The sequence below is a fragment of the Delphinapterus leucas genome, chromosome 18, assembly GCF_059928025.1.
Source record: "Delphinapterus leucas isolate spDelLeu-1000000601 "Yukka" chromosome 18, BTC_Dleu_Yukka2, whole genome shotgun sequence".
Classification (NCBI taxonomy): Eukaryota; Metazoa; Chordata; class Mammalia; order Artiodactyla; family Monodontidae; genus Delphinapterus; species Delphinapterus leucas.
In genome coordinates this window covers 77573257-77644522 of record NC_143146.1, presented here as the reverse complement: position 1 = coordinate 77644522, position 71266 = coordinate 77573257, and the positions used below count along the sequence as shown (strand labels likewise).

The 71266-nt window shown below is 47.0% G+C and overlaps 1 protein-coding gene across 1 annotated transcript; it reads left to right on the top strand.

Moving 5' to 3' along the window:
- Positions 1–43868: 43868 nt before the first annotated feature.
- On the top strand, positions 43869–70785 carry FGF9 (fibroblast growth factor 9). The gene is made up of 3 exons (XM_022574491.2): positions 43869–44748; positions 52707–52810; positions 69407–70785. Exons 1-3 carry the CDS (start codon positions 44472–44474, stop codon positions 69650–69652), a joined length of 627 nt encoding a protein of 208 aa, XP_022430199.1. The 5' UTR covers positions 43869–44471; the 3' UTR covers positions 69653–70785.
- Positions 70786–71266: the final 481 nt, after the last annotated feature.

The following is a 71266-nucleotide window of genomic DNA, read 5'->3' as shown; positions in this document are numbered from 1 at the left end:
ATATGGGATCTTCCCGGACCAGGGCTCAAACCTGTGTCCCCTGCATTGGCAGGTGGATTCTTAACCACTGCGCCACCAGGGAAGTCCCTGTTTTGTATTTCTTAATAATGTTTGTAATCCAATGAACACACAAAACTTCACCGAGAAAAAGATGCTGGGAAGTTAGGGGACACCAAGGAGTGGAGAGAAGAAGAGTGAGTGAAAAGTCTTGTTGTACAAGCGTGTGTCACACTTCCACATCCCTGGGAGAGCTGTCTGTGTGATGAAGTGCACTAACGAAAGCGTGATAGCACAACGTTTGAAGTTGCAAGCAGGATTTTCTCCAGAGAGCACATTTATGAAACAGACTGTGCATGTCCGGGATATTTGATTGTTTTCAAATCACTTATAATGTCTCCAAAGTTCTGTATATTCCACCAAGAAAGAAAATCAACACTTTTTTTTTCCTCTGCCCTTTTTCAACTGTAAACCATACATCTCAAGCAAATCAAAGACGGTGACTGAAGAAGAGTTAAGGAAGGTGGCGTGTCTGTCCAGATGAGCAAGGGAAGACGGGGACAGGAATGAAAAACCTAATGAGATGTTCTTTGATCGCAAGATTTCAGCAGAAATTTCCAAGTTCATGATATGTGTTTATGTGATCAAGACACCCAGAATACCGTAGATGTCTTCAACTGTGTAAAAAACTAAGGCGTTAAGTTAGTGCAAAAGCTTTGCTACTTTCATTGTTTCACAATAAAAAAATTTCAATTTCATTATGCTTTCCCTTCCCCCAAGGGTAGATCTGTTCTTTTTCTGCCTTCAGGCTACCACGCTATGTGACCATGTGGCCTAAGGTGACTTGTCCAGTGGAGGCCGGCAGGGTGCAGGACGGTCATCTGACAGCAGAATCTCAGGTCCCTCCAGAAGCTTCTCTCTCTGTCTTGGTTTCCCGAGTTTCTTTTGGGCTCCAGGGACTCAGAAAAACACACGGAGATGGTCACCATTCAGTGGTTCCCCCGAGATAATGCTGATCCCAAGGTGCTGAGACTTGTTGCGGATCTGGTAGGGAGGGTGGGGTCTGGGGGACAGGTGACCCTCCAGTAAATCACCGTGAGACAGCAGACTGATGGCTGGGCATGTCGGGGACCTGCTTGGTAGGCAGGGAGGTGACGCCGGTGGCCTTGAGGGATTCGGTCTGGCTATGTCCTCCTGGCCGTGACCACAGTGACCTCTGCCAGTTGTGAGGCCTTCAGCTGCGACCTTTGGGTGCTGGGGGGAGGGGAGGGCCAGGACGCTGAGGCTAAGAGGAGCTGGGTGGAAGCTGGGTGGCTCTCGAGAGCCAGCAGCCCTGGCCACGCCAGGGGGACAGCTTCAGAATTTGAGCCAATAACCTGAGTCTGTGAAGAGACGTGCAGAGCAGCATCCCGTTTGGGGCTGGGCTTCAGGACGGGGACGTTGGTTTGTAGAAGAGCTGGCACAGGGGAAGGATGGGGCTGCTTCTGGGCTCCTTGGGGGAAGGGGTGACCGTGGAGGCCTGTCTTCAGGGAGACAGCCCCGGGGTGGGGGGCAGGCCTGCTGGTTCCCCCAGGCCCTCTGACCTTGCACACCAGCTCAAGTGGCTGAGTTGCCGTTACTCTTTGGGGGTCCCCGGGGCCTCCTGGGGCGCCTGAGATGTTTTGCAGGGTTGGGCTGGCAGGGCCACGTGCCTTCAGTAGGAGGGCTGGGGAGGGAGACCCGTCCAGAGCCAGGGGGGCAAGTGAGCAGAGGCAGCAGGAAACGGAGGGTGTGGGAAGGCTCGGAGGCTGCGGGGAAGGCTCGGAGGCTGCCGTGTTTGTTCCGATTGCTGGGGTGACGTTGAGGATGGCGGACTCTTGGCAGGGCTGCAGGCTGGTGGCGTCTCTGTGGGCCAGTGGCTGCCCTCGGCTGCTTACATGCGGTCCCGCGTGGATGAGCTGTGAGCCCACCGCTGGGGCCTGGGGTGGTGTGAAGGCAGTGGGGACATCGCACGATCGGCGCTTCCGACCGCGTGGCCCGGATTCCCACCGTGACATTTACGTAGAGTCCCACCTGTCACCGAGCCAGCCCGGGTCTGCTCCCCCGTGCCCAGAAAGCCAGCCCACCGCCGCCGGGGGATGGGAAGGGCAGCTTTTATCGCAGAACCAAGCAGGAGCCCGGGGGACACGGAGCCACGTACACAGGGACTGTGAGACTTTCCACCTTTTTGTTGGACTGAAATAAAACGACGCGTGGGAACTTTAACATCTCGCTCCTGCGTCATCCGTGGTGTATACCCTCTCCTTTGAGAACAGCAGGTCTGGTGCATCCTGGAGCAAGTCCAGCCTCCCAGCTTAGCATTCCCAGTGGTGGGAAAGACAACCTCATAGATCCGCCAAACCCCAGTGTTTCCCTCTGCGGGGGGCACGCAGGCAGCTGCGGTGAGATGGCGTTGGGCCACCAGGTCCGGCCGCGCTACATCAGGGGAGCTGGTTTGCATCCACTCCGAGCTGACGAGTTGAGAGCCAGCGAGCCATACTTTCTTGCTAAAAAAATAAAAATAAATCACTCTTTTAATGTTTCTTTAAATACCTCAAATACTTCTTGGTAAAGGAGTTGATATGAAGACATTAAGAAATATGGAGACTTTTACTGTTATCTGTCCTATTTTTCAGTTAGAATATAGACTAGTTTGTAACAGGTATTCTAGGTTTTTGGTAGCTTTCCCAATAACATATAATAAATATTTCTTGGTTGATTGATTAATAAATATGTTAGTATATGTGTTGATTTAAAAAAATATGATTGATTAATAAAGATGTTAGTATATGTGTTGATTTAAAAAAACACAAAAAATGTGTTGATTTAAAATTCCATTTTAAATTTAAAATGGAATCAGATGGGATAAATGGAACAGAAGTTAGGAGAAGGGATATTATAATATTAAATGATTAAAGATCAGACAAACTGTAGGTGTATTTATATGGTGCACATGTATTTTGTGACATATATGCTTTTCTATATTTCAGTTCAAATGATCTCAGTGTGTATTGCAATCTTTTTGTAAGAAACATTTTGTTTCTCACTCAAATGTAGATATTGAGAAGCATAATAACTTATTCAGGCAGAAAAGTAGTGTTTACAAATTTCATTAAGTATCTTTTTATGAAGTAAAAGGAGAAAAGTAGTGACAGAGTACGTGGGACATTTTTTATTAACGTAAGAATTGTTTAAATATATTTTCCCCTAGTGCAAATATCAAGAGCACAACGGCTGCAGAGAAACAGATACTGAAACGCTGCATTGTGATTTTTTTTTTCAAAAAAGATGACAGCAATGATGAGTTTCATAGTGAGTGAAGGAGAGGTCTGACAATAGCCGTATCTACCTGCCAATGTCAGGCGGAACAGCAGCTATGCTCAGCTAGAGTAACGGCCACCAGGACACAAAGGAGGTGCTGCAGACACTTCCTTCATTCCTTGGATGGCCGTGATGTCCCCTGGGGTAGGCACTGAAAACTCGCCAAGGCTCTTGGTCCCTGTTAACAGTAACTCCTTAAAGAGCTGCCTGCAGCGTCAGAAAGATACACGATGTTTGAAAGCATGGTTTTCATAGGTGAATTACCAGAAGAAAAATATATATGACTATGTAGTGTGTGTGTGTGTGCGTGTGTGTGTGTTACATTTGCTTATTTGTGAACAAATGTTTGTTTGAATTTGTTTGTGTGAAGTATCTTTTTGTGAATGATAATATAATGCGTCCAGAGGGTGTCAAATTCAGGAATGAAGGATTACTTATCCATATATAATACAGTATATAAAGTAGTAAACTGTATAGTATAGATCTGAAGCATTCTTGGTAAAATAAAAAAGGTGCCCTTTGTTAAAATTTCACAGTGCTTCTTTCTTTGTGAAGCCTTATCAAAGTTCTAAGTCCTTTTTCTAGCATGTGTGAGATTCTTCAAAAATACTTTCCTCAGAGATCAAAATTCTAAATTTCAGATTGGGTTAAATACATTTTATAATTCATCCTGCAGCTGTCGGAGCTATAATGGGGTAAAATGAGAATTGCTTTTTAGGGCGTATTTCTCAACAGAGTAGTTTTGAAAATGAAACCAAATTTTCACGCTCCACTTGACATTGGAATTTAAAGTTATTTTTACAGGCTCCACTGCAGTCACTATGGGAAACATTAAAAAAGTTATTAGAATATAGTAAGTTAATAGTTAAAACAATTTTCTTCCAGCATCTTATTCGGTAAATAAAAAACAGCAATACAAATTATATCTTGCTATCACCTTTAATGGGTTTTTGTATTTATGCTTTAACCAAATAACACATTTTCTTGTGTTAAATGTTTCCTCCCTTTTAATTATAGCCAGATTCGCTGCCTCGGCAGGTAGAGCTTTTATTAACTTGAAAGTATGTTTGTTTTAAGTAAGGGCTGTGTGACAGACCCTTCAAGGGAAACCACATTTTCTCTGAAATGCAGTGTGGTGTCTAAATATAGCCCCAAGTCCCTAGAACATTGAGGGACTGGAACATTTTCAGGTATCCCTACTGGAGACAGATCTGCTTTCGATTTTACAAAGTAGTGACTGTATGAAATCACTGAAGCTGGACCAAAAAAAAAAGGCTTCCAATTCATGGTAAATCCCAGAGAAGACAGACAAGCCACAGAGCAGGAGCGAGAAGACCTGGGTCCAGCCTCCTTTTTGTCTTTGATTTGGAAGGCCTCTGACCTTGGGCACCCCCGTGAAGTGGGGCACCACGTTTTTGTCTTATTCTCTGTCCTCCTTCCGTGACCTCCCGCCCCACCGCAAGGGCCCGTCCCCGAGGGCTTGGCCCCCTGATGGCCAGCTAATCCGGGTAAGGGATCTGTGAAGGGCCCCGTTCAGAGAAGGGGGCTTGCTGCCCCTAATCCCCATGACTCTGAGAAATCAGGCTCAGTCTACAGCTTAAGGATGGAAGGATTTAGGTTCTTTTACAGTGGAGACTGTTAAGTATCACTCCCGTAGTAATTCCGGAAGGCTTATAAAATGAGAGAATTTCTCCTATGTCTGAGACAGCTTAACTCTTGACATTAACCTGGGAGGCCATGAAGATGTTGCGGCGAAGAGTAAATTCTGGGTGACCTACTGGGCTTAGATGTGTGACTTCAGCGTCAAGCTCTTTAGATACAAGAGACCATTTGAGGTCCGATCACTACTCCTGTGAACTTCCAAAGAGACTGTGGGTCCCAGTTTGAGAGCAACAAGTAGAAAACCCTAGTTTCATATATTTAGATGAAGAGTAATGAAACAACAAAAACAAAATAACTGAAACCTAACAAAATGAATGGCTTGCCCAAAGTTCTAGCATAAAATAAGGATGGCATCAAGAATAAAAAATTCAGGTTTTCTAGGCTCAGTGGAACTCTCTTTTCACAACAATATACTACTTCTCAAATTTAAATTACGACAAATGAACTTATTTACAAAACAGAAACAGACTCACAGACATAAGAAAACAAACTTATGGTTACCAAAGGGGGAAGGGGCTGGGAGAGCGGATAAATTAGGGGTTTGAGATTAACATACACACTACTATATATAAAATAGATAATCAACAAGGACCTACTGTATAGCTCAGGGAACTCTATTCTAAATATCTTGTGATAACCTATACAGGAAAAGAATCTGAAAAAGAATACATATATATGTATAGCTGAATCACTTTGCTGTACACCTGAAACTAACACAACATTGTAAATCAACTATACGTCAATAAGAAAATAAAATAAAATTACCATTAATTAGTCAATTGATGAGCTTTTCACGAATGATTTAAATATCCCCCCAAATATAATACTGGCTGAAGACCAGCCGATTACCATTTTTCTAATAAGAACAAATATTTAGTGGCATCAGTGTGGACAATTCTGAATAGTTTAGATCAGTGCTTTTCGACCGTAATGTGCAAACAAATGACTGGGATGTCTTGTTAAAATGCAGGTCAATTTCTGCAGGAATGAGGTGGACCTTGCATATCTAACAAGCTCCCTAGAGATTCTGATGCAGCCTGACCAGCAGGGTTAAGACTGAGCACGGAAGACCCTACCACCCTCGGAAAGTTTCCTGCCTTTAGAGAACTCCCACTTATGGCAGTAGATGAGACAAATGAACAGAAGTAAGACAACAATAAATATAACTTGAATTCATCTGATTTTTTAAAAATGTATATTATTTCTTTCTGAATGATAGATTTTTCCCAATTCACTGAACGTCCCTCCTGGCCAGCTCCTTTTTTTTTACTTTTTATAGAGTGTCTAGAAAATCACTCTGTACATAGTAGCTGTTAAGAAATGCCAACTACCTGTCATCACAGGTCATTGCAAATACCAGATGGAAATTCCAAGAGGAACCGGATCATTCAGTCTCGTGATAAAATTCCTTTCAGTAATGGATTATCCGAATGGCTGGATGGTGGGTTTCTTTGCAACTTCATCAACTCCCCCCAAACTCGCCCCTTCACAGGCAGAGCAGGGGCAGGCCGCCTCTTTACTGCCTGGGGACATTCTGCAGATCGCGAGGCCGGTAGGCAGAGTGTGTGCAGATGGATGGCTATGCACTGTCTCCTGGTTAGACCGGGGCTTCAGGGTGAGGAATCAGGAGATGAAAGCCATGAAAAAGCCTGGGATTCTCTCAAAAATAGTCCAGAGCTGTGCTGTCCCGGACAGGAGACACTGGCCACTCGCGGCTGTTTAATTAGCATTAAATGAAAAATGTAAATTCAGTTCTGCAGTTGCTCTGGGTACATTTCAGGCACACACATGGTTAGTGCCTACTGTGTGGGAGGATAGCGGTGCAGATACAGGACATTTTCATCATCCCAGAAAGTTCTGTTGGACACAAGGGGCAAAAAAGGAATGAAAAGCCTGATTCGTGTGGTGGCTGGAAGTTATTAAAGAAACGTTCAACTAGACAGAGATTGCTCAATGACAGCATTTCAGCCGGAGAGCAGGGTAGTGGAATGGGGCATGTTTAGTTTGGGGGGAAGGGAGAAGAAGGATAAAATTAGTTGCTCACATCATAACCAATTATTTTGACTTTTTACATTTTTTTTCCTGAGCAGTAGGTACACACTATAGAACCCATCCACTTAGAAAACATTTTCTTTCCCTGACCATATAGTGCTTTCTGCAGTGCCGTCGTGTATTGCTTTACACGTAGTTTATGCTGTGTAAACTGCTGTTGACTTTGGGGGTCCCCCACGCCCAATCGTAAGCCCATGTTCTTGTGTAACTCCGATTAACTTGTGAGAGCTCTTTATGCTGGTGGATCAGAAGTTCTGCCTTTATGTCTTATGACATTTTCTGATAATTCTCTTTCCATTCACTTCACTCATTCATTTGACGAGTGTTTATTAAATACCTCCTAGGTGCCAGGCATCTGTTAAATCTTCTTCTTTCTTCTCTTCTCCCAAGACAGCTTCTTTCTTCTAGTTGAGATTTTAAACAGTAATAAAATGAAATTTCCCAGCCAGAACTTAATATTACAAAATCTGTTCTAAGTGGAGCAAACCACACTCTTTAGCAATCTGGGCAAATGGATTAACTTTGATCTTAGGAGGAGAGAACTTTTATAGCGTTCTTCTCTGGCCTGAGATCACCTCTGATGACTTAGCATCCTTAGGGCTTGTATCAGTTTCCTAGGGCTGCCATAATAAATTACCACAAACTGGGTGGCGGGGGGGCTTCAAACATAAGAAACGCATTCTCTCATGCTTCTGGAGGCCGGACGTCTGAAATCAAGGTGTCAGCAGGGCCGTGCTCCCTCTGAAGGCTCCAGGGAAGAATCCTTCTTGCCTCTTCCCACGTAGTGGCTGCTGGGAATCCTCGGCATTCCTGGGCTTACAGCTGCATCCTCCAACCTGTGCCTCCATCATCACCTGCTGTCTTCCGTCTGTGTGTGTCTGTGTGTCCGTGTCCAAACCTCCTTCTCTTTTCTATTACAAAGGCCCCAGTCCCTGGGTTAGGGTCCATTTGAGTCCACTATGACCTCATCTTAACTTGATTACATCTGCAAGGACTATTTCCAAATAAGGTCACGCTCGCCAGGACTGGAGCATCTTTTTGGAGGACACAATTCACCCATAACAGACACACCCACACAGATGTATACATGCAGGTCGTTGACTTTAGCCCCAGTAAAAGCAGCAAGGAAGCAGGACTCCAGGGCGAGCCTGAAGTTCGACAAGAGAAGAAGCAACATTGCTCTGACCCTTGGTCCTTCCAGCTTCTCTAGGGAGCAGACGGGATGAGCCGTGAAGAAGATCAAAGGCTGCTGGGGACCAGAAGGCAGAGTGCTGAGCACGCGGACACCAGGTGGATTGTAAATCACTTCTGCCCCTTTCGTCCTCGCCTACTACTCTTCGTTCTGCCTCCTCTGTCCTCCCCTCCTTCCCTTCTCTGTTCAGTCTCTCTGTCATCCCTTTTCTTTGAGCCCAAAAGCAAAGAAGAAATATATTATGTGACCAAAGAACTTCTGAGGGACACTAGCATATTCCCCATTAGGTTTAATGTTTAATTTAATTTAATTTAATTTAATTTTAGTGTTTAATCCAGAATTCTGAGGACACATCATAGGGCAGGGTTTGTAAATTTCATTACGTTGGCCGTCAACCAAATTTTGGTGGAACTGATTTTCTCAACCAATTTTCTCTTTTCTCCTGTCTTACTAATTTCCATAGCACACAGTAGCAACGTACAGTATCTTGTTAATCAATACATAGACATAAACCGTTTATAAAACAGGGCATCTTCTCTTAACATTTCCTAAAGAGCTGACTCGTTATAGGTTAATCTACTCCGATTTTCGTGAAACTTTTGTCCATTCCTGTTACAAATATTTATAAAGCACCCACTACGAATAAAGGATTTTGCTAGAATTTGTGGGTGATGCAGAAATAACTAGGACATAGTCCTGCTTTCAGGAAGTTTCCGGTTTGGTGGGAAAGAGACTCAGATATAAATAACTATGATATAAGGTGAAATGTGATAAATGCTACAATCCAGGTTCAGATGTTTGGGGACAGAGGGGTTGATAATGACTGGGAGGGCCTTGGAAGAGGTCAGGAGTTTGTACTGGGAATTCAGGAATGGAGAGTGTGTCAGCTAGCAGTTGTTCCTTGAAGGACGTTGCCCTTGGAATACGTGGGCAAAGGTGTTGATTTGCAGAGTGGGCAGGTCCTGGGGGAAGGAGCAACAGGAGGGTGTGGTTAGAAGGACGTGAAGTGGAAATAAGGCTGGAAAGAGGTCGAACGATCCAGAAGACAAGGGTTTTTCTTTGAATTCCAGATTGAAGTATTTGGACTTCATTCCATATTTAACGGAGAATCATCAAAGTGTCTCACTGGAGGCCCAGAAGGTCAGTTGGGAAGCTGTTGAAATGGTCCGCGAGTCAGGATGTAAAGATCTGACCTAGGAAAGGGGTGGAGGATGTGGAGAACAGGGGAAATCGAGGCACAGGTGGAAGTAGAATCACGAGAACCTGGCAGCGGACAGGATGTTGAAGAGGAGGGAAAACGGAGTGCCCAGGAGGAGCCTCGTGCAAGGACGTGGTGAGGGGGCCATGGAGAGTCTATTGTGGTCTTCTGGTATTTTTGAACCATTGATGTAGGGAAGTCCAGCAGGGGGTGAAAAATGCATGTTTGGAGTTGTGAAGAGCAGTCAGAGTTAGGGATGAATATTATTAACTAAAGAAAGGATTTTAGAGAGAAAGGTGATGCCCAGCCTTTCTATACTATAGAAATATTGTATGCTTAAAGTAAATTTATCCTGTTGGAAAAACACTTAGAAACAAGAGCGTTATTATTTACTAAACATAACTGTGTCTAGAGAGGGAAAAATATATAAAATGGAAAAACACCAAAGGGATAAGAAAAGACTTAGGATCCTAGGGAAATAAGGGTTAGTCCTCCCCGGGGGCTAGTTTAAAAAATTATTTGTTGATTGAAGGGAGCCTTGTTATTGATTTTATATTTCTGATTATATAATTGGTTATTGAGTTTATGTTTTATGATGGGTCCCTGAAAGGTTGTAGAATATGTTTAAGTAAAAGTATCACAACCTTAGTGTTTGGATGGGGCCGTCAGATAGAAGGCCGTGCGGGCAGCCCATGACCTGGAAAGTATTCTGTCTGCAATTCTTTTTTTTTTTTTTAAAGAAGATGTTGGGGGTAGGAGTTTATTAATTAATTAATTAATTTTTGCTGTGTTGGGTCTTCGTTTCTGTGTGTGAGGGCTTTCTCTAGTTGTGGCGAGCGGGGGCCACTCTTCATCGCGGTGCGCGGGCCTCTCCTTGTCGCGGCCTCTCTTGTTGCGGAGCACAGGCTCCAGACGCGCAGGCTCAGTAGTTGCGGCTCACGGGCCTAGTTGCTCCGCGGCATGGGGAATCCTCCCAGACCAGGGCTCGAACCCGTGTCCCCTGCATTAGCGGGCAGATTCTCAACCACTGCGCCACCAGGGAAGCCCCCTGCCTGCAATTCTTAAGTCCTTTTAGTCAATTAGAAAGCATTTCTAGTTTTACGTAATTTGAAGATGAATTTCCCGACAGTTATGAATGCCCAACAATGGAAGTGGCTTCTTCAGGAGGCCTTAAACTTCCCACTCGGGAAGTGTTTCGGGAAAACAGGATTGGCTCTCTGTTGAGGTTATTTCTAAAAGCGTTTTATTTGGATGGGAAGTTGGCCCTAATGACGGTCACCCTGAGACTGAGCTCTTGGCACTCCCCACCGGATCAGGAGTTGAAGGTCGAGTTGGGTGGTGCACTGTTAGGGGTTGGGTCCTGCCCTCGGCCCAAGGACATTTCTGTTCAAAGGCTCACAGGAGACTAGAAATAACCTTAGTGCCTTTCATCTTCCCTCACAACTCTTTATTTTCTAACCTTTTAACATTTTCAGTTCCTGGGTGTGGAGAATAAGACTGGAAACATGTTTTAACGGATGCTTTGTTTTGCTTGAATTTTGAAGGCAGCCACAAAGAGAAGCTTTATTTTTAAATTATATCTTTAAAATTTTATCCCAAGCCAACTCTTGGAGTTTAAATGGAAAAATTAACAAAGTATGTCTATGTTATGATATTTGAAGACATGGTATCAGTACAAAATACCTTAAATTTCTGAATTGACTGTAACACTGACCATTTTGTCTATACACAAGTGGTACAGTTCATCACTTAACTTATTTGCTTTTTGACTTGACTTGTAATCTCTTTTCTATACTTAGAATATAAGCTTTGCTTACCATCATTACAAAATTAGTCAACTGAATATGGCAAATCTCAAATAAAAAATGGTAAAACTCCAATAAAAACAGACATAAAATACAACTACTTAGTATTTTCTCCCACTGCAGTAGTCTTCTTTTTTTAAAATTAATTAATTAATTAATTAATTTTTGGCTGTGTTGGGTCTTCGTTGCTGCACGTAGGCTTTCTCTAGTTGCGGCGAGCTGGGGCTACTCTTTGTTGCAGTGCACGGGCTTCTCATTATAGTGGCTTCCCTCGTTGCGGAGCACGGACTCTAGGTGCGTGGGCTTCAGTGGTTGCAGCACACGGGCTCAGAAGTTGTGGCTTGCAGGCTCTAGAGCGCAGGGCTCAGTAGTTGTGGCACATGAGCTTAGTTGCTCCACGGCATGTGGGAATCTTCCAGGACCAGGGCTCGAACCCGTGTACCCTGCATTGGCAGGCGGATTCTTAACCAGTGCGCCACCAGGGGAGCCCTTAAATATTAATTTTTAAAAAAGATTTGTCATTTAATTCACTTTTTCTCTGCCTGCTGGCTGGAAATTACACACTCTCTTTTCACATTTGAAATCTTACTATGCATACTTACTTTATCAACATTTAAAGTTAATATTTTAACCCCTTGTAAACGATTCAGGTCCTCAGAACACTTTAGCTTTGATCATTTTCTCCTAGTTTACATGTTATGTTCGTCATCCTATCCTTTTCTTTACACACCAGACATTATTATTAATTCAAAAAGCAAATATTTACTTAGATTTTCCTACATTCTAAAGAAGTAATTTGCACACCTTTCCTTCCTGCACCTTGGTCCCTCCTGAGACCATTTTCCTTTTTCCTGAATACATCTTTCAGAAGTTCCTCTAGTGTAGTTTATTACTGGTTAGCACTCATTTTTTAATTTATCAGAACATGTCTTAAGTTTGAACTTTTTCTTGAAATTTAATTTTTCTGGGCATACAATTCAATGCACCTGAAGGTACTTTGCTGCTTTCCTGCCTTGGTTATTGCTTCGGAGGTGTCCACTCACAACCCAGTTGTGGGTTCTTGGTGATGTGTCATTTTCTTCTGAAGATTCTCACTATGTGTTGTGAACAGTAGTTTACTAAAATGTGTGTAGCTGTGGATTAAAATTTGTTTTCTTGTTCAGTACATGTTGTACTTCTAACACCTGTGGATTCATGTCTTTCTTTAGTTCTGGAAAGTTCTCAGTCATTATCTTTCCAACTACTGTCTCTTCTCCATTCTGACTAGTTTCTCCTTCTGTGAGACTTTTACTTTCCATTCTCCAATATCTATCAGTGCTTCTTCCAGATTTTCTACTTTCCTGTCGCTCTATGCTGCCTCCAAGTAGTTTTTTCAGATCAATCTTCCAGTGCATGATTTTCTCTTCAGTTATATTTTCTGCTATTTAATCCAACAAGGTTTAAACATTTTGACAATTATTATTTATTCATTAAATTAAAAAAATTGTGGTAAAACACATTACAATAAAATTTACCACCTTCACCATTTTCAAGTGTAGAGTTCAGTGGTATTAAACACAGTCACAGTGCTGTACAGCCAACATCACCACCTGATACCAAAGCCAGACAAAGACACCATCAAAAAAGGAAAAGTACAGACCAATATACCTTATGAACTTTAATGCAAAAATCCTCAACAAAATACTAGCAAACAGAATTCAGCAGCATATTAAAAGAATTACACATCAAGGTCAAGTTAGGATTTATTCATGAAATGCAAGGATGGTTCAACATACGAAAGCTAATCAATGTAGTCTGCCGCATCAACAGAATGAAGGGGAAAAAAACCATTATGATCTCAATGGATGCGAAAAAAATCATTTGACAAAATTCAACACCTTTTCATGGTAAAAACACTGAATAAACTAGGAATAGAAGGAAACTATCTCAACATAATTAAAGCCATATATGAAAATCACATAGCAAACCTCAAACTCCACAGTAAAAGATGGAAAGTGTTTCCTGTAAGATTAGGAACAAGGCAAGGATGTCATCTCACCCTTTCTACTCAACAAAGTACTGGAAGTTCTAGCCAGAACAATTAGATAAGAAAAAGAAAGAAAAGGCGTCCAAATGAGAAAAAAGGAAGACGTAAAATTCAGTCCATTTGCAGATGACATAATATCTTATACGTAGAAAACCCTAAAGATTTCACAGAAACCTGTTAGAACTAACAAATGAATTCAGTAGCAGGATATAAAGTCAACACACAAAAATCAGTTGCATTTCTGTGCATGAACGATGAACAGTAGCACCAGAAGAATAAAATACTTAGGAATTAACCTAAGCAAAGAAGTGAAAGGCTATCTCCATGGGAGGCCTCTGCCTTTACGACGTAAATGGAAGAGCGAGCATAGAGAATTATACACAAAACTCTGCTCCGTAAACTCTCCGGTGACACTTGTCATCCGACTCACATTTATTGGGGGAGAGACCTGGGAATACAGTCTTCCATATGCCCGGGGAGGGGTAAGGAGGACCAGAGACTAGTTAGCCTTAGTGATGACTAACCATACCTTAGTCCCATAAACCCAGCACTGAAGCAAAAGTGGTGTTTCATGCAAAATTCATTTGTTCCACAGTGAGTTGTCCTTTCAGACTCTCTAGCCTGTGATTCCACCGGATTGGGAGGCCCCAGCACATTCTCAAGCGCGCTAAGACTTGAGAGCCATGTGATGTCACAAATCCTACTTTGAGTTTCCAAAAACTCAATTGACTAATTTTGATAAGGTGTATGGCATATGAGATAGTTCCTAATGCTATTTACTCAAGAGCAAATGCTTGAATTATTTAAATGTAATGAAATACGTTATAGTGGATATCAATTTGGGTAGAGAAAGCACAGAGTAGTATACATAAATATAAAGGAAGACATTGGGGAAAATACAGGTCAAACAGGACTGAGAAAGGTAAATGATTTTTGGAAAAAATTATAAGGCACACATGCTATCGCTCACACTGCTCCTTTGAAGCCATTGAACATTCCAGATTCCTCTCTGATAAGTATTGATAATGGTACTTGGGTGAAATGATTATTTCTAGAAAGTTTAGGATGTGTAACAGTAGTGGAATTAGTTCTTGTTAATTCTTATCAGAGTTATTAATTTTGTTACTTCTTTTATTGACCATTTTCTTTGTAACATGTGTTATAATATGAAATTTTATATATATGTAAATTATATATATATATATGTCTCTAGGCTCTAAAATAAGCTGAATTAAGAAGCATGATAGGGCTTCCCTGGTGGCACAGTGGTTGAGAGTCTGCCTGCCGATGCAGGGGACACGGGTTCGTGCCCCGGTCCGGGAAGATCCCACATGCAGCGGAGTGGCTGGGCCCGTGAGCCATGGCCGCTGAGCCTGTGCGTCCAGAGCCCATGCTCCGCAACGGGAGAGGCCACAAAGTGAGAGACCCGCATACCGCAAAAAACAAACAAACAAACAAACAAACAAACAAAAAGAAGCACGATAAATCATGTCAAGATTAACAATGTTAATTGATATATTTTGCTCCAAACTCCAGTAAGATTTATTAGGGTCTCTGTATCTAAGTCTAATGTGAATTACAGAGTTTTGGATAATTGCTATTAAGTAGAAGAAACAAGTTAAGTAGGAAATAGATCTATTAGGTCACAACACTATTAAGGACACAAGTATAGAATTACTAGTGTTTAAATCTATTTTCAGTATTTCAAAATTATATGTTGCATGAAAATGCTAAACTCGGAGAAGATTATTGAGTCTCTAGTTTCTCCGTGTGAGCAGCTGCCAAAGGCTAATGATTATAATTAATATGATTATTGTTAATAATAATAATTAATAGTAAAGTCTATCTTAAAATGTAATGCTTTAAAAAATAATATTGGAGATAACAAGTGTATGTAATTTTTTCCTCAATAAAGTTTAAGATTGTAAAACTACATCACAATTATTGTTTCCTATAAAACACATCGTATTTTAACTGGGATTATTTCCTGTAGTCAAGATATTTAAAGAAAATACTTCTGAAAAACACATGAAGCTCCTTGGGAAAAGAGGTGCCATCTGAATAGAGGAAAAGGTACTATTATTCTAATATTTGTACTAATGACAAGGGAAAAAGACCCATTTGACCTTTGTATGTAATGATAGGAATGTTTGAATTCTCTGGAAGTTAATTTTATTGTTGAATGACTATTTAATTGAGCAGAAAATGAAGAACACTCTTTTTTCATGATAAATTTTGTTATGGGATTCTGCAAATTTCTTATATTACTAACAACAAAAAAAGTTTTTTCTTAGAACTTAAGTGTGGTTAGTAATGGCCACACGGCTGGCAGGATGCTCTGGGTGTGAGGCCGTTCACTCCCCCCAGCAGCCGGAAGGGTAGGTCACCAAACTGGGTGCAAAGGGACTGAGGATCCGAACTTGGGGAAGTCTGATTCCCAGTCATCTTCCCTGACTCTGGGGCTGTGCTCCCCCGCAGCGAGGAAGTCTTGGAGCCACCCTACGGATTTACTGCTCTTTTTAGAGTTGACCCTCCTGCAACTGACTAATTTTCAGTGGGGTCATAGCTGACTCGTGTACGTACAATAAAAACAAGGCAAGATATTGGATACACAAATCTAGAGTTAAGAAAAGAAAAAGGTGAAATTTGAAATTTCTTGTTCAATTGTTAAAGGCATTATATAATTTTAGATTTGGGAGAAACATTTGAAATGTTTTATTAACTCTAATTTTACAAAGGAGGTAAATGAACCCAGAGACTGGACGGTTTTTGTGCTGATCTTGCAATAACCCAGGCCTACCGACTCCTAGTTAGTGCCTTTCCTCTAGATAAAGATTTTCCTGTTTTTTGAACACCATCCTGTTACTAGGTTTTAATGATGTTGCTTTCTACAAACAGGCTAGCAAACCTGAAGCCTGTGGCGTTGGGTTGTGAATGACCAAACTCTTGTTTACTTCTTTCCTACCTTCAACTTTCTCTTTTTTCTTATGTGTCTTTATGGATGTATGCGTGTGTAATGTGCATCCAGCTTCTCTAAATGGATGGTGACCGGAAGATGTGTTTCCTTCTTTTGACTGACAATAAAAAATCGTGATATGAAATTAATGCTCTACTTGTCCATGACAGTGTCTTTGGAAGATGTTTTGTCCCACAGGTGCCCCATTGGAAGGCAGAGGGAGGTCAACTCTGTAGCTCGTGGTCACCAGCCTGATGGCTCGGGTGACACTATTTTGGGGCGGGTCTACACCTCACATCTGGTCAGCCGTGGTGTCACTCTTCTGGGCTGTGTGGTAGGCAGGTTCTCACACTGCCCGTGCTCTGTCCTCAGCTCGGACTCACAGACAGGAGGGAGAGGCCAAGCGTGTCTCACCCCTCCTCTGCCCGCTGGGCCACTGTGTGCCCATCGGCCACCGAGGGACCCTGGTTCCCTTTAGCTTCAGGTGTCACTGCTAATCTCCGTCACTTCCTAACACCTCCATCTCAAGTGCATTTGACTCTGGAGCTGACTTTTTAAAAGACCAGTCCTCCGAGTCAAGTCCAAGAGCTGCCACTTATAACCTGACTGCTCTTCTCTCGAGTTGAGTTAAAACTTTTCCTTCCTTTCTCCCGGGATTGTCTGTGGCTCCAGTGAGATAATGTCAGGGGAAACTTTGTGGTAAAGAGACGCATTGTTATTGTGTGTTTCTGTCATCAAAACTGATAGCTTATCTGGGCTTGAGCCCCTGGCATAGAGATTCTGATTTCAGTTGTCCTGGGGGTGGTCTGGGCACCACATTTTCAGAAGTTTCCAGGAGGTTCTAACAGTGAGACTCACACTGCACTTCCCATCAGTGGTTCTCCAAATGCGGTCCTCAGACCAATAGCATCACCTGGAAACTTGTTAGAGGGGCACATTCTCTGGCCCCAGCCAGACCTGCTCCCTGGGGCTCTGGGGAGTCTGCCACCCTCTCAAAGGGGCGGGCAGGGGGTGGATGCTGCCCGGCCTCCACTCCTTCCCCCCTGCTCCCCTGTGGCTGGAGGAAGGGAACTTTTCCCTCGCAGGCCTGACCAGTCCTTCGTGCAGGTCCCACCTTCTAGCAGGCCAAATTCGGACATCGGAATGGGGTTCATTTGTGTGACACCCAGTTTCCAAGCACCCAGCACATGACAGCAAGGCCTCCGAGCGCTACAGTCAAAAGCGGAGAAGGCCGCTGCCCCCGCGGCACTGACGGGCTGAGGACAGAGCACCCCGCGGCTAATGCTCCCAAACAGCTCTGGCCCTGCTGTGCCCTCCAAACATAAGGACAGCTCTGTTATGTCTCTGAGGACAGGATCACGAGATTTACTCAGGTCAGGTTTTCTTTTCCACATAATGAAGGTTCCGTGAATGCACAGTGTTCGACAGGGGGGCCCTGTTTCTTCGATGTGCAGCAATAAGGCCAGGGCGGCTTCGGGGTGTCCCGAAACGGTGGGCGCCTCTCCCAGCACAGGGGCCGCCAGCCCCTGGGGCTCTGGAGATGCACAGTGGGTCTGCTAAGGAGACTTTGGGAGGCAGGGCCCCTGATTACACAGCACGTGAAGCTCCGACGTCCTTGCTTAGCGGGACGCGTGTTCATCTGAGCAGTAATTAGGAAGGTGAACGTCTTGGAAAACTTACCTGTGATTTGGGCCGTAGTCTGATGCGGACGAGCCATCCTGACGTTCAGTGTCGGCTCCGTCCACATGGGGGCGCCTATATTCTTTGGTTTTATTTTCCACCTGGAAACCACCATTTATGTTTTCACCCCGGCACAGGATAAACAGAAGAGTGACTTAGCTTTTGCTGTTTGCACAGCTGATTGCGTGTCACTTTTGACAGTTCTGTTACATTCCAAACAAACAGTTGTGATTTTTTTTTTTTCCATCGGGACTTTGGGATGTTAGTTTAGGACATCAGGAAATATGCATCCCTATGAACAAACAGTGTCCCTATAAAATATGAGTTCTGTGCTATTTGGATTATCTGTGAAAGTATCTCCTTCATCGGTGCCCATGAGCAAGAGCTGTCAGTGAAATGATAGTCTCCAAACTGCGCTGCCGCATATGGGAAAGAAATGGACAGAACAGAGAAAGCAAGTGGATTCATTTAAGATAGCGAAACAATGGAATGATCCATTTCCTCTTGACGAGACAGTTACAGCTCTGGAGACATTCCGTTAATAGGGTCAGATGTGAGTCACATGACGCTTTTCAGATGGCACCCAGTTATGAGGAAGGGGCTGCAGGTGAGGGCACAGGTGGACACACACAGACTCCTTGAGGTGGCCAGAAAGCCGGAAATTCAAACTTGTGGCTTTTTTTCGAACTCAGTGTGAAATTGCAGCACAGATAGAGGACTAAGCATCTCAGAGGTGGAGGAAGCAAGTTAAACTTGATGACACTGGAGAAAAGCACGTGCACAGCAGTGCCTGAGGCCCAGGGGCCTCTGTCCAGTGGTCCAACATGGTACCTGGGGAAGATGCTGTTTTTAGAGCAGATTCACGCCATTTTCTGCTTTCCTGGGAAGTGTTTCCCTCTCTCCCTCTTGGCTTCCCTGCCTCACCTTTTACTCCTAAATTAATATGACACAGGGAGGGGTTCGGGTTGGCTTTTTGTTTTGTACAGTTTTCTGCAAAGAGAAGAGACATTAAAAGCTCTGCGACTCATGGTTTGCCCCCCCTGCTCTGAAGACGGGGAGCTGGAGGAAACTTTCTACACTCCTCTGCGTGCCCCGCACTCTCCCTGCAAGTGCTGGATGAGGTCCAGTGCTCTGGGCCCCCGTTCCCAGCTGGTTAGGAGGAGGCCGGGGTCTGGGGCTGAGCTCTGAGGATGCGCTGACGAGATCATGGGTGAGGGGAGAGCTGCGTGGTTCTGAGGGTCTGCGGCGGGACCCAGTCCATCATTATCTGGGGGTAATTGGAGTTGAGAGGGTAGGACCTCTAATGAGCTGCTTCGCTCCCTAATGGCCGGGGGCCTGGGAATTAGCGCGGCCGCTCTTCCGCATGGGTGAGCCCCTGCCCCCGGCCACCAGCGAGCCCCTCTGGGAAGTTCTCAGCAACTGCCTGATGGCAGCCCCGCTGATGGCGACAATGACCGCCGGGCCTTTGCAATGAGGCCGTGGGCACCAGTTAGAGACGAGCCTCATGGAGTGACAGTGAGCGACGAGTGCCCCAGCGCCAGTGGCTGGGGGTCCAGGGGTGCCTTTCCAGCCCCCGAGAGAGCCCAGACAGGCGGACTCTAGCCTGCCTGCCCCCTCGTGCACTGACAGACCCCCGAGCTCTGCCTGCGGAGCCCTGCCCCTCCCCCAAAGGCATCGCTGCATCCCCACAAGCACAGAGCCTGTGCCCCCGGGCCTACTCCTCCATTTCCCTGCACCATTTCATCAGGCGCAGTGGAGACAGGAGACGGGGATCCCACTTAAAGGACTTGCCCAGCTCAGCATCACGGGTTTAACGCCACAAGGGGACCGGACGGGGGCTTCCAGGCCTGGCAGTGAGGGTCACTGTCCTTTAAGGGACTGTTAGTGGGAGCAGCCCCGCCCGGTCCCATCGTCCTTGCCGACCCCAGCATGACCTAGACTCGGGGAAGGGAGGAAGCAGGCGTCCCGCTCGGGGCCCCTCCAGGGCAGGGTCAGCTCCTCGCCAAAGCCTCCTAAACCTCGCCTCCTGGGCGACTCACTTGCCCACCCCAGTCCCTCCCGGGAAGAGACCTTCAGTTCCAGTCACTCTTTCTCGAAGTGAATTCACTCATTTATCTTTACTGCACTTAACACCTTGATAAATTTGCTGTAACATGGACACATATACTACTTCCTCTGTATAGAAAGACAGGAGTTGCATGAATTACAAACTATTTTTAAATACAGCAACTAAGAAAAAAAATTAGGACAGTATTTTTACTGGGTGAATTTGGAGATAAGCTGGGTTTTTTTTGTTATAGGAATTTTTCTTGAGCGTAACTATTGACTCAAATACAGGCTTTTTTTGGGGGGGGGAACGAAACATGTGAAGCTTTGAATTTATTTTAGTTTTTTGGAATTTGCATGTGTGACAGGTGTTGATTTATCATCTCAGAGAAGCCAGGAGGAGAGAGAATGACAAATACTTTTAGCGTCCTACTTTTAAAGACAGTGGTTGCTGTCCTCTTCAGGGTGGTTGGTTTCAGCCGTAACATGCATACACAGAAATTGCTCGTAAAAGGTAATTCCGCTCGAAGATGATTCCTGTGCAGTCGAAATGAGGAGCCAGTGCTGAATTCAGCTCACAAGTGACCAGTTTAACTTCTGTTACTTGTGCCTGAAAATAGTTGCAGATGCAAAAAGGGAGGGGACCTTTTAAGGGCTGGACTTTGGTGTGCTGGCTGCAGACACCCAGTCCAGCTGGGTCCTGCAATGGTCCTTCTCTGCTTTGGCTGAGTCATTTTGGTGACTTGCAGCTTTAAGGGAGGGGAGGTACAAAGAAAAACAGACTTCACCTGATTTACAACAAGAGTTTTCTATTGACTGGTTTTATTCATTTCACTGCAGAATTTAGAGAAAGCAAGCAGTTCACAAAGCACCTATTTCTGGTTTGAAACGCAACTTGTGGTTTCCCACTTGTTAAACGTTTGCTGTATTTTAAGACGCTCTGCCTAAGAGTTGATAAAGTACTTGTAAGGCAATGGTTGTTGGGGGAAATTCCCCGAGGAACTGATTTCTTATTGTTATTCTCCAAACAGAATGGGAGTTCGCCTGAGAGGACAGTGATTTCCTGCCGTGACTTCTAAATCAGAAGTGGATTCAGGATATGAAGTTGCTTGTGTGTATGTGTGTGTGTGTGTGTGATCTCTGGGTGAAGAAGCAAATTCCTCACTTTGAAAGCTCAAACAAATGCTTTCCTCCAGAGAAATAGAAAAAAAAAAAAATCCAATGGGCTGGGTAAATATCCTTGACTCCATAGAATGGAGCTCGACCCCACAATTAAGTGGTCCTGACGTGAGGTGACGGTCAGGTGCAGCCCTTGGTCCACAGAAAAAACCCAGCACATGAGCAGAATGGTGGCCATGGGCAGTCATCAGGCCAGGAAAACAAGATGCAAGTACTCGGGAAAATAAAGAGCCCGCCGTTTCTACACACCCACCAGGAGGTACGAATAACAGAGCGCATACATTTTTAAATGTGGCGCATTTTTGCTGCTCAATAAATGTATCATAGTAACCATCAGCACATTTTATTAGACACCGTGCCCTCAGAAGCAAGCTTGGTGGTCCCCTTGGTTGTCCGCCAAGGTCTAATGGAGCCTTCAGCGTTGTTCAGATCCCTCATTTAGGTTTTCTCTCCTTTCTGCAGGGTCTAAGGAACAACGGCAAACGTCCCTACGGTGAAGGGAAGGGAAGAGGGGAGCTGGTATTTTACCTGAGGGTCAACCTGCCCCAAAAGGTGAAGAGGAGATAATCACTCACAAAGGACGGGGAAGACGTTAGCATTAACCTCCTGCTGAATAATTGGTTTCTGAGCCGGTGATAACATTCGCTGACCTATCGTGCCAGAGGGTATGCTTACTTAGCAAGGATGGCAAGGCTGGGGCTTGGCATGAAGACATCGCCTTCAAAGTCAGTGCTGTAACATCAAGGCCGACGAGTATAAAGTACCTTGAGTGGACGAGGAACGTTTTGGAAAGCAGCCGCAGGTACTATCTTATAGAATGCAAAAGCTTCTCCTCTTGTGAAGGGTAGTCAGGCACCCTGCTGACCAGCACAGTGGTGTTGGGAGACGGGAACTGAAGGCCTGGAAGGTAACAGGTCCTCTTGAGGAGGAGGAGCCCCTTCTGGGGACTTGGACGTGTGGGTGACAAAGCCTGACTTGCAGGGCTCACCCCTGGGTGGTGTTGGGAGCATGCCCTACTGCATGGGACGTGCAGAGAAAATCCAAGACATAGTGTAAGGTCGGAAATTGAGGACCATGAAAGTGGGACGAGGAAATCGGTGGAAATGAGACTTATTGATGGCATTCAGATCACGAAGAATTGTTATCCGAAGAGGACAGTGAATGTCTCTGCTGAGGACAGGACGGAAGGAACAAGTCAACTAGGAAAGAAATCTAAACGTGAGGGTGTGGAGGGATGGAGCGCGATGCCAGCCGGGGAGAAACAAGGAGATCAATCACACGTCGTACCTGGAACAGCCCTGATGTATTGAACATAAATGAACAACGAATCGCCTTAGAGAGATAAACACAGACCGTGAACCACACACAGCTCTGCATGTTAGAGAGCGAATGCGTTTTGTGTCTGACCTGCAGATGGAAATTCCCGGAAGGAACGCGCGGCATGACATCCACGTGAGGGGCTGGGTCTCACTTCCAGGTGTGTTGTCGGTACCCACCCCCCAACGCAGGTGTGTGTAATGTATATTTATATGCTTGTTTATTTACTTACTTATTGCAAGATGTACAGCCAGCATCTCCCAGAGGAGAACTGTGTGGGATGCTCTTGGGTGATTTCATCTCCGGAAAGGCGGCCAGGTACTGGGAGTGGCCGGGTTCATGGGGCGGGCATAGTTAGTGGAGGTTTGTAGGGCCGTCGCCCCTACCTCTGTTCTCCCTCTACTCTTGTTTCCATCACCATTTGGCACCTGACAGCGTGATGGCGAGTCCCCTGAGGGCGGGGACATGCAGCCTTGAATTCCCAGCACGTCGCATGGGGCTGTGCACTTAGCAGGACCTCAATCCATGTTGATCGGCTAGAGTTGAATATTACGAACAGGTTAGGAAAGCCTCCTGGGGAGAAGGGTGACACCACGAACGGCGCTAAAGGGGCAGGTGCTTTGCGCTGCACGACCCCGGGCGCACCTCTCGCCTCTGAGCATCATGTCCTGCGGTCCTGCGAGGAGGGGTTCTGACTTCACGTCAACAGATATTGCCTAGCATCGTCCATAGAGGGAAGATGTTGGCGGTCCAAACACTAATCAATAGGAGAAATCGTTGAATTACAGCGCATCGATTCTACAGAAAATGAAGTGGCTGTGAAAAAAGAACGAGGTAGGGCTTCCCTGGTGGCGCAGTGGTTGGGAGTCCGCCTGCCAAGGCAGGAGACACGGGTTCGAGCCATGGTCCGGGAGGATCTCACACGCCGCGGAGCGGCTGGACTCGTGAGCCACGGCTGCTGGGCCTGCGCTCTAGAGCCCGCGAGACACAGCTACTGAAGCCCGAGTGCCTGGATCCCCTGCTCCGCAGCAGGAGAGGCCACCGCGGTGAGAGGCCCGCGCACCGCGGCGAGGAGTGGCCCCCTCTCGCCGCAACTGGAGAAAAGCCCACGCACAGCAAAAAAGACCCAATGCAGCCAATAAATAAATAAATAATTAAAAAAAAAAAAAAAGAACGAGGTAAGTCTGCGGGTTCTGCAGGGGAGGATGTCCATGCGCAGCATTGATTTTTAAGAAGCAAGCTGCATATCATCTGTGTAATTTGTTCCCATTTAAAGAGACGACCTTGAACATATAGGTCAGTACTTAGAAAAGGTCTGGAAGGATACACATCAGGGACTAGGGTGCCCACGAGAGGAGGGGAGGGAGTTTTAAAATGTTTAGTTCGTACGCTTCTGGATCGTCTGGATGTTGTACAGCAAGCCTGTATTACTTTTGCAGTAATATTTATATTAGGTGTATACTCCTAGAAAAGGAGGGTCCCTCTCCTGCATGAGAACTCTTGTGTTTTAGTAGCCAAGAATAAATATATAACTAAGTATACATATGAAATCTTTACCATTTATTAATTTATTAACTATTGATTGATTGATTTATCCTTGGCTATCCACCCAGAGTCCCTTGACTATGCTTTAAAAATGTAGATGTCTTGGAGGCTTCCCTGGTGGTGCAGTGATTAAGAATCCGCCTGCCAATGCGGGGGACACGGGTTCGAGCCCTGGTCCGGGAAGATCCCACATGCCGGGGAGCAACTAAGCCCATGTACTACAACTGAGCCTGTGCTCTAGAGCCCGAGAGCCACAACTGCTAAAGCCCTCGAGCCTTAGAGCCTGTGCTCTGCAACAAGAGAAGCCACTGCAATGAGAAGCCCGCACAACCCAACGAAGACCCAATGCAGCCAAAAGTAAATAAATAAATTAATTTTAAAAAGTGTGGATGTTTTGGTCCCACTCCAGACATATTGAATTGGAATCTCTATGGGTTGATCTCAGGAATGTACATTTTAAACAAAGATCCCAGGTAACTTCCAGGTAAAGTTCTGGAAACCCTGGTGCACAGACCTGGTTCAGTAGCATCATCTTTATTTGGTGGCCACTTAGAGGAAGTTGTCTGCTGTGGGAAGGAAGGTCTTTTAATAAATTATTGAATTTGGTTTAAGAAAAATTAATTCATTAACCTCTCAATAGAGGTAATATATTTCAGTAACTGGTTTTGCAAGACTAAAGAAAAATTTTCTGATTATGTTGACTACTGTAGCTATAATAATGCTGTAGCTTCAGAGTTGGGGGCTAGTAGTACCTTTTTGTCTAAGGATCTTAACGTATTTTATAGACATTCTTCTTTCTTAGCAGATAGATGTATTATAAATTTATAACTGAATTCTGAAAGGCTTGTCCCTGACACTCATCAAGTTAAAATCGATAATCTTTTTACTTTTTTGTGATTAACTTCAGAAATGACTTCAGTAAGACTCTCTCTGATAAAAAAAAAACCCTCTGTTTTAGACGTGGGAAAATGTATTGTGAAAACACTGTTTCTGAAATTGTAGGCCTGTTTTTTTGTATCGTAATTTGCATGCCCAGCACCCTTTTTTTTTTTGCTTTTTGCTTTGGGCATGTCAGAAAAAAGCAAATCAAAAGTTTAAGTAAAAATCTAGACCAGCATTCTCACCAGAAGGGGAGGGAAATCCTAGCAGTTCGTCTGAGATGAGTCCCAAGCAACTATATTTTTTTGTCACCCGACACAGCATCCTCACACATCAGCAGGACGCAGACCGATGCCTAGGGTTTCCTTTGATGGTAACAATACCCTGCACAGCACAAATCAGTCCCTCCCATGTAACAAAACAATAGGACTTTTTGTGTGTGTGTTAACAAAAAACAGGAACAGTGAAGCATTATTTTGCCATGACAGGTGCGTACTTCCCATGCTTGTCAGTGGTCAGCATCAAATCTTAGTCTGATATTTAAATGCTTATTATTTTAAAGTGTCTGAAATCAAGGTTCCGTCAATAATTTAAGGGAAACGGAAATCACCGCCTTATTGTTCTTTATCACTCTTAGCGGGTATTTGGATGAGATCATCACAAACTTTCCTTCCAATTACGTGATTCCATGTTACTGCTCCGATAAGTGAGTACCTGAGAGCATTAAATAGATTTAAATTTCTAGGCCTGGATGAGTTATATATCAAGGTACAATAAGAATTCATGTCTGTAATGGTAGAGCCTGTGCAATGGTATTTAAGAAAATTTTCCATGGTGCTAAGCAATCTTCTACTACACTAAAAAATAATGGTTTATGTATATCAGTTTGTGGCTGAATTAGTCTATTTAACTGATTCCTTATTATTGGACATTTAAGTTATTTCTATTTTTTCTTCCCTTTTCCTGGTGTCATTTTTTCCCTCAGTGGGTGTGATAGTTAATTTTATGCGCCAGAAATTTGGTCAAACATTATTCTGGGTGTTTCCGTGAAGGTTCTTTTGGATGATGCTGACATTTATATCAGTAGCCCGAGTAAAGCCGATTGCCCTCCAAGATGAGGGTGGGCCTCATCCAATCAGTTGAAGGCCTGACTAGAACAACAGGCTGACTTGCCCCTCCTGAGTAAGAGAGAATCCACCTGACGGCCTTCAAACTAGGACGTGGGCTTTTCCTGGTTCTACAGCAGCCTCGAGCCTTTGGACAGCCCTGCGGATTTTGGACTTGCCAGCCTTCCTAATCGCAGGGGCCAGTTCCCTACCATAAATCTCCCTCCGTGTATGTCTTTAAATAGATAATGCAATACTATTACATGTAATCAATCTCTCTTTCTCTCTATATATATGAACACACATATATCATATTGATTATATTTCTTTAGAGAATCCTGGTTAGTACAATGGGGAATGAAAACCCCACAGTTTTCAGTTTGTTTTTAGCCTTTATGTTTTCCTCAATGACAAATATATTGGATTGTTAGCAGAAAATGTATTACACGTAAATTAGAATCACTGGGCGTGAGGATGCTACAGTTATGATCTAGAAAACTTCCTCTCCCGCCACATTTGAGATGAAATGGATTTTGAAAGGAGCACGTGATATTTAATGTTGGTTCTGTTAAAGAATAGGTGAAAATTGAATAAATCACTTGAAATATGTTACTTAAAAAATCAGTAACATAAATTATGTTTCATGATAAACTAACAGCACTGTGGTGGACATCTCATACATGTGATCATATTTAAAGATTTAATACTACAGTCAATAACAGTAACTTTCACTCAGAACATGTGTGTTTCAGCTAGTTTCAAAGCAGACATATTTTCTTCATCTTACTCTTTCAAAATCACTAAAAACTCTAATACGATTCGGAAGGGAAATGTCAGCAATGTCTGGAAACTAGAAGTTAAGAAAATTTAGCAAGTTTATTTTCTTTATAGCCTTAGTTTTTGAGGAACTTGATTGGAATTTGTGGCAGGACTCATGCTAGACCAGGGTTTCTTAACCTTGGCACTAGTGGCATTTGGGTTGGATAATCCTTCATCATGGAGTCCTGTGCTGTCCATTGTAGATGCACCTCTACCCGTAGATGCCAGCAGCACCCCTCCGCCTGCAATGGTGGCCACCAAACAGGCCTCCGGCTGTTGCCTAGAGTCCTCGGGGGCAGAATGGCCACAGCGTAGACACGTGTGACAAGAGCAAGGCTGGTTATGTGGATAAGTAAGGGACCGCAGCCTCAAGTAAGCTCAAACAGGAGACTGCCCAATGAAAAGGTAAAAATAGAGGTTAATGAATCACAGAACCCTTGGAGCCTGCAGTGTTGGCTCCTGGCACGTGATGTGCGGTTAGTAGGAAGTGGCTTTTGCCGTTCGTGAACTTTCCTGGTTCCTCTCTACGTTGGTTTCGCCAGGATCAAAGCAATGGCCTTTGTTTTTACCCAGAATAAGAACACCGTCCAGTGACAGAGCTTTTATACCCATGTTGTAACAACACCGTATTTGATTAATGATGGTTCAGCTACGTGGAAAGCGCCCGAACAACCAAGTGTTGTGTCCGGCTGGCCTAGGGAGGGAAGACAGGGGTTTAGCAAGGACCTTGCTTCCCGAGAGCCCTGTTTCTGGTGGGGTCTGAAATGAGCTGAGACACCAGCGGCTTTAAGTAAATGAGGAAGTAGGAGAAGATCAAGGAGCGCAAAGTTGGGTGCCTGCGGGTGTGGGGGGGGCGGGTCAGTGTGAGTGTCCACCTGGAGAGGCCGCAGCCCCCAGTTATCCAATCAACAGTCCTGCAGGCTTGCTCTCAGGTATTTGTAGGTGGTGTTAACATCTGGATCAGATGGCTTTAAGTAGATGAGATTGTCCTAGGTGATCTGGTGGGCCTGATCCAATCAATTTAACCTTAGAAGCAGAAGTAAGGTTTCCCTGAGGTAGAAGAAATTCCTCCTGCCCCAGAGTTTCCGGCCTGCAGGCCTGCCCTGCAGAATTTGAATTTGCCAAGCCAGCCCCCACAATGCCTTGCGATCCACCTCCCGGCCTTCCCCTCCCTTCCCCTCCCTTCCCCTCCCCCTTCCCCTCCCCTCCCCTCTCCTCCCCTTCCCCTCCCCTCCCCTTCCCCTCCCCTCCCCTCCCACTCTCTCTCTCTCTTTCTCTGTTTCCCTGGAAGCCTAATGAACAAGCTGATTTACAATAAGAGAACTACCACCATTGTTATTGTCAAGGGACATATTGAGGACAGAATCCTATCTCATTTATTTTGTTTCCTTCTGGACTCTGGCCCACAGGCTCTCAATAAACGATGAATTGAATGAAATTATTATTAGCAATTACGCAAACAGCTCTGGAGTATATAAAACAATATTTTGAATGTCTCTGCTAGGAAGTTGGTAATTTTTATGAGAAAGGGCATCATTTAGCTTTCAAAATTCAAAAACAACTTTTTTCATTATGTAAGTAACGTTAAGCACACGATTGAAAGCCTGTGAACTAGAATACAAACGCTCGGCAAGTTCACGATCGTAACAAGCAGGGCCTGGCATTCCGTTTGTCTGCCAGGCTTCCCTCCCGAGCCCCTACCCCATTCAAACGTGGGTTTGTATGGTGGGGATCACACTGTATTACAAGGATTTTTGTTTTTTTGCTTTTCCCTTTGTTATTACCTAGTCTCCATAAATATCATTTCCTTTTTATTTTTTCTTTGTTGAAAATGGCTTTACTGTTTATGTAAAATTAATTTCTGCTCATTAATAAGATGTACTTTTATTGAGCCTCTTTTAGGTATCAGGGATTTTACATGGTCTCTCTGTTTTTATTCTCAAAACAAGTACGGGGCAAATATTATTATCGTCCTCACTGTACAGATGAGGAAATTGGTCTTAGGACCATTAAAGAGCTTGTCTCGTCTGCCAGGTGGCAGGGTTCTGAACTGTCCTCTTTCTACTTTGCTATAGTGTCTTGTTTTGCTTATTTTACTTTATCTTTCCTTTTGTGGATACAGGGGTTTATGAATTGTGGGGGGACATCCCTTTGCATATTGTTCTGTGGAAAAGAGTATGTCAGAGATTCAGGCTCTGATTCCATAGTTTGTCATGTAGTGTAAGTGGTTTTCTACAACTTAGCAAAGGGGAGCACACCTTTCTTTAGGTGCGTGAATATTGATGTTTTACTTCAATTTATGTTTGCAAATTTAGTTCACATTCCAATAATTTTTACAGAGGAAAAAGCCATAGTTTTTAGGTTTGGGGTTAGTCACTGGTAACTATCCCATTTGAAATCCACATAATCACATATGTACTTGAAACCGACAGAAAAAGTGCTACATGAGCATCCAACCCAACTGGAAAGATAGAAAGTAAAATAAATAAGTAAAATTCAGCTATCGTTAAAGAAATGTTCAAAGATTAAGAATGGGCACTATCAGATGGATCTCCTTGTAGTTTTTCACATGAGAACTGATTCAAACTATAGCATTCTCTCCATATTAGGGTATACTTAGAAATACTAAGAACTTTTTATTGTCCTTTCCCTGTGTGTATTAATGTATTGAAGTAAATGATGCCATACTAAAGGAAACACCCCAAATGTGGGCGGTTGATTAAAATACGTACATGAACAAATTACAGCACTGTGGAGAAGGGAACATCACCACTGCTGGTGTTTAAAACATGCTTTCAGAGAAAAAACAAATACCGTATGCTAACGCACGTATATGGAATCTAAAAAAACGGTACCGATGAACCTACTGACAGGGCAGGAATAAAGACACAGACATAGAGGATGGACTTGAGGACACAGGGTGGGAAGGGAAATCTGGGACGAAGTGAGAGAGTGGCATGGACATATATACACTACCAAATGTAAAATGGATGCCTAGTGGGAAGCTGCTTCATAGCACAGGGAGATCAATTTGATGCTTTGTGACCACTTAGAGGGGTGGGATAGGGAGGGTGGGAGGGAGGCTCAAGAGGGTGGGGCTATTGGGATATATGTATACATATAGCTGATTCACTTCATTATACAGCAGAAACTAACACACCATTGTAAAGCAATTATACTCCAAAAAGATATATTAAAAAAAAATGATTACAGAAAGAAAAAAAAACACTTTCACTTCCTTTGCCCTCAAGTTGCTCCTGTATATTGCAAATAAGAACGCCTCACCGACATTAACTGTCTACCGTGATGTAGTGTTCTGGGTGTCTCTGTATTTTCTTGCTTTTCTTTAAGCCCATGCTATTTAATTATTCTGGATAAATGCTCACACACCACTTGATACTAACGGTGTCTTCTGGGTCTGGCTAGTTCATGAATAAGACTCCCTCTCTTTTCCCCTCTGATTTTGTTGTTGTTGTTGTTTGGTTTTAATTGCAGTAGTGTGAGGGGAGAAGTTTTGGGCAGAGAGACTTTCTGGATTTCGTTCAGAGGCTACTGCAGAAATCCTGCGCACCACCATGCTGAGGACCAGCTCGGAGGACAGCTGGAGGCTGTCCAGGAGCAGCCGCTGTGCCCCAGGGAAAGGGCTTTGTTGAATTGGCCAAGATATCTACAAGAAGATGCTTAAAGATGCTGTGCTTTCCACTTTCTTGCAAGGTTAGCTTGGTAAAGTTCTCTAGAGAGATTGTAAGGATAAACAATATCCTCTCTGTTTTATAATATCGAGAAGCCAGCATAGTTATCTAGAGGTGAGTTTACATACCAACATAATTCATAAAATTAACGTGCCAGGAGGTTCACACAGGGCACAATTTTACTGCCATACATATATCCTTAGACAAATTTGGAATGTAATTTTTGATTTTGTGTTTTCTCTGTTCAGTAACTCAGTGGAAAATGCTGGTTGAGGTGATCGTTTCATGAATGTTGTAAAGCCGCCTTTATGAAGACCTAAGAAGGTAATTCACTGATGACCTTAACCTTCACCTTGAACCTGTCTGCATTCGTGCAGTCTTATAAGAGAAGGCTGGCAAGTCTAAGTTAGTTGTTGAAGGCTATGCTTTTAGCCTGGTGAATAACCTCTCATTTATTTTTATGTCCTTAAATTAGCCTCAGTGCAGACAAGCTAGGTCTTGGAAGAACTTGGACAATCTCTCTTGGCTTTTCTCATGGACAGTCATGCCCAGGGGGTAGGACTTCAGTGACTCCTCTGAGGCAGGTGCCCAGGTTTATCCATGTCCCAGATTTGGGAAAAGGTTCAGTTGAGATAGTGGATGTGTAAGATCTTTGAAAAGTGGAAGACACTATGAAATAGACGGTAGAATCCTTGACATAATAATTCACCACTGTTTTTAGATAGCAGGTGGTTGGTTAAGGCAGGACAGTCGTCCTACTGCAGCTAGGAAAAACTGGAGAAATTACAAAAACGATATCTTTAAAGACACAGAACGTTGTGGAAGAAACTAGATGGAACTAAAACTACAGAGCAGGGACATTGTTCCAAGGTAAGCTGGTGATTTATATATATATATATTTATATTTATATATATGTATTTTTAATAAATTTATTTATTTATTTTTGGCTGTGTTGGGTCCTCATTTCTGTGCGCGGGCTTTCTCTAGTTGCGGCGAGCGGGGGCTACTCTTTGTTGACGTGCACAGGCTTCTCACTGTCGTGGCTTCTCTTGTTGCGGAGCACGGGCTCTAGGCGCGTGGGCTCAGTAGTTGTGGCACACGGGCTCAGTAGTTGTGGCTTGCGGGCTCTAGAGCACAGGCTCAGTAGTTGTGGTGCACGGGTTTAGTTGCTCTGCAGCATGTGGGATCTTCCTGGGCCAGTGCTCGAACCCGTATCCCCTGCATTGGCAGGCAGATTCTTAGCCACTGCACCACCAGGGAAGCCCTAAGCTGGTGATTGACAGCTGTTTTTGGCCCCGGCGTACTCGTTGATTTTGGACACAGGTTGAGGCTCAGACTTGGCTCAGGCAGAGGGTCCTTGTGAAGGAAAGAGAAACTGGCAAAGCTTTAACACCCATGGGACAAACTGGAAACTTGAGCGGCTTCAGACTCAGAGACTTTCTGGGGCCAGGAGGCTGGAGAGCTGGTTTTAATACCTCTGAAGGGTAGAGAGAGATTTCCCATAATCTTTCAGGGTTGAGGAAACTGATACCCACCAGCCTGCCCTTCAGAAGCATGGGGTCAGGGGGCTACACCAAGGAGCAGCGATGAACCACAGGTCCAGAGTCTGCCTAAAAGTGCAACGCAGCACCAACCTAACTCAATTCCTGGTTGGATTCAGGTGATCAGCCCCTCACCCAGCCTTTCCAAAAGAATGGAATTCAGCATCGTCAGGATCCTCCCATTTTTTATATATAACATCAGGCCTACAATCAACAACATCTAGACATGCAAAGAAGCAAGAAAATGTAAATGATGATAAAGAGATAAAAACCAGACAGCGGAAGCAGACCACTTGCTAAAACTAATGGAGTTAATAGATAAGAACTTTAAAATAATATTCAAGAATATATATATACACACACATGTATATAGGGGGATGGAAATAACAGATGAAGGTATGGTAATTTCACCAAAGAATGGGAATCTATTTAAAAAAATTCAAACGGACATTTTAGAACTGACAAAACCATTACCTGAAATTAAGCACTTGGTGAGTGGTTTAATAGCAGAATGGACTCAGTAGAAAATGGGATTAGTGAATTGGAAGAGAGACCATTAGAAAATACTCAAACTGAAGTACAAAGAGAAAAGGAATGGGAAACAAAACAAAAAATGTCTAACATACACATACCTGTAGTCCCAGAAAAGAGAGAACAGGGAAGAAGCAATATTCAAAAACATGACCAAGAGTTTTCCAAAACTGGAGGTCCTCAATTAGAGATTTAAGAAGCTCAGTAAATCCCTAGCAGAGTAAACACACAAAAAATTGTGTCTAAGTACAACGTATTAATGCTTCTGAAAAGCCAAAGACAAAAAGAAAGATATTAAAAACATCTCGAGGTAGAAGACACATTACCTGCAAAGTATCGACAATAAGACTCACAGACGACTTCTCCACTGAAGTTACAGAAGCTATAAGACAAGAAAATAAAAGGACTGTGAATCAGGAGTTCTATACCCAATGAAAATATCTGAAAAGATGACAGTGCAATGAACACATTTTCCAACAAACAAAAACTGAAGGAATCTGTGGCCTATAGGCTTCACTGAAAGAAAAACCACAGAGAGTTATTTAGGCAGAAGGAAAACGTTCCCAGATAAAAGCAGGGAAATGCATGAGAAAATAAAGGAAAAGAAAAATGTAAATGAATATGGACTGTATAAAAATAAAAGAGAGGAAGAATCCTGTCGTTTTTGTATGCATGTCCCGAACAAACTCTAGTACAATGTCTTGTACAAAATATGTACTCAATAATATTTTTCTGGATATTTTCTCCTACTCTAAAAAATTCTGATTTAATTGGAAAAGTAATTCTTTAATGAAGTATGAAGTTTTTGCTAGCAGAGAGATAGTGGAAGTTAGATGCCCTTACTTTCTTTGTTAATAGTTTTCTCTTTACCCTTCTTTTCTTTTTCACTCATCCTTCACCACGTTTGATACATGGCTTCTAGAAATTTAAGTCACACCTCTAATACTGTTTTCTCCTTAGTATAATCCATGCTTTTATAGTTTTTCTATTCTTCCTATGTCTATGTTTTTAGGTACTTGTTATAAAAATGGTAACTTGGTAATCACCGGTTGAATCACGAAGAAGCCCAGGACAGTGAGGCAGATAGATGTTCCCTTAAGCTCAGCATCCTATTAGAGAGCCAAGGTGGAAAAAATGGAGCAGAGAATATGGACAGATGACTCAGTGGGTTCCTGGTTACAAATTAAGCTTAAGTTGGGGACAAGTGGGAGTGGAGAAACCAGGGGGAAAATATAGTCTTGGGAAAGAATAAGGAGTTACAGGAAGTAGTGGGAAAGATAAAGACTGATTATAATGAGAGCTAATAAAATTCCAGAGGACTTTCATTGTGTTTTTAAACACCGCTCAGCGTTTGTTATGTTTGAAATGTGAAGTAACTGCACTGTGTTGTCCATTGCGTGGACCCTTTCGAGGGAATCACTGTCAGTCACAATGGTTGTTCAGCACAACTGGAATGACGCCCAACTCCTCAGCAAGGCTCCCCAGGTTCTGTAGGATCCGGCCCACCTCTCCTTCGTCCGACACGACTCCAGCCTGCGCTTACGCTGCTGCCGCCGTTGGCCTCTCTTCCTCAGTCATTTCACTCTCATTCTTGCGGTGGACTCTGTACAGCTGGAATTCTCCTCACTCAGGTCTTAGCAAGGTCAGCTCCTTTCTGTCATTTTCTTAGAAAGAAGAGCTTCCAGGCACCTCTGCAGGACTCTTATTTTCTGATAGCACACGAAACTCTCTAGAATCACCTTCTTTACTTGTTTGTTGTCTGCTTCTCTGCATGGAATGTTAAGCTTCACGACAGCAAGGGCCTTGTCTATTGTGTTTATTGTAAACATATTGGCCAGTAATGATTATTGTGACAAAAACTAATGATAGTGGGTGACAGAAGCGCTGTTTTAGGTAGAGTGACCAAGGAACTTCTCCCTAAGAGGATGGCAATTCCATGGAGACCTCCACAAAGCCATGGGGTGTTTGAGAAAAGTGTTCCGAGCAGAATGTCAGCCAGAAGATGGGAACGTACTCGGCATCTTAGGGAAACTCAAGGAGCCAGCTTTGGGGAAGCAGAGGGACCGTGTGGGAAGTAGGAGATGATGTCGGGAAGAAGTCGGGGCTCAGGCGCTCACAGGTGTTGCAGGTAATTAGGTGTAAGGGCGATGGGGGAGTGACAGGATCTGACGTGTTGATGTGGCCTGGATGACACGCTGAAGCAGAGGAACCAGAGGGGCAGGCATTGCAGCATGTGGGGAGATGCTGGTGTGAAGCCAAAGTGGCATCAGTGAAGACGGTGACAGGTGGCTGGGTATGGGATGTGTCTTGAAAGTAGAACTGTTAGGGTTTGGATGAAGAGTGACTCGCGTTTGGGGTCTGAGCAGCTGAGTGAACGCCGGTGCCTCGGACTGAGACAGAAGATACCTGGGTGCCCAGATTTCCGGGGGGAGTGGTAGTGTAGGGTGTTGGAGGCCCCCTGGACAGTCAGGTGGAGGTGGCAGGGAGGGGGCTGGTTACACATTATTCTTTAGGGGAGGAGGGGGTCCAGAGAGGTAATTCGGGACGTCTCAGTCCCTGGACTGTATTTAGAGATTTGGGAGGAGATGAAATCGTCTAGGAAGGGAGTATAGAGAACGGCTCGGGGACTGAGCCTCTGGACGCTCCAAGTGTTGGATGCTGAGAAGCAGAGAGGGATGCGGCAAAGGAAACCGAGAAACTGAGAAAGTGATGCTGGAGGAGGAGGAAACCGAGGATGTTCATAGTCGTGGAAGATGCGAGACAAGTGTATGCAAGCCGAGTGCCATTAGCTCTGTCAGGTCCATCAGGGTCAGTGCAGAAGGCTGAGAACCTCATTCATTTCAGGAGAATTTGGGTGGCACCAATGAGACCAATGAGTAGTGATTTGCTACTTGTTTCTAACCATCCTTGGAGAATACTAGGTACGTTCCATCAACTATAAAGGAAGAAGCAAATATTGAAGAGGCCTTTAGAGAAAAAGGGAAGCTTTTTTTCACCTAATTGGTCAAATGGAAGAATCCCTAAGTTAGCTATTTAAAGGACCCCACCCCCGCCCCAGTTTTAAGTTATTGTTAAATTTCACGAGATATTAAAAGAGAAGAAAACTCAAGATTTGGTGTTGGAAGGTCTACGTTAGAATCCTCTCCCTCACTTAGCTGTGTGACTTCAGTCAGGTGTCTTAACCTCTCTAAGCCTCAGTTTCCTCCACCTTAACAGACAGATAATAATGTCTGAGTCACACTGTAATGAAGTTTAAATGAAATAATGTATGTGAAATTCTTTCTGTAAATATATATCTCTATAAATATTAAATTTCTATAAATATGTTTGATACATATTATTGTTTTGTTGTTGTTACTGTTTGACCTCCATCTGTATTCTAAAAGTTAGGGAAATAGTCAAGAAAAGTTAAAATGGGCTATGCTGGAGTGACCAAAATGAAAGTGAAGAAAATTGGAGTTAAAGAGGCAAACAAGAAGGGGGGACCCCGTGAGGAGGCTGGCAGCTTGCTGGCCACGAGGATGCCCGCGGAGTGGGAGGTGGGCAGCAAAGTGATGTAATGTTGGGACAATTGTAAGTGAAGAAAGTCCCCGGCTTTGTCAGCCACATTTTGTGACAGGAGAAATAGGGACAGGCAGGAAGGCAAGATGCGCAGGAAGAGAGCTGAGCACGGCTAAGGAAAGACAGGCACTGCAGTGGAAGAGACAGGGAGGAGAAGCAACCCACAGAGCTGCCCTGGAGCCTGAGGGGTTAGACGTTGTCACATTTTCAGAGATGTGTCAGTTCATGCTCCTGGGGTTGTGTGTGGGAACGTGGTGCCTAATCACAGCATCTTCTGTGGTTGCTCCCAAGATCTTTGCATCAGGCACTGTGCTTCCGCTCCTTTGAAGGAGGGAAATGTAATTATTAAAAAAATTCAACCGGGCTTATGCCTTTGTAAATTGATGTTATATTCACGTGGTTCAAAAAGGTAAGAAGTGTATATAGTGAGAATTCTCCCTCCTACCTCTTATCCCTCAGCTATACAATTTCTTTTCCTGGAGGCAACCAAAGAGCTTGCATGTATTTATAGAGATATTACTTACATGTATAAATAGAAAAGCTTTCTTTTTAGGACACAAATGATGGCATGACATATACACTGTTCTGCACTGTACTTTTTTCCTTCACAATATTCTTTGGAGATTAGTTCATAGCATATACAAAAAGCTACCCCCCCATTTTTTTTTCCTTTAACAAACTTCTCAAGATTTTACTTTATGGATTTATTATAATTCATATGACCAGTCATTCATGATGGACATTCTTCATGCGCTGTTTCCAATCTTTTGCTAACCCGAGAAGTGCTTCAGTGAGGAATCTTCTACACACACGATTCTGCGCATGTGCCTATAGACATCTAAGATAAATTTCCAGAAGAGAGATTGTCGAGTCCAAGGACCTGGGTACTTGTAATTTTAGTAAATATTACTGAAGTGCCCTTCATAAATGCTGTCTCAATTTCATCTCCACAGTAATGTTTGAAAGTGCCTGAATCCCCCAGACTCTAACACCAGTTCATAGTATTTTTAATATTTGTCAAATTTATAGGTAAGAAATGGTATATCAGCACAGTTTTATATTTTGTTCCTTTTTGTTATGAATGGAGTTGAGCATATTTACTAATGTTTAAGAACCATTTGCATTTCTTTTCTTGTAAACTGACTATTTTATCCTGTTGTTAGTATTTTTCTTTCAACACTTTAAATATTTCATTCCACTCTTTTCCTGCTTGCATGGTTTCTGAAGACAAGTCCGATGTAATTCTACCCTTGTTCCTCTATAGATAGGATATTTTTTTCCCTCTCTGGCCCTTTTCAAGATTTTCTCTTTGTCTTTGGTTGTCTACATTGTAGACATGGAATATGATATGTTGAATATGATATACAGCATAGATTTTTTTTTTTTTTTTTTTTGGTACGTGGGCCTCTCACTGTTGTGGCCTCTCCCGTTGCAGAGCACAGGCTCCAGAAGCGCAGGCTCAGCGGCCATGGCTCACGGGTCCAGCTGCTCCGCGGCATGTGGGATCCTCCCGGACCGGGGCGTGAACCTGTGTCCCCTGCACCGGCAGGCAGACTCTCAACCACTGTGCCACCAGGGAATCCCAACAGCATAGATTTTTTGGGTATTTTTCCTACTTAGTATCTCTGAGCTTCCTAGATCTGTGGCTTAGAGTCTGTCATCAATTTTGGAGATGTCTTAACTGTTATCAATTCAAATGTTTCTTCTGTTTTTCTTCTTTTTTCTTCTCTCTTTCTTCTCCTTCTGATCTTCCCATTATGTGTATGTTATACCTTTTGTAATTGTCCCACAGTTATTGGCTATTCTGTTCCAGTGTTCCTTTCTTTCTTTTAATCTTTGCATTTCAGCTTGAGAAATTTCTATTAACATATGTTCAAACTCACTGGTTCTTTACTTGGCTGTGTCCAGTCTATGGATGAGTCCATCAAAGGCATTCTTCATTCTGTTAGAGTGTTTTTGATGTCTAGTATTTCCTTTAGAGTCTTTTCTTTAGTCTTGATCTCTCTGCTTACATTACCTGTCTATTCTTGCATGCTGTCCACTTTTTCCAGTAGAGCCCTTAGCATATGGATCATGGTTATTTCAAATTCCTGGTGTGATAATGCCAAAATCTCTGTCATATATGAGTCTGTCTAAGTCTGGTTCTGGTGCTTGCTTGTCTCTTCATACTCTGGTTTATTTGTTTTTTTAAACTTTTAGCATGGCTTGTAATTTTTTGTTGAAAGCTAGTTTGATGTATTGGGTAAAACGTACTGAGGTAGATAGTCCTTTAGTGTGAGGTTTTATGTTTATCTGGCTAGGAGCTAGGCTGTTTTTACTGTTTGCAGTAGCTATGGTGTCAAGGGCTAAAATTTCTTCTGGTGTTCTTGTTTCTGTCTCCCCTGTTGTCTTTGGGTTTCCCTGGAGACTCCTTAAATAGGGTCTGCGTCTTGCAATTCTTTTAGCTCTAATCCCTGTTATTACATGGAAGCCCTGTGGATGTGGTGGTGAGGTGGGGACACGGAAATGTTCTGTGGTCCTATGACTAGGTCTCCGTCTTTCAGTGAGCCTGGGTCCGGTGTTTCCCTTCCCCACATTGAAGGCTGGAGTGGGCTGGAGTTGGATATTCCCCTCCCCCCAGGTGGGTTGGGTCGTGGTGGAATAGCTCCCCTTGAAGGCAGGCTTTGCTAAAGAGAACAGAGAACTCTGGGCATGTTTCAAAATGATTACTTCCTCCCTCTTACTGAAGGAAGCAGGAGGGGATTTTTCTCAGATCTCCTCAGTGAGAACCTGATGGGGCTTCTGGAGGTAAATCTCAGGAGAGTGTGAGGACCCGCCTAAGACTGGGCCTCTTCTGGGTTTTTCAGCTTGTCCACACTGAGCTCCCAGCAATTCATCAGTTACAGTTTAAAGTGTTCCTACTGATACTGGTTCCAGCTGTGGGCTTCTGCTTCAGTAAGAATTCTCTGTATCTGTCTGTCTTATCTCTCCAGTTTCCAGACCAGCAGTTTGTCCTGTGACCTCAATTCTTTGATGGATCTAAGAAGTGTTGTTGACTTTCAGTCTGTTCAACTTTTTTCTTTTTGTGAGCAGAGGGGACCTCCAAGTTCTGCATGTCAGACTGGAAACCAGAAGTCATATTTTTCTTACTGATTTGTGGGAGCTCTTAATATATTAGGGAAATTAGTCCTTTATCTTGATATGAGATGCCCATGTTTTTCTATTTTGTCATTTATCTCTTAAATTTGTGTTTTCCCCTGCGCAGTTAAACAAATGTTTTGTGTGTGGTTGAATTTATCATTACTCCCTTTTAGATGTTTTGATTCTGTGATACAATTACTAAGGCCTTCACAACTCAGATTATAAAGGAATTCTTCCGTTATTTCTTTTAGTACTTGTTATGGCTTTATTTTTTATATTTAAATATTTGTTCCATTTAGGTTTTACCTTCATGTAGAGTGTGAAGAATAGGTACTACTGCTTTTTTTCTAGTTGTGTATTCAGTTGTTTCAAAACTACTTACTCAATAGTTCATTTTCCCCCCATTGATTATCATGTATTAAATTCCAATATGTATTTGAGTTTATTTCTATAATTCCTATTCTGTGTTATTGCTTTATCTCTTTATTCATATGCTAATATGAATAAGTTATAGGATAATACTACTCTGTTTTAATTAGTACAGCTTTAAAATATTTAAAATATTGTATGGCTAGTTACCCTTTTATTTTTCTTGTTAATTTCAAACATTTTTTTTCTCAATTTAAATTTAATTTTGTATATTAACTTTAGCAATTGGTTCTTCTAATAAAAAACACTTATTGGTGTTTTTATTATGATGTTAAGTGGTTTTTAGAGTAATTTAGGAATTGCGTATTTATGAAATAGAGTTTTTCTATCTAAGAACATTGTGTAGCTTTCCATTTGTTCATGTTTTCTTTTGTGTCCCTAGAGAGCTTTAAACACATTTATTCATATAAATCTTGCACATTTTTGTTCATTGTTTTCCCTAGAAATCTTATCTTTCTTTTCCTATTGTAAGTGTGGTCTTTATTTCTTAATTATGCATTTTAACTGGTTGTTTATACATGTGTATAAGCTGTTTATTCCTATATGTTTATTTTATGGAAACACACTGTTTCTAACTGTTTAGAAGCATATGCGCAGTATAACAGAGGGCAGCTGGGGTTCTGCACCGTGGGGCTCTGAGGTCTATGGACTTGGCCCCGGGGCACTGCGCCTCTTACTCAACCTTTATAAGCCAGTTTCCTCATGTGTAAAATGGGACGATAGCAGTACCTACCTTGTAAGGTAGTTTTGAGGATTAAAAAGATAAAGCTGGAAAGCACTTAGTCGAACCTCTGGAGCACAGTAAGCCATAGATTAATGTTGGCTACAGTGGTTCTGTCCTCTTAACCACTGAAGCTCAAACCTAGTCAGACATGGGGGTCAGACTGGGAACAGACTTGAACCTCCCAACCAGTACTCCCACGCACCACTCCTCAGAGCTCCCACACCAAAGCCCGCCAGTAGACAAAAGGCTGTGGGGTGGGAGGATGGGGGAAGTGGACACAGAAGGACCCTCACCTGACTGTTGTAGGAAAGGAATGAAAGGGTTCTGTGGTGGTCTGCATTTGGGGGGTCCAGGGAAATCAAAGGAGGAGACACATGCTAATGAAGTAGTGGAGGTGGACAGGGCACTTTTCCCCAGTGGTCATCTTGGATCACCAGGCCGTTTCTACACACAGGCATCCTAGACCCGTCTTTGCGTCCGCTCAGCAGTTCCGTGAGGGGGGAACGGGAAATCACAGGGAGTGGGTGGGATGGGGGAAGCCGGGTCCAGACGTGCCGACCCCTATCCAAGTGCGCATTCCCCTCCGGATCTCTCTTCACTTCCCTTGTTACTTCTCCTATTTGGGTCTCAGTCCCAAATTATCAGTAGGAAAGACAAGTGACAAACTGGAAAAAGGAGAAACAAGAGGGATTAATATGCTGGGAAGAGGTAGCCTAAGGGACCGTTGGGGTTCAAATCAATAATACCATTTACTAAATACCCCATGGGCAGCAGAAATCCACAGAGCTATATTAGGAGCAGTGTACTAATAGCTACCGTGTCTTAAGTGTCTATTGTGTGCTGCCTGTTTCATGGGCATTTTTTCTTTTATTGCCAACAACAGTCTTCCAAGGCGGTGTTATTAAGCCAATTACACCACCTGTCTCTAGGAAGCAAGGCCTCAGTCCTCTTGGAGCTTAGCGTTTGTGTACAACTGAAGAGTATTTGTGAGCGGAGCTCTCGACCACGGCGGGGCTGGGCAAGATCTTGAGGGAGTCAGCCCTGGGCAGTGGGTGAGGTCCGGAGAAACGGGATGTGATCGGTGAAAGGAAGGATACCGTGCCTATTACTGGAAGAGGAAAGCTCGACCCGAGAGAAGCAGGGGGAGAAGCCTGATGGGCAAGTTCAAGGGGCGAGGGAGCAGCTCATGCTTCCCGCAGCTGGAGCTGGAGCCGCGAGGAAACGCGGGCTAAGCAACTGCAGGGGGCAAGAGGCGCCCGAGGAGGCAGCTTCCAGCCGGGAAAGTGCTCCATCAGCTCCCAGCCCGCTCGCCCACTGCTGCATCGCTTTTAAAGGGACAGTCACCGGGCTGCCGAGGCTTCGGAAGCGGAAATGGTCTCTGCTCACTGGCTGACGGTCTAAATTCAGACCGAAAGAATGTGCTTGGAGACAGCTGGTGGAAACTGTCCCAGGCCTGTCTTCAGTGGACATGTCCACGTGCTGCTCGTCTTGCCCTGTCAAGCGTCTCCCTCTCTCCATCGCGCCCTCCGTCTGCCTGCCTTTCTTCATTAGGCTTTACAAAAAAGTAACCAACCCCGCGCCTTGTACCCAAGCAGTCCAGTAACGCCTTCGTGATGAATGCGAGCTACTCCGGTGCTTTATGAGAAGTGACACTTCCTCCCCAGCTTCTTGTATCTGCCACTGAGCAGTTAAGGTTAAAGCCCACCGCCGACGTGACTGCTGTAAATACCACGGGGCAGGGCTCTGGAGCTCACTAAACGCGTAAGCGAGACGCACAAGGCAGCCCCGGACGCCCCATGACCCGGGACTGCGGCAAAGGGTGTGGGAACGGAGAGGGAGGACGCTGCGCCCCCTCCTTCCTCCCGGCGGGCCAAGCACACCTTCCCGCCCGGGGGGCAGGGGCAGGTCGCTCCAGGTCGCCGGCACCTCCGGCGCCCGAGAAATCTGCAAATTCATTGCTCCCTTTCATCTTCCGGCGAAAGCCTTCCGTCCCGAGTAGGGCCAGCCCCGTCCTTCGCCGCCAGCCTCGAGCTGACCGCCGAGGCGGATCCGACTTCTCCCCATAAAAAGGCTCCGGTTCCCTTTCCCCGCGCAGGGGTCCTAGGCTGCTTTCGACTTTGCTTCTCACTCGCAAGTCCCGCGGTCTGGAGCGGTGCTCAGTCCCGGCAACTTTCACCAGCTCGCCCCGGGAGTCGGGCCCTTTCTAAGACAATGTGAACAAAGAGGAGCAGGGGCGAGCGGGGCGCGCGGGCAGGCTGGGGGCGAGCGTCGGGGCGCCGCGCTCCAGCCGGCCCCGCGGGGATCGGGCGCAGAGAGCGCCGCGCGGCTCCCGGGCGGCTCGGGCGGCGGGTTTCTTTGTCCCGGCCCCGGGCTGGGCGCGAAGGCCGCTGGCCGCGAGCAGAACCGCGAGCCGGGCTCGGGGCTCAGGCTTCCACATGCGCCCCGCGGGGGCAGAGCAGGAAGCAGCGGCCGCGACCCCGGGCGCGACCCGCGCCGGGCTCCCCCGGTTCGGCGGCGGCTTCGGGCCGTGGGGGACTCGGGGACCTCGCCTCTCGCGTCCCCGAGGGCAGGCCCTGCTCGCCCTCGGAGCGCGGTTCGGGGTAGGGAGCCCCCGGCGCGCGCTCCTGCACCCGGACTCTCCGCAGACGCGCGCCAGGCGAGCTCGGGGACAGAGGCGGTGCTCTGGCGCCCCCCAGCCGGCCGCACCGCGGGGCGGGACCTAAACGCAGCGCCGGCCCGAGATGCCCAGGAAGCCCCGAGCCAGACCGGGAGCGCGGCCACAGCGGCCTGTGTGTGCGCGTGGGAGGGGGCTGGGCGCACGCCCCCGTCTCACCTGCCGCACAGCTTGCGCCTGTGTGTCTGCAGGAGGAAGGAGAGAGGAACTGCGGTGTCTGTTCAAGCTCATTAGACCAACCCCCTTCCCTCCAACTCTCAGCTAAGTTTTATTTCATAACGCAAAGTAGCATCAGAGCCCAAGTGAAAACTAGTCTCCCGATTTCAGTCTGCACCTCCGCCACCGCATCGACCGAGGGTTCGGTTCCCGGCTTCGACTCCGCAGGAGAGCGGCCGCCCCGGAGGCCCGGGGCTCCGGCCTCGCGCTCCCTTTGTGAGGCCCAGGCTCGGGGCGCCCCCGGTCCCGCGCTCGGGCACGCGGCGCGGGGCCTGCCGCAGCGCGGCGGGCGCGGCGGGCGCTAGGACCGCGGGGAGCGCGGGCGGCGCGGCGCTACCTTAAACCCAGCCCAATGCCGCTGCCTGCGCCACTCTGCGCGCCGCGGGGCTGCGCAGGAGGAGCGCTCGCCGGCCACCTCGCCCCGCGCCCGCGGCGACACCTGTTCGCGGCCGCCGGCGGCACGCGGGTCCCGCCGCGGCGCCCCTCGCTCCCGCCGCCGCCCGCCGCCCGCGCTAAGCCAATGGACGCCTGCCGAGCCCCTGGAGAATTCTGGATACCAGCTTTGGACGCCTAAAGTTTTTCCTTCTTTTTGTTTTATTACCATTATTCTCATTTTTGGAGGGAGGACGGGGGCAGATTTGTCGCCGCCACCAACGTGAGATTTTTTTTTTCCCCTTGAAGGATTCCTGCTGATATCTGCAGAGTCGGTTAGAGTGAAAACGGCGCATGCCTTCCTGGATCCGTAAATTCTGACGTAGCCCGTGCATCTTAAAAACCCCTATAATAACGCCTAGGCATTTAAGTTGCTATGGTCATTCTGATCTCAAACCAAATGGAGAAACTATGGATTTTTTTCCTTATTACGGTCGGATGGGATGAAGACCTTCCTGCCTGCTGAGAGCCGGGGAATCTATCTGTAGAGATACATAGATACGTTTATCAATATGTCAGTGTGTGAGTATGAAGTGGTGGCTTCTTAGACTATCCGTGGTTTGACCTTGAACCTGTGCCAGTGAAGCAGCAGATGACTTTTATTTATCCATTTAATGGATTGAAGAAAAGGACCTTTTTTCTCTCTCTGCAACTGCAGTAAGGGAGGGGAGTTGCATATACCTCGCCTAATAGCTCCTGGGTTGGCACCATCATTATTGTTTATCGCTGTGCTCCGAAAGCCGAGTCTTCTGATGGCTCCCCTAGGTGAAGTTGGGAACTATTTCGGTGTGCAGGATGCGGCACCGTTTGGGAATGTGCCCGTGTTGCCGGCGGACAGCCCGGTTTTGTTAAGTGACCACCTGGGTCAGTCCGAAGCAGGGGGCCTTCCCAGGGGACCTGCAGTCACGGACTTGGATCATTTAAAGGGGATTCTCAGGCGGAGGCAGCTCTACTGCAGGACTGGATTTCACTTAGAAATCTTCCCCAATGGTACTATCCAGGGAACCAGGAAAGACCACAGCCGATTTGGTAGGTACACCATTAACCCTTTACTGTCCGTGCTGGCATGTTCGGATTGTAACTACCGAGAAGGTGGCTGGGCGGGGGATGCGGGAAGGGGTCTCTCCCTCTCTCTGTCTCGGTCTGTCTCTGTCTTGCTAGCTCAAGGGGGGGTGGGGGGAGGGAAGCCTCCGGAATTGCAGATCTGCCGCTGGCTCTGATGCGGGTCTACATTGAAAGGCCTTTTTTTTTTTTTTTCTTTGTAAAGGAGGGCGTGATTTATAAATATAACACAAGCCACTAGTTCTTTTGCATCAGATACACGGGAAGATCGGGTTTAGGAAGTTTCTTTTGAATGGACTGATTCCACGAGTTTAAAGCTTTAATGATTAACTACTGAGAACTTAAAATGCATTTTCCTGAAGGCAGTTATCATCTTGTGTCAAATGAAGTTTTTGCCCCTTCCCTTTTTTCCTCCAATAAGTATCCTGCTTGAATTTTAAATTAAGCGTATTGCTTACTCCCACCGTGAGGGTCTGGAACCCTTTAGCCGAAGGTTGCTGATTGTTCTGTTGGGAAGAGGACTAAAGTCGTATTTTAGACTCTGGGCTGCAGAGGCACTGGGGGAAAATGACTCGGGAAGGGGCAGGGCGCTCACCAGGGGCGTTTGTCCATCCAGCCACGAGTTATTCCCTGTGCTTTGTAATTTCCATGGCGTGCAGCCCTGTGTGGCTCTGGTGTAAGTGTGTGCGCCCGTGCAAAAGCTGCGAGCTAATTTTAAAGGGCATTCCGAGGATTTCATTTCCTGAGGAGGGTATTTGTGACTCAGCATGGATAGCTGCAGACCCGAGGGCTGGTGACTGCCCCCTTTAATGAGTGCACACACGTGTCTGCTGGGCCACCCTGAGCCCGACAGCAGCGACTCGGCGAGCACAGTCCCGGGGTGGGGGGAACTGATGGTGGAGGGGCGATTCGGGTTTTTTCCTTACTTACCAAAAAAAAAAAAAGGAGGGGGGCGTTTGGGCAACCAGACTGTTGGAAGGAGTTAACTTATTGAGTAAACCCACCTGACAACACTTAAACTAGGTCGTAAAAACAAAGTCCTGTGGTGACTTCTCTTCCTCAAGCTTTAACGCCAGATGTTGAACACGATCTAAACTATCTGTGTAGGTTCGTGGGCCGCAGACGATGCAGAAGGTGAGGACGGTTCGGGCCTGAGACGGGGCTGGTCCCGGATGCACGAGCCCCGGGATTTTCTGCCTCGGCTCACCCCGCACTGAACCTACCGGCGTGAACGGCGGGCTGCCTCCCTTCTCTGCTTTGCAGCTTTCAATTACGGAAACGTAGCCCAGAGAAGCGGAGGCAGCTCTGGCCGCTGCGGAGTGGGGACGAAACTTTCCTAAAGTGCTCTCTGCGGCCGCTCCCGGGGCTGCTGCAGGACCCGGGGCGGCCGTGGGCGGGGGCGCCGAGCCCAGACGGGTCCCCGGCGCGCCGGCCGGCAGGTGCCACTCGGCGGCCGCCGGCCAACTCCGCGCGGTCCTAGACGCGCTCGGGTTCGGCGGCTTGCCCCCGCCCCGCGCGCCCTCGGCTGCGGGGACCGCTGTGTCCCGGGCGCCCGGCCGGCTGGCGCGCTGCGGCCGCGCTTAGGGGTCGGGCTCCTTTTGCCTGAGCCGCGTCCCTTCGCGCTCGCCGCGTGTGAGTGCGGGTCCAGCGGATCCAGCCGCCGCCCGGGCAGCGCGGCCGCGCGCGGGGTGGGAGCTGCCGGAGGCGCGCGCGGCGGGGGACTCGGTGGCGGGGCCGAGGCCCCTGAGCCCCGTCCCGGACCCTTCTCCCTCCTTCGACGCTCACAGCCGGGTCTCGGGAGCGGTGGGCTCGCGGCGCCGGAGGTGGGTAGGGCCGGCCGGCAGGGCGGGAGCCGCGGGGAAGGGAGGGGGACAAAGGGCGGCGCAGGCGGCGGGGGCCGCGTGCCATTGTTACCGCTCCCGAGCGGGGCCCGGCGCCCCTCTCCGCGCCCTGCGTGGCTGGGCCCCGGCCCGGGGGGCCCGCGGTGGGCGCCCGAGTGCGGCCGGCGGCCTGGTGTGCAGTCGAGCCCGGGCCGGGAGCGCCCGGGACCCGCGCAGAGTGGCGGGGAGGCTCCCGTTGGGGCTCCTCCACCCCGCCCCCACCGTGGGTGTTTTTTTTTTTTTTAAACGCAGTCACCTTTCGTGTAGGACGTTCGCTACACGCAGCCGAGTCATTAGGAATCCGGTGACTCCGCCACGGGGACAGAGAGGGACCAGGGTGGATGAAGGGGACCGGGGACCGGAAAGCGGGGAGCCGAGAGGCGCGCTCTGGGGTCAGCCGGCAAGGACGCTGGCACGGTGGCTGAACAGAGACCGTAAAACAAAAACCCGGCCTCGGCACCCCACCTCCGACCCCGGAGGTGACACGTCCACTCCTTGTCCGCCCGGCGCTGCCGGCGGGCTGGTAGGCGCAGTGCTGGGTGGGAGGCCGGGCAGCGGAAGCCCGGCCGGGGGTGGGGTGGGGTGGGGGCCCGGCCCGAGCTCGGGGGTCGGCCGGGAGCTGGCTGCGGGGGAGGGGCGCGCCCGGCGCTCGCCGCGCCCTCACCCGGGTTTGGATGCGGCTGAGTGGGTGGTGTGCGCAGTGGGGGCGGGGAAGAGGGCGAGGCGGGAGGCTTATTTCAGCTTCCATCCGGTGGCAGGGAGGAGCACCCCCGGGGTGACAGCAGTGCCGCGGTCTCCCGCTGCGGCAGGTCCCAATATTAGCAACCTCTGCAGCGCCGCGCGGCCGAGCCTCCCACCCTGCCTCCCGGCCCCGCCCGGGGCGCCGGAGGCGGCGGGCGGGCGCTAGGACCCGGGGCGGGGCTGCGGCCGTCGCACCTGGCGCTCCCGCCCCCGCCCCCCCGCCTCACCTTGGGCCCTCCCCCTCCCCCGCGTGCGCCCCCCTCCTCGCCCGCTGCGCTCTGGGGACTTCGAATGCACCCCCGGTTTCTCTTCCGAATCCATAGGAAAGAGTAGCTGTGGGTAGGGGCGAGGGGGGTTTGCACCCTGATTAAAACAGAAGGTGCCTTTTCTACCTGAAACGGAAGGGCAGGAGGAAGCGTGCGGGGAAAATGACGTGCTACCCCCCGCAGCCGCAGGTGACCGCAGCTGCTGGCAAGCGTGGCGGTGGCACTGCGGCGGCGGTGCGGGTCGTGGGGGGGGGGGAACCTTACTGCTGTCCCAGCAGGAGCCGCGCGGTGACAACTTAGGTGGGACCTAGAGGGAGCTCTTTGTTTTCCTTTCGGGGGTGCTGGCGTGGAGCTGAGGCCCAGCCTGGAGAAAGGGAACCGGGACTCGTATCTCTGGGTGATAGGCCAGGGGAGCCAGACGGTTCGTTTCCTTTTTTTTTTTTTTTTCCTCTTTAGAGCACTTGCTAGACGGAAAAAGTGAGCAGAAAATCAATTGAGGAAATGGTAATGTGGAATAATAAAAAAGTGAGCGTCGGGCCTGATCCGTTATTTGACTTGGCACGAGGAGCCTGAGCGGGGTGACCCCGGCCTGGTGCGGAGATGCCTGCGTCCCTGCCAGACGTCTTCCGGCCCTAGTGCAGCTCCGCCAGGCCGCCTGCATCAGGACCAGGGCTCCCGGCTGGGGCTGCCGGGTCCAGGGGTCAGGTGAAGTTGTACCAGAGCGGAGAAACATGATAACAGTACGCTTTAAAAAGAAAGAGGTTCAAAAAAAATCTTACTTCCAGGGTTTCACACTTGAAACAATGCCGTTCTGGGTATCTGGCTCTTCAATATCTCAGTAAGGGAAAGGCTGCCTATTTAAGGAGCTGTTTTCGGGATAGGTTCAGATTCTTGAAAAATCGGTGGGGTTATGGCTCCCATTCAGCTAGTCATTTCCCACATGAACTCTGGGATTTGCTCAAGTTGCTGCAGACTCGGGCTTGCTGGGATTGGGGCTCTGAGCTGATTGATTTGGCAACCCTGGTGCGGGATTCTCCCGGCCAGCAGGGAGCTCTGTGTGTGTGTGGGGGGGGGGGGGTGGGGCGGGCCGGTTAATCTATTTTCGAAAGCCTCGTGTCAGGCCTCTCTCCACAGCCTGCACACATTCTTGTCCTCTAAAGAATGCAGCTCTGTTAAGTGTTGGGGGCTTTTAGGCTGGAGGGTTGTTTAACACGGACCAGAGTGGAGCTGCTTGGGCTGGCCCTCCCACTTCCCATGGCCAGCGTGGAGGTGAGGCCCATGCAGAGGGGCTCTTGGGAGCTGGGCCAGCTTTGGGGTCATGGTCCCCGTGAACAGAGCTTGGGGGCTGAGCACTGCTACCTAGTGAGTCCGGGGCGAGGATGATGCTCTGCTGAGGTCATTTTCCTGCAGTGGTCCCAGGAACTGACCTGGCCTCTTGCGGACCACAGATGACCGTGGACCCCACCAGACCCCGTCAGGCTTCCTGGGCCCAGTGAGTGCATCCTCACTGGAACTGTTGCCTGCCGTGAAAGGGAATTGCCAGATGCCACTCGTCACTGACCTCATGCTTCCCAGGCCACTCCATCACTGCCCATTGCTGTGGCCCTTCTGAACTGCCTAAGAGAGATGGGCCACCCTGGGACACATGTGAAGGCCACACTTTAATCTCAGGCACAGCCCCACCATTCCCTCCCTCCCTTTCCTCCTTCTTCTCTTCCTAGCTCTTTCCTTCATTCCGTTCCTCTCCTGTGGATGGTGAAGCATGTCACCGTTTCTACACAGAAGCCTTCTCCTGGGCTTTTCCCGAGCCTCACGCCCACGTGAACGGACACTGGGGGAGCGGCCCCGCTCAGATCAGTGCGGTTGGGATCACTTGCTCGGCAGTGGCTCAGGCCCAGGGAGAGGTTAGCTGACCTGGTTGAGGTTCTAGAGTTCATGGTGGACACGATGGTAGCAGGAATGATAAGGATTGCAGTCTGCGGGGGGCGGGAGCTGGTTACCAGGTGGCCAGGGCTTTCTGGCCTTGCAGCTTCGGCCCCCTCTGCACGTGAGGGAACGGCTGTGACTCAGACCTTCTGAATTCTGCTTGCCCTCGGATCGTGAGGTGGCCTCATAAAAAGCTGGGCTGCTCTTTTGAGGTCTCTGCTTCTCGAGGAGCTGCAGAGATAGGGGTGCTGGTTTGAGATGATGAAACCTTTTCCACCTGGGGTCCCTAGATGTAGCCCCTTCTCACGTGGAGCACGCCTGGGAGGCTTGTCTCGGCCCGATTCCTTTTAGGAAGCCCCTCTGACTCTCCTGGTCCAGCCTGAGTGAGCCGCCCAGAGCGTACCCTGAACACCTGCCTCTCACCGCATTTCCCACATTGTTATTACATTTATCTGGTTATTTGTCCTTCCTCCCACTACACAGGAAGCTCTTTGAGGGTGTAGGCTAGACCTTGTTCATCTTCATACCCTCAGCAAAGGGCATGGTGCTTGGCTTACGATACAGTCACTCCTTAGTTTGCTGACTGAATGAGTGAGTGCATATCTTGCTGATGCCAGGAAGAGATAACAAGATAGATATCTTACTACCTTCATTTCCAAAATGTATAATAATCGTTTCGGACCTTAAGTCCTTTAAAAAAAAAAACCTATGTGCACAAAGAACAACGTGCGAATAGTTTGCACACACAGGTGCCCACCTTCCCAAGTCCTGTGTCATGAGAGCACGGTCCCAGGAGCTCACGTGCCCCTCACTTCCTCTGCTTCTAGTCCTGTGCACTGGGCCCGCAGAGTCTCACCTGGGTAACATCTTCCAGTCACTAGTGAGGGAATAACTATATAAAAGTGGTACAGAAATCACGGATCCGTGAGAAAAGGTGAAAGTGATGGGAAGGTGTGCCTAGTCGGTAAGGACCTAGGCTTTGGAGTCTGACCGCTTGGGGGCAAGTTATCCTTGAACCTAGTGTCCCCACGTGTCATCTGGAGATTAGCGTTTGGTAATGCCTAGGGCTGTTCTGAGGGCTGAATGACATCAGGCCTCTCACTGGGCACAGACTAGATGCTCGAGGAGTCCAGTTGTTAGGATTGTCGCTGTTGATATTATTACTTCTGATGTTCTGCTGACCAGCCAGTTACATGGTTTTGCGAGATCACATGCACTTATTTTTTCTTAGGTCTGATGGGCAATGTCAGTTAATAGTCTCAGAGCTGCCTCCTGCTTAGGGAAAAGAGAAAGATCGTCAGGTACCCTCTTGGTGCAAGTATGGTTTATTTTAGTTTTATGACTTTCAGTTTTATTGACATGGTGTATTAAATCGGTCAGATGCAAAGGGGCCAAATGCTTTCATTTGACAATGAAAGTTGGACATTAATAAATTCCTTATACTATTTCAGGATAACAATGACTTATATTGTGTGTTTTCAGGTAGCTAAGAAGAGATTCACATGTGTGTGAGTCCTATAGTAATAAAATGCTACAACGTAAGTTATTTTTAATCATAAGAGTTAGACGTAGTATAATGAAATAAAATGATTCATCAATAAGGGTGTGCATCTCACAAGAAATGACTCTCATGGAACTGCTGCCTTATTTGTCTTTCCATTTGGTTTGTGAGGTAGGGATGGCTGGTAATGAACTTATTTCACATGTATTTTTCACTAGACAGTCACAGGTTATCAGATCCAGAACTCAATTTGTAACTTCTCTTTATATTTATTCACACACTATTTCACATTCTGTTAAAATACATAGTTTTGCCGGTCCAGATAGACATTCTGTAAACTGTAAGCTCAAAATATTTGTTGCATTTTGTGCTTATAACAGAATTAGGAATACCTCTTTATAAGAAATCTCTTTCCCTTTGTCCGTCACCTTGGAACCTTTGCTTTATTAGGTTTATGTAGTTCACATCTTCTTGTGATTGCAACACAGTCTATTTTGTGAGAGTTGCAAAATTAATTGTTTAAAACTACACGTAAGTGCTTTTCTATGAGTCACATGAGACTGACTCTAGCCCAGGGTTACCCTTAGTTTCTTTCTAAACTCTTAAATGTAAGTAAATTTTTTAATATTTGGAGATATTTTAAACAACTCAGTATTTGGTATGTGTTAATACAAGGTTTAAACAAAGTGTAGCACTTTAAGACAAAATGGAAAAAATGGCTGAGCATGAGTGATATTAGCATCGTCCCAATATACCATTGGGTAATCATGTTAAAACAATATGGTTATAGAACCTGGAACTGCTGTTGTATGACCACAAAATTCTGGGTTTATGCCCAGCTTAGGTATTGTTATTCTTAGTGAGGTAAGCAAGGTGAAAGAAGGAAATAAAAGAAGATCGTTATGTTGATTTGATTTTGGGATATAGTATTCCATGCCTATTTTAAATCAAGAGCATTTTTGGAATCAGCATTTTTTTCCCCCAGAATATTGTGTTATCTTAATTGCTTAACTATCTCTTTGGGGCTTAGATAAGCACAGTGAAAATCAATACTTTGTTTAAGCAGAAATATTTGGGATGTGTGTGGGCTTTTTAGTTTTCCAGATGGAGCTCAATAAAGTTATACAATAGAGAGCTGGATAACTTTCGGTGTAAACCAGACAAGTCTTTGGTTGTCATCTCCTATTCTTATTATGAGGGGCATAGACCCTTCTCTGAACAGAATTTTGTTTTTCCAATCCATGGCCATACACAGATACTTAATTTCACATTTTTAAAGTGGAAGTAAGTTTTCTCATACATTATACTCTTTTAAGTTAATTAGAACACGTGCATTGGTTTACTGACATGTCACTTCTCACCATATCTATGTAAATGCTAGCTTTTTTACTTAAAAAATATTTTGTTACGTGTCATGTTGATAAGTATTTTTGTCTCGTTACTGTAAGATAAAATTTAGTTGAAAAATCAATTCTTTGGGGCAGTGGTTTTAAGAGAAGACGCTTCTCGAGTGAAGGTGCCGCCTTCCTCTTAGATGCTCCCAGGGATGTGGACGCTCCAGGGGAGATGCTCTGTGCTCTGACCTGTCTCCCTCTGCTGTTGGTCTCACAGGCATCCTGGAGTTTATCAGTATAGCGGTGGGCCTGGTCAGCATTCGAGGCGTGGACAGCGGACTCTACCTCGGCATGAATGAGAAAGGGGAGCTGTACGGATCAGTAAGTACCGTGAGAGACCTTGCCAGCCTTCCTGACTCATGTTTGCCGGAAACTGCTCTTTCTCTAGCTTATAAATAGAAATGAAACAGTGGTGGGAAGGGGAGTGTAGGTTTTCACTTTTTGAAGAAAACCACTTCATTTTTATTAATAGATATCAGCCCTGGATCTTCACGAGACCAAAGTTTCTAAGCAAATGCTTTATTTATATGCCAAGCCATTTTCATTGTCAAGGAAATAAAAAATTCACAACTGTGAAAAATCCCATCTTCTTGTATTGAATGGGAGTTATTTTTGAAACGAATTGAAATGATCTTCCAAGCTTTGCCAAGCATTGTAATTAAAACTAGAAATAGACCATGCAGTGAGTATAAACCCTTTCTCTGAGCTGCATAAAATTTTCATTATGTAGAGAGAGAAGGGAGATGGAAATTATTGTCAGATATTCTTGTATGTGAATAAGAATATAAAAATATAATAATTATTTGCAAGTGTTATGAGTTTCTTCCTTCCCCTGTCTTACTTCCCATCTCCACTGGGTCGTAAGCTCCTTGGGTGAGGCAAAGAAGAGCGCTCACTGTAGCCCGCCAGGCACGGTTCTAGGTGCCAGGGTTGGGAGGGCAGAAATGAACGAGAGTCCCCCGCTTCTGCTTTGAGAGGAGGGGCAGACTTTGTATCTCTTTACTGCACAGTAGGAACTTGATACATTTCTGCTAAAGGTATGAGTGTGAATACTAGGTTATCAGTTACTGTATATAACTGGAGTTTTCAACAAAAGATTTGTAGTGAAGTCAGCCTTTAGTTTCTTGTTGCCATTATTGGTGGTCAAATGGGGATTTAATCCATATTACCTGCAATATGAGAACTTTGGCTAGAATCTACAAAAAGTTGAAAATTAAAAGACACTCAGAATGGGAGAAGTTCTGGAGTCCTCTGTTGGCAGAAATGAAGGGCATTTTTATGTAGAATCAGGAGAAATTTTTTCTAGCTATCCTTTTTTTTATCCATATACTAGTAAATACACACACACACACACACACACACACACACACACACACACAAGGGTTGGGAGTAGTATCCAACTTTTACTCAGAAACTCCAGGAGACAATAAATGGTATAGTTTGAATATAACACCCACCATTTTTCATGACACAAGGATGGTTTTTCTGCTTTGGTAAAATTTGGATGTAAGATTGATTGATTTTGTTAGACATTTGTCTTTTTAAAAAAGTGCTTCCTCGAGAGAATGGGTTATTTTAAAATAGGTTTTTAAGCATAGGATTGAACTTAGTTTTTTAAACACAGTTCTTGGTCTAGATGAAGTTATTTACTTCCTAAATTATCTTCGTCAACGCTTTTAAGTGCAAAGATTCAAGATGTAAGGAAGCTTTTAGATTTTTAAAACATGCAGTGATGTTCTCCTTTTGTCACCCCTCACTTTTTCCTTCACTTTTAGGTCCATAATGTGGATTTAATTCAGTCAGTCATAGGTGGGCTCAGTAGAAGGCTTTCTGTGTTGGGTCGCAGTCTGACCACCTGTGGGTGGGGGTGGAAGGGACTGTAGTTTATCACCGTGGTCTCCGGATGTTCTGAGTGTGGATTTCAACACTGCATCTTAAATTATTTGAAAATTGCATATGGAACGCGTAGTTCGTATATGTTACGTTATTTTATAAAACACGCCTTAAGGCAAAGTATCTGGAAGGTGGCAATGAGTGAGCAGACAGAGGCCATGCTGCTTGTCCTCAGCCCTCGGGCCACGTGGACAGCCGATGGCCTTGCGTCCGTGAGGCCTCGGCCTGGCGCAGGGGCGCTTCCGGGGGCCGCCTGCCCCCTCCCTGCTGCCGCCCTCCTCCCTGTGGCCCCATCTGAGCCCCGCTGGGACGAGACCCGCTGACAACGGGGTGGCAGCCAGGCCGGGAGGCCGTCTCCTGGGAGGCAGGGAAGCCGGACTGGAGGCCCTGCTGCCTGATTTAGGGCCTTTCAAGCCCCGCCTGCACCCAGCAGAGCTGGGACAGGGCCCTCTCCCTCTCCGTCCCTTCTCACCCGAGGGCCCTGCTGGGAGGCCGGCGTGACCGGACCGCTTCCGCGCCGTGGGAAAGCGTCTCAGGCGGCTCCGCTGCTCCAGCCTCTCCCGCCTCCACGTCCGTCCTCTTCCCCACCCCGATGGGAGGGTCCCTTCAGACCCAGACACGGGCCACTCCCGCTCGGATCCCTCAAGCCTCTGCAGGCCGAGCCCCCCGTCTTGCTGTGTCCTCTCCCCGAACCACGCTGCTGGTCCGCTTTGCTGTGTCGCCTCTGTCCCCGTCCCTGTGTAGGCCGCGTCCGCCTCGTTGCGCTTCTGCGGACACTTGCGGGCTGCTGGGCCGCGCGGTCAGGTCCCCCCTCCCCCCCGCCCTGCCGTCCCCTCCCCACCCCTGTGCCCGCGGAGGCAGCCTTCTTTCTTTCAGATTGCGTGAAGATGCTGCCTTTTCTGAAAAACCTTCCCTACACCCCTAACTCGGACCCTAGTTTCTGGTCAGCATTTCTTGTGTTGTCCTCTGGGCCCCGGGGATGCTTTGTTTGTGTTTCCGTCCTCACGCGAGGAATGTACACTTGCGGTGTGGCCGTGTCCCCAGCGTGTTGAGGGCCTGGGCTGCAGCTTTCTTTTGAATATCGCCCCCCCGCCCCGCCACAGCCCGAGCCCCGCACATGTTGGGTTGAAGACGATTGAAGTCGTGGTTCATTCGTGGCTTCACTGGCCCTGGAGGTGCAGCCCTCGAGGTCATTGTGTCCCTAGGGCCCTGCTGGAGGGAGGAGTCCCTCCCTGCCACCCTCGTGCTGAGCTGGGCTGTAACGCGTCGTCCGAATGTCCAGCCCCAGGGGGCGTGGCCGAGTCTGGAGAAGGTGGTGTCTGGGGGAGAACGGGGACGGGCGTCAGGACATCAGTGGGTGCCCTGCCTGTTCCTCCCATCCGCGAAACCGAGGGCTGGACTTAGGTGGCCCGAATGGCTCCTGCTCTGGATCTCAGGACTTTGCAGGCTTTGCTCCCGAGTCTCGCCTGCCTGGCCGACAGGGTGCTCTACGCGCGTGATGTTATGCAGCGGGACCATCTGTTCCCAGCAGCCGGCCTGGTTTGCCCGTGGTCCGTACCTCATGCAGGTGTGCGGAGGCATGGGGGAGACCATCTCCTCAGGGGCCAGGAGTCACTTTCCACTGCGTTTGTGCTTGTCATCCTGGCGTGGCAGTGACAATGGGGGGGACACCCATCTGTCCCCTTTTCATCCTGATGAGATGGAGAGAAGGATAGAGAGAAACAGGCAACGATACTGTTATTAAATACGCTGGAAACTAGCCCGAGGAGTTTGCTTGTATGAAGCTGTGTGAAGCTCTGTAAAGTGGAAAAGGTGTGTTTCTAAACGTTGGGGAAAACTTGAAAAGACTGATCTCATTGGGAAAGAAGGTAAATAGATTTGGGAAAACAGCCATCACTTTTATAAAGTAAGTGAATGTGTAAATGTAGCAAAAGTTAATCTAAAATGTATTTTGGGATTATTTTTCTCTTTTCATCTATGTAGATCTTTTGTTTCCAAGTTTACATTAGGATTAGATCTAAAAGGCCAGAGGTGAATGGGGTAATACTTCTTCAGAAAAATATGCGGGATTGTGACATCCTATTAGATTGTGGAAATAGGAAAAACTCTATTGCTGATGTGTATCATTATATAATTTAAGGAAAACCTGAGTTGTTCTACTTCTGGGATGGAGTTTGATTATTGTATTCATGTGTTCATTCATCCATGCCTCCATTCATTTGCTCATTTGTTCACAAACATTTATACCTATATGTGCCCAGCATTGTGCTAAGTGCATGACAGTGCAACAAATATCTCAAAATCTGGTAGGAGAGATACAAATAATTCAGTGCAATGTGAAATGCACTGTATTAGAGGAATCACAAGTATCTTGGGAGTCCAGAAGAGTGTTTAAATAACTCCTTGGGGAAATTGGATGGTAGCACTTAATTGGGTCTTGAGGGATGAATAGGAGTCTCAGAAAAGGGAGGGCAGACAAGGAAGGGCACATAATGTTTCAAATGTAAAGATTAGAATATCCTGCCTGGGTGAAATTTAGGGAGGGTATTAGATCTCTCACATACACACTCATTTGGGTGCACACTTGGGCAGAGGATTAAAGTATTAGTTTACATTTGTCACTTTCGTTCTTATCAAAGAGACTAGAAGTAAGGCTCAGTTACTTTTAGGGTCTTAATCTTAATTATCCGAGTACCATCAAGATACTTCAGTGTGTCAAGAATAATTGACTGTAATAAATATCTCTTTAAAAAAGAATGCCTTGAAAAAAATTTAATCTGTTTCAAGGAGCCTGCATTTAATGAGAGATATTGACCTTTTCATTAAAAAAAGGTAGCACAATCACTAAAATTGCAATGATACAGGAGAGCAAGCATGGGATCTGTAAACATGGTGAAAAGGATGACATGGATTTCTGGTTTGTATCCCTGTTAGCACTTACTGTATTCTGTCCAGAGTTTTAATTCCCCATTGGTCTTTCCCGCTGGATTAAGTTCTTAGGAGACAGACTCTGTCTTTACAGTCTGTATGTTTCCTGAAGGCGCTGCATGAGCAGTTGGCACATAGGGTTTGTCACCCCAGCTATCCAGCCGGTCATGCCCTCGTGGACAGCGCTGCCCAGGATGTCGCTGCCCACCTGACCATCCTGGACTTCCACAGGCGGGACCCTGCTTAACTGTCACGGCTGAAGGGTAGGGGGTGGGGTGACTTGCTCCGGGGCTGGAGCTCGGGGGCCGGTGGGCCAGAGCGAGGACTCAGACCAGCTCTAGGGGGCCTGGCCACCGCGCTGACAGAGGTGCTGCTGTTTGTTTGTTGTTCCGTTTCCAGAGACACAGCTGGGCCCGATTCGGTTTCTGTGAGTCCGTGGAATCAGTAACCAAGGTGTGATGGATTTGGACTGTGTTTCCAGTGCACAGGAACTTAAAAAAGCCCAAAGCATTGGGGCAGTTGTTGACTGGGTGGACGTGTGTGAGCCACAGCAGTCCCTTGTGCGGTGTTTCCACGTGTGCGGTGTTTCCACGTGTGCGGTATTTCCACAGGGGGCGCAGCAGCAGGGGGCCCAGGATGAAGGAGTATGTCTACCTCTGTAAGAGGAAAACGGTGAAGTATCTCAGATCCTTAGATTATTTTTATTATCTTATTTGAATATGTACAAACACGAACCCCTTATGCCACTTTGGCAACTGCAATTCAAAACATATTTATATTAAAATTCCCACTGGACTATAAGACCAATAGACTCTGAAGCAGTAGGGTGGGTCTGATGTGATGGCTGAGATGCTGCCTCAGTGTCCGGGCTTTGAGCTTGGCACACCTGTCCTCCAGGGCTTCTGGGGGAGGAGGTCCTCCCCCCGTGTCTTCCGGTGCGAATTACTGGGAAGCCAGGTGTCACCTGACCTTCACCGACGTTCCAAGGATGTCGTTTCTCTTCCCGGTAGCCCTGATGGTAAGAGTTGTACTGCTTAGCGCTGAAGGTAACTTTAGACACACACGCGTTCTTGGGCGGCAGTATGTGGTTATGCGCGGTCATCTGGAAGGTCTAGAGTGGCCTTAAAATGACCCCTTTACTTTTTCATGAAATGAAGGGTCAGAGAAAACGCTCTTCCAGGAAGCTTGTTGCCCCCAGATTTGGTCCTTTATCCTCCTGGGATCCGTAGGTGCCAGTTGTGAAAACGCCTGGGGCTGGGAGGCCCTGGTAGGGAGGGTCCCTGTTGTTTGCATTAGGTGCTGCGGTGCCCTTGTGAGGGGCTTTGGAACAAGCAGAGTGAACGTGTGTGTCACGGAACAGGACACCGTACCCGATGGCCTGTCCACATTGGACCTAGCAGTTTGTCGTTTTGCTGTGTCAGTTCAGATGACTTTGATGGTGGACGGTGAGGCGTGTCCTGTAGGTCGAGTCTCCAAGGAATGTCATTCCTGTAAAGGGTCATTTGTGCAGTAATCTCCTTGATGGCGGGCGTGCTCTGGAAGTGGGCGGTTTTAAATAGATACTTCGGGTGATAGAGCAAGGCCTTCAATTGCTAGTGTACGTTGCCAGCGTTCAGAGGATCAGGTGGTGACTTTGAAGACAGGAGGGCAGCGCCTCAGAAGAGCATCTGCTGTGTGAGCTGATTTCGTTCATAGTGTCCTTGTTCTAGAGGTGACGGGAATGAGAGTTTAGTGGCTTAGCGACTGAGTCAAGGTAACACAGAGTATGTAAGGACTTACTATTTGAACATAGGTGAATTAGTAAATCTTGCCTGATACATATGCCTGAGTGGCCAGCCGTTTTTGTGAATAAAAGATATATGTGTATATATATATATATATATATATATTTTTTTTTTTTTTTTGCCAGAAATAACCCCGTATTAGAGCAGGATTGTAGTCTCCCCTTCACCGATAGGACTTTGAAACAATTGTTTCTTTCTAGTACTAGTTTCTATTTAGTGGTTCATTTGTTTCCTTAGCATCTATACTCCTGGCCGTTAATTAGTGGAAAATCATCTTTTAAAATCATACCTACTTATTTGAGTTTACTTACGTTTACGTTGTTAAGCATGGGAGCTGCCTCCCCTGACGGTCTGAGGTGCGTGGAAAACCTCGCAAGTTAGTGGTGGCTGGAGTCACCCAGCACAGGTCTTCGTGGGCTTCGGGAAGGACCCGGTTTAATGGTTGAAGCTCACGGGCGGGGCCCAGTAGACCCGTGTGGCAGGAGAGGCGGGCGGGGGATGGTTCCAGGCCCCGGGGCTGTGCTTAGTGCGCAGGGAGGGTCTTTCTTTAGGGTCCGGGGGTCTCCAGTCCGCCCCTCCCTGCACCCCGCGCACATCGCGCCTCTTTGCAGAGGGTCGTCTGTCGGGCACGCAGAGCCAGGCCGCTGCTTGGATGCTGGGGACGCGGGGCTTCCGCTTCTGCTTGCCACCCCCCAGCACGCTCCCCGCCACACTCGGCTACCCTCGCTCGCACGCTCGTTTGCTTTCGCAAAGCCAGGGGACGTGACCGTGTCGCTGCTCAGACGGGCCGCGCTTCCGTAGGTGCCAGGAGTACAGGTGGCCCTCGTGACCGCAGGCTGCGTGCGCGCACGTTTGTCTGCTGGCTGCGGTTGCCGCGTGACCCTGCAGCCGTGTCGCTTGCCGGCCTGCACAGAGGGGCAGAAGCCGCGTCTCGAGGGGGCAGCTCCCACTGGGCAAGCGCACCTTCTGCCACGGGTCTCACGTTTTTTGTGCTTTTGGTGGTGGTTTTGCTGGTTAGAATGCCCCCGGGGCCGAGTGCTGAGATGCTGTTTGGTGTCCCAAGTGCCGGAGGCTGGGCGAGCCTCACGGAGGATACACGGACCTCAGAGGAGCCTCCGTCGGCCTGAGTCACTGCCTGCGTCCACGGCTAATGAGCCAGCACTATTAACTTGAAACAGAAACAGGCGTAAAACAAGGTTATGCATTGATTTGTTGACAAAAATGTCATGAGCAGAGGCTCACAGGACCCAAACCCTGTGTTTCCCCGGGAGCCGCGGTTCAGGGCCCCGATCCACACACAAGACCCCGCACAGGTAAGTGCTGTTTTCTCCTGGGGTGACCTTGCAGCTTTGGGGGGCAGTCAGACGTGCACACCAAGGCTTATAATTTGGTGCGATTGGTGTTGTGACAGAACTGTATACAGAAAGGCCTTGGGGAGCATGGGGGAGGGAGCTTCATCCCTGGCCTGGGAGGAGACGTCAGGATTACTCACAGAGGAGATGGAGAAAAGTAGGCAGGTGGTCTCGGGGAGGGAAAGGCTGGCGTGAAAGCAGCTTCAGGGCTGCAGGCTTTGGAGCCGTGGCTGCCGGGAGGAGCCTGATTCTGCCATCTTTACTCCCCCTCCAGCCCCAGTGGTCCTGGCTCCGCTTCTGTTTCTCTCAGCTGCTGCCAGAGGCCACGACACTGACATTTGGAGGGTCCTCCACTGTCATCATCATTGCCATCCGGGGCTGCTGCAGCCTGGCTGCTCCCTGTCCTGGCCCGGGAGACACCCCCTCCCAGAGGAAGCCCCACCCGCTCGCCCCAGGGCCGCCCCCCTCCTGCCCCCTGCACGGACTGGCTTGTCCGCTGCGTGTCCATCGACCTGGGCGTCCCGCAGCATCCTTGCAGGCGGCTGAGAAGAGTGTCTGCCTTCCCAGCACCCTGCCGCCGAGGCTCCCCAAGGACGGAGAGGTTCTGGCTTGGAGTGGAGCCCCACAAAGGGCTCCATGAATGCTTTCAATCCTGACATAAATGCATCCCCTCCTTCCTCAGTCTTTTGTTGTGACTTTTCAGAGAGCTCTCTGCTGCAGTCTGCTTTCCCTTTGTGGGGAACCGCCCACGGCCCACGGCTCAGTGCAGTGTTCTGAGCTCGGACTTGCCAAGGTCATGCCAAGGGCACCCTCCCCCGGTGCGTGCTGGGCTGGCTCTGCTGTGGCCGGGAGTGGCTCTGTCCGTGTGGCTGCCACACTGCCCTGCACGTGTGCACGCTTGCTGTCCACTCCCAGCCCGAGGCTCCTCTCTGCCCTCCCTCCCTCTCTTCCATTTTCCTTGTGAATCGCTGTGTGGCAGGTCGTTTTCTCTGGACCCTCTGGGGTGGCTTGTATTCCTTTTCTTTCTCTCCCTGTCTTTTGAGTAGATTTTCAGTTTGCTGTGTTTCGATGGAAGGTTCAAGCCTGTACTTGCATCCTGAAGGGTTTGAACGTGGAGATGCAGTGACGAGTAAGGGCAGCGCAGGGCCTGGGCCGCTAGCTCCGTGGCTCGTGGGCTGTGCAGCCTTGGGCGACCTCCTCAGGCTGGCTGGGCTGGGACTAGGAACCAGGGTAATGAGGACAGTGGAGACGGGGCCCAGGATGCGGCCGGCGCTGGCCTGGCCCCGGGCTGTGCAGCTGCTGCTTCGCCTCCTCAGGGATAAGCGTGACCCCAGAAGGAGATGCCTGCACGGAGGCGCACGGAAATTGTGCTTCTTGCAAGTCTGAATTCAGAAGTTAAGGTTTAGGACACAGTCTGTGAAAGTAAATAAACATTTCCCTTCAGATCGAACTGCGGCGCCCCTTGCATTATACTTGAAAATGTTAACCATAAAGCTTCATCTGTTAAGGTTAATTTTATCCACCTTCTTCTCAAATGCAGCACATTACTATTTTACCCACTTAATTAAATGGAAAAGTTGGACTGCGTATTAGGGGCTTAGTTCCCATCGTGGTGGTGGTGAGCATGATTTCTCATGCCCGCATGTCGGTGCAGTCACTAGGCTGTGGCAGCACTGCACTGGCCTCCCCCGGACTCGGCGTTTTGGGGTGAAGGTGCTGTTTTGGAAGCGGCCCACGTTGGTGTATGGCTCCGGTGCCTCGGGGAAGCAGGCCGACTGGCCGATGGTGTGAGCTCGGATTCGTCCTGGAAGGGGGCCGTTAGCAGAGGGGCCCCGAGAGAATGGGACAGCCACCCACGTGTGAGGAAGGGACAGCAGCACCGGTCACTTTCCACAAGCGCGGGGCCATTTCTCTAGCGCTAGGCGGGGGCTGGGAGGAAGAGTCTGGTTCCAGAGAAATCTGGGCTGACGCGAGTCCAGCTGGAGCTGGTGGCGGGCAGTAGGGGGTGCCCCGGGGAGTCGAGAGGTGCCAGAGACACGCATGTGCTCGTGAGCCCACTCGGGGTTCCTCTGTGCACCTCGGAGGGGGTGTGACTGGGTGTCTGAGAAATTCTGGAGGCCTGGTGTCGCTTCTCTCCAACAGTGCCTTTTATCTGTCTCGTGCACACGTCCAACTTTGCCTCCAGCTCTGGGCACTCTGTGACTTTGATAACTTCTTGTTTTCCTCCAGGATTTGGTTTTTCTTCCCAGTAAGTCCTCTTCGGGCAGCTGATGACGTAGGGTTTGTTGGTCAGGCAGACGTTCATTTGTGAGCCGTGTTTTGTGAGGCCAACACCGGGGGACATCCTATCGGTCTCCCAGGGAGGGAAGGAGGGGCCCCTTGTGCCGAAGCTGTGTCTTCTTCCCTGTCCTTTCTTCCCCGAAACAGTAGCCTCCCCGCTTGGCTGCTTCTGGAAGCATTACTTAGCTGTCCGTCTCTGCAGAGGTAACGGAGGCTGAACATTTGGGTGTGTTTCTTCCCCTATCTTCCAGCAACACTGCAGCTTCTTTTCCATTTTCTGGTCAGTGCGTCCTTTCCAAGTCATTGTGGGTGCCTAGGGCTCCACACTGGATGCTCCAAGGCCGGATCACTCGGCCTTAGACTCAGAGAGACCATGGACATCCCTGAGTCCAGTCTCCTCTCTTCACAGAGAAGGAGCTCGAGGCCCAGGGTGGCTAATCAACCCCATTGTGTGTGTCTGTAGGAGGCTGACATTCCTTTACCATAGAAATTCCGTGAATCTCTTAGTTCTTCAGAAATTGCCTTTGCGCTTACTTTGCCGTCATCTTTGTTAATCTTTCAGTTGGTCTAATTTTATTTCTGCACTCAAGGCCTGAATTCAGCCTGCTTTGTCTACCGTAGAAGATCTCTGGTACGTGTTTCTGTTTCGATTCTCCCTCCTGTGGCGTGCCTGCTGAGTATCCTCAGACGCGGTGGTTGGGTTCCCATGTCTCTGCCTGGTGTCCTTAATAATAGGAATTATTTCCTTCATTCCACCTCCCAGCCTTGAAGCTGTCCACTTCTCCTCCATGGTCTGTCCTTCGACTTTCAGTTTTTACAAAGAGTAATATTTAGCTTGAAGTGTTTTCAGCTTTTGCAAATCTCTGATGTGCATTTTAAGTGGTCACTGAATGACTTGCTTCTCTTATCAGATGATCATTTATGATAAGAAATGTTACCTGTGCTCTAGGACCCTAAGAGAAACTTCACAAACTTTTCCTGTAGGGCTCTCGGCAGAAGCAGCAAATGGGCATAGTCTACCCATTGGCAGAAGCAAAAATATTTCATAAAGTGAATATTAAACTTCTCTGCTTGAATTCTGTTCAACCTTGGGCAGGATTTTCTTTCCCCTGTGGGGCTCCACCTCTGAACATATATTGCAAGTTTATGAGCTCACTTGATTTGCTAAACAAATGTCCGTTTCTAGGGTGGCTGCTAAGGACAGCATCGAAGTTGTCTGGTCTGCTCTGTGGTACACGCGGCGGGCTCTGTCCTTGGCTGTGTGGTGGGTACCATGTGGCTGGTGAGCCCACACCATAGGAGATGTCCAAGGCCGGATCAGATTCAGACTGGGCCCTACCTTCGAGTCCACAGGTACACCTAAGTACGCAGCTTCTGGAGCGAAGCTGAATTCTGTCTTGTTTTGTCTGGTTTGGTGGGGGAGGAGTGGAGAGAACGTAGGAATTCTTACCTTTTTGTGTATTAGATGAGACAGACGTTGCCCGCCCACTTGCTTCGTTTGTGTACGTTGACCAGACACAACTGATTCAACCGTTCCCACAATTCCAGTGGCAGTTTTGATGGCCAGGATCATGGGTATAAAAGCAGGCCCGTGGGAATGGTAGGGATTTTAAAGAGGTTTTGAAAAATGGGCCTTGAGTGAGGCGTGTTGAGGGCTTAAGGGGGCTGGATCCGAATGGAGCGTCTAATAAAATGAGAAATAGTGCCTTCCTGCCTGTTCTGTGTGTTTGTGGCTTTCCGTTTGGGGACTTCTCCCAGGAGAGAAGCGTTAAAATACCTAGCTTCTTATTAATGATCCTTTCGTCATTATATTTAATCACCGCGATGCTTGCAACAATTCCCATGAAGACTTTACTGCTAGATTATTAATGAGGAAGGTACATCTCTACGAGTAATTGTAGTTAAGGGAGGTTTAAATACCATGACTGGGGTAAACGGTAGGCAGAGAACAAGCGATTCCATCCAATCAGTAACTTACAAAAGGTTCGGGAACTCTATCAAGGCAGTTTCTGACCTTGGGATTTATGTGTTGTGAGTTTATGCAGGGAGGTCAAACAACCCGTTGAATTGAACACAAGCAACCATTTGGATGGTATGGTTAAAGCTACACCATATGTTTATATGTATAGCAGCATAAGTCTATACATTTTCAATGAGGACTCTTGAATCTCAAATTTTGAAAACTTCTGATTTCAGTTTTTAAATGGGTACAGATAGGAATCAGGCACGGTAACGCCCATGTGGATTACACATTTTCCAATTAGATAGTTAAGATTAGTGTCCATATGAGTTGATGTCGTATAACATCCCTAAACATTCTCTGGGGTATACTATAATTTTCACATTATTATCTCATACTTTGGTTTTAATAGGATTTTGGTAAAAGTTTTGAAGTTTTAATTTCAGTTTTTCCCACTGCTCAGAATTTGATGATATAAAATGAAAAGGGGTTTCCATAGCTGCTCACATTCACCAGATTTTGTTCCAAAGCATGGGCTTTAGGAGACTTTTGAATTAAATCCACATTCTCCACCCAAGCTGAGTGACATAATCCAGCAGTTCAAAGATAGGTATGCCATAAACAGCTATAGTTAAATAATCCCCCCCAAAATATTAAAACATGGAAATACAATAAAAGAAGAATTGATCACTTTATAGTGGAATACTCTATAAACTGTCTGCATTGGAAACATGTGGTGAGTTTTAAAACATCTGAGTTTTATAATTCTAAAGTGTATAGTTTATTTGAAGGCAGAAACTGTTTTTTCTCCTCTGTGTATATATAAGAATACAGCTTAATGTATATTTTTTGCTGTCCCAGTTTGCATTCACTTTCTTATTTTTAATTTAGAGAAATCACTTTGGAGTACAAATATGTAACATAAATATATTCACCTCAACTAAATATTTTATCGCTAAGTACTAAAGTCTAATCATAAAGAGATTAATTCTGTAAATCTTGCTGCTTTGTCTACCTTTGTCCGAAACAAAAATCACAAGTAGCAAGAAGAAATTATTTGAAAGCATATACATGGTATAGAAAGGTATCAGGGTCTTTAATTTTTATGATCATTTAAATTAAAATTTTTTTTTTAAGGTCTGCAGGTTTTTCTGAGTGGCGTTATACCCCTTGTGTAATAATTACAGGACTGAACTGGATCAGGGGTTTTGCAAGGTAATGTCTGCACGGCCTCATTTAACTAGTTAACTGAGGTTATCCAACCCTCCCGTGAAGGAGAGGACTGAACTCTTAACCATCACAAAAGCTGCTGTCTGTAGATGACAGTGTCCTACGTGGAACAGTTCACCTCATTTTCCGCATTGCCTAGAGCATTACATTGTGTGTGTAAACGATGTTACAGCAGCCTCATAAGGGGAACAGAGCCGTGTTTGCTGAGCAGTGAAAAGGTTAGTTCAGTTTCTTACGTCGTTCAACTTTTTTAAAAAGGTTTGTTTTTTTTCCCCCGCAGACTGACAATACCCCCAAAACATGTGAACTGAGGCTCATCTTCGATACTGGACTCATTAGTGTTTCAGCCTTAGCGTGCAGCGCCCTTCCCCGGCAGAATTCTGTGCCTACGCTCTGTTTTCTCTCCACCTCCACCCGTTCCTCCTGCAAAATGAATAGTGTTTTTAAAAAATTGCATTTTGAGGTAAAGAAGAAAGGCAGCACGTGTGATTGTCAGAATCAGAGGGGCTGCACCGAGTTGCGGAACGTGGTCCGTGGAGCCCCCCTCCCGGCCCTTTGGAAGGGGCCTCGGAAGTCCCTGGACGGACGGGGTGTCCGGAGGAACCCTCCATTAGTGAGAAGTGGAAGGTGCGGGGTCTGGGGCAGGTGACCTCCCTTCCAGGCCCCCCTGTCTCGGGCATTTTCCGGGGAAAGTTGCAATACCTTTTGGCTGAGGTTGGCTCCAGTTCTGAGAGGTTCTGAACTCATGGTTCTGACATGCCCCCACGGTGACTGGGGGAGTGTCCTGGGCTCCGGGTGCCGATCCCCGGCCATGCACCTGTGATGGCCTCGCCTCAGGTGTGACACTGACCTGCTCCAGGTGAGGCTGCCGGAGCAGGGGCTGTGGCTCCAAAGCCAGGCCCCTCATGGTGTGCAGACCCTGCAGGTGCGACTTGTATACAAAGCAGATAGAAGCTGGGGCAGACCTTGGGATCCAGAAGGAGGAGGGAGAGCCTTATTATTATTTTTTTTTTGCGGTACGCGGGCCTCTCACTGTTGTGGCCTCTCCCGTTGCGGAGCACAGGCTCCGGACGCGCAGGCTCAGCGGCCATGGCTCACGGGCCCAGCCGCTCCGCGGCATGTGGGATCTTCCCGGACCGGGGCACGAACCCGTGTCCCCTGCATCGGCAGGCGGACTCTCAACCACTGCACCACCAGGGAAGCTCGAGCCTTATTTTTTTAAACCAAGTATCTGTCAGGTAAAGTGATTTCCTGCTGAGAAAAAGAAAGCTTAATTTGAATTCTTTTTTCATCTCCTTGGTAGAACTGAAGGCTCTACAATTCCCTACTTCGGTCCACCTTTATTAAGTAGAAAATAAATGAACATCGCTTGTTTAGGAAATTTACTTAATCACTGCAAACTCAAACCCGACATTTTAAGCCAGGAATAATCTCGTCTGTGGGGAGAATATTTATTGTACAGATGGAAGTAAAGTCTGAAACAGCTGTTAAAGTCTTTACCACACTATTTTTATTTTGTCCGCTTTAATGGAGATGAAACAGAAGTCACGTTCAGCCTGGTCTCCCCAGCATAGGGGGTTTCCTCTAGGTTTGCTCGTGGAGGGAGGTGAGGGGCTTCTCTGCTAGCGCCCAGGTGAGGGGAGCTGCAGGTGCCACTCGCCCCCTGCAACGCACCTTGTCCCTATAAACCCAGCATAAGCTGCCCGGAGTTTCCCCATCACCCTGTCCTGCTCGATGCTTTTGGTTGCTTTCGTTGCTTTCCCTTGTTCCATCTCACTTAGCAGAGACTGGTCCAAGGAGATAAGATTTTGTTACCAACCTGCTCAGTACATTTTGATCACCTAGAGCAGCGGTCCCCAACCCTTTTGGCACCAGGGACCAGTTTCGTGGAAGACAGTTTTTCCACGGATTGGGCGGGGCGATGGTTCGGGAGGTGATGCGAGCGACGGGGTGTCGGGGGGGGGGCGGGGGGCGGGATGGGCAGCGGCAGATGAAGCTTCGCTCGCCGCCCAGTGCTCGCCTCCTGCTGTGCAGCCTGGTTCCTGACAGGCCGCAGACCAGTACCGGTATCGGTCGGTGGCCGGGGGTCGGGGACCCCTGACCTAGAAGAGCAGCTCCCAGGAGGTGCAGGTCCCCTGTGTTTCTGGGTGGTTCAAGCCTTCCGTGAACGGAGGAGTGACGTGGGGAAACCAGCTCACGCTGGCCGCCGGGTTTCAGCACCCTCAGCTTGACACGCCCCCCGTCCCCACCCTCGCTCTCCCGACGCGACCACGGCAGCCGGAGATGATGCCTTCTGCCGGGCTGGTTGTGAATCAGTGCACTAGGTTGTGGCCTCAAGTGCGTAACTGCGTGGACACGTATCTGTAGGTTTTCTTATTTACATAAGGGGCCAGGTGGGCAAGAGCAAGGGGAATGTTTTCAGAAGCCGTTTTAGTGTTTATTTTTTAACACTGCCATCTGGGAAGGTGCTGATCTTAAAGTTTCAACGTGGTGAGAAGAAGAACAAGGAGCTGATCCACCCCACTGCCTCACTTCTCCAGGCGCAGCTAGAAGCACGTGTTTGTGCCTGGAATGCGTTCACGGTTTGGGGTGTGATGTGTGCGTCGCTTCTGGTCCTTACTGCCCTCGAGACACGCGGCTGCAGGGGCCCTAGGTTATGGGGTTCCAGGGAACCCAGGCTCTCATAAAGCTCTGGTGGAGGGTGAAGTGTAATACATTTATGAAATGTGGAACCTTTCTGCTTTTAAACTGGGGGGAGTGTGTGGTGGTTCTTCTAAGTTCAAGGAAACAGGAGGGCTGGGATGTTTGTCTTTACTTCTTTGTACTCAGGAAGACCCAGACCTGATAGAAAGCATCGTATCTCAAAATGTGGACTCCGGCTGCATCGGGATTACACAAGGCCTGTTCGAAATGCGTATTTCCAGACTTTCTGGATCAGAATTTTAAAAGGTTGGGGATTGGAAATTTACACTTAAAAAAAGCATCCCAAAGTGATTCTTCTGCACACTGAAGTTTGAAAACCACTCTTCTAGTGTAAGAATAACCTCCACTGCTTCAGAGGGCAGCAAATCTCTGACGTCACTGGCGGTGTTGGCCTGTGTGGTGAGGACTTTATGAAAAGTACGCTGAAGATGAAACGGCAGCCTGAGACTCTTTCTTCGAGAAGGCCCTCCCCCCAGGATGGTCACCATCCTGATTGCTGTGGTGAAAATGGGAACAGCTCATGGCGTTAGCTGCCTTTGCCTACTGACTCATTCAGATAATTGGCATGTGGAAAAGTTTAACTAGAAAAAATTAGACTCTTTTGTGCTTTAATCATTATGAAAAGGAATTAGGAGGTAGTTAAATTTATAGAGGTAAGCAGTTTTTGCAAAGTGCACTTAAAGTGGGTTAAAATTGGTATTCTGTCACCAGTTATGTTATGTAGCAATTGCTTTCAGTACGGAAAGTAGCTAATGTTTGCAAAATATTTGCTTTTGTTTTTTAACAGGAAAAACTAACCCAAGAGTGTGTATTCAGAGAACAGTTTGAAGAAAACTGGTATAACACGTACTCCTCGAATCTGTATAAACACGTGGACACTGGAAGGCGGTTCTATGTCGCGTTAAATAAGGACGGGACCCCCAGAGAAGGAACGAGGACTAAACGGCACCAGAAATTCACACATTTTTTACCCAGACCAGTGGACCCCGACAAAGTACCCGAACTCTATAAGGGTATCCTAAGCCAAAGTTGACAAAGACCGTTTCTTCACTTGAGCCCTTAAAAAAGTAACCACTATAAAGGTTTCACGCGCTGGGTTCTTATTGATTTGCTGTGTCATCACATCAGCTCCACTGTTGCCAAACTTTGTCGCATGCATAGTCTGACGGAGGCGTGGAGGGGACATACTGATTTTGTTCTCCAGGCTCGTCCTCTCTCGGGACCCCCTGCCCACTGCTGCCGGGTGGGTGGTGAGCAGAGGGCAGGAGGCCGCAGGGTGAGGGGGTGAGTGGGGCTGCAGAGAGGAGGGAGCAGAGAGGACCAGCCGATGCATGTGGGGATAGATGCGCTTTCCCGTCCGATCTCTTGTCCTTCATCCTCGTCAGCAGAGCTGCCACACCTGGACGCATCGGGATCTGGCTGGTGGCCCGAGGGGGGCCCCGCTGCATTTTCACAGGCAGGAGGGTGCGGTCTGACCGACGAGACTTTCTCGGTTCATTGTCACGGGTGTCATCCCAGTGAATTTAAAGCAAAGACCTCTTAGTTAAAAAAAAAAAAGAAAAAAAAGAAAAAAAGTTAAATTTATTTATAGAAATTCCAAAGGCAACATTTTATTTATTTTATATATTTATTTATTCTATAGAGTTTATTTTTAATGAAATATGTACAGGCCAGATAGGCACTTTGGAAGCTTTAGGCTCTGTAGGCATTAAATGGCAACGTCCGCTACAAACCTGTGGTATATTCATGCAGCGAACGTGGCGTGCATGGATGTGAGACACTCAGATGGCCCTAGTGTCCTAAAGGCGACAATCGCTTTTGTGCCCGTGTTATTGTAAACTGATACATACCGTTCATGACACTGAGTGTCCACTCTTCAGACCGCTTGTTCCATAGCTTATCCCAGAGGATTAAAGATAAACTGGGTCTCAAACTTTTATTCTGTGTCTGTAATATTTTCTCTCTCATAAGTTACTTCCTCCCTCATTGTAACTTCACGGTTGGAAAATATAAGGGTTGGTATATATTCTACTTGTCTAAATGTATCGCAGAATATACCAAAGCTAAACAATAACTGTGCTTTTATTTTAGTCGATCTCCAGAACAACAGGACTCATATCAAACATTGTACTGGTTTAGAATTCTCAAAAAGGAAAAAAAAAAAAAAAAAAAAAAAGCTTACTTGGCACAGAGTTTTCTTTTTTTTTAGGGGACAAGAATCAGAGTCAGAACAACAGGGTCATTCTTATAAACTTTTTATTTGTGCACTTGGCTCTCAAATATGAAATTACACAAGTACCATAGGGGTTACTGTAACATCTTTTATAGAAAATTGCTTTCGGTGTGACCTGTCATAATACCTGGTAAAAGCACCCTTCAAGTAAAACTTGCAAAATGAAACTAATAAATCTCCATCAATCATGACAATGAGGGGGAAAGTATATATTTGTTGACTGTGTTTTGTTTTTTTAAAATGGTCTTCACAAGCACTCAATTTTTTTAGAGGGGAGGTTACTCTATAGGTTATCTTTTACACGGCTTTTATAACATTTTATGCTGAAAAGCATAAGAATACATATTTGTTTAGTAGCAATAATTTTGAAACTTGCCCTTGGGCAAGGGAGACTATTTCTTACTATATACTAAG

What these genes read in the sequence shown, in the direction of transcription:
- FGF9 (XM_022574491.2), top strand. Translation starts at nt 44,472, where the DNA reads ATGGCTCCCCTAGGTGAAGTTGGGAACTATTTCGGTGTGCAGGATGCG. An exon ending in GAAAGACCACAGCCGATTTG is followed by an intron (nt 44,749 to 52,706) that starts GTAGGTACACCA and finishes TTGGTCTCACAG; the next exon opens with GCATCCTGGAGTTTATCAGT. An exon ending in AAGGGGAGCTGTACGGATCA is followed by an intron (nt 52,811 to 69,406) that starts GTAAGTACCGTG and finishes GTTTTTTAACAG; the next exon opens with GAAAAACTAACCCAAGAGTG.